The 72,089-nt window shown below is 40.3% G+C and overlaps 3 protein-coding genes across 3 annotated transcripts; all 3 read right to left on the bottom strand.

Moving 5' to 3' along the window:
- Positions 1-28,821: 28,821 nt before the first annotated feature.
- Positions 28,822-29,739, bottom strand: LOC104249978 (uncharacterized). Its single transcript, XM_009806522.2, has 2 exons — positions 29,193-29,739; positions 28,822-29,023 (listed from the first exon to the last, which is right to left on the bottom strand). Exons 1-2 carry the CDS (start codon positions 29,638-29,640, stop codon positions 28,962-28,964), a joined length of 510 nt encoding a protein of 169 aa, XP_009804824.1. The 5' UTR covers positions 29,641-29,739; the 3' UTR covers positions 28,822-28,961.
- Positions 29,740-31,687: 1,948 nt separating this feature from the next.
- Positions 31,688-41,186, bottom strand: LOC104249972 (protein TIC 56, chloroplastic). Its single transcript, XM_009806513.2, has 6 exons — positions 40,597-41,186; positions 39,529-39,739; positions 34,102-34,299; positions 33,495-33,777; positions 32,610-32,772; positions 31,688-32,262 (listed from the first exon to the last, which is right to left on the bottom strand). Exons 1-6 carry the CDS (start codon positions 41,068-41,070, stop codon positions 32,059-32,061), a joined length of 1,533 nt encoding a protein of 510 aa, XP_009804815.1. The 5' UTR covers positions 41,071-41,186; the 3' UTR covers positions 31,688-32,058.
- A 12,365-nt stretch (positions 41,187-53,551) lies between these two features.
- On the bottom strand, positions 53,552-54,909 carry LOC138873800 (uncharacterized). The gene is made up of 2 exons (XM_070152278.1): positions 54,810-54,909; positions 53,552-54,138 (listed from the first exon to the last, which is right to left on the bottom strand). The coding sequence occupies exons 1-2, from the start codon at positions 54,907-54,909 to the stop codon at positions 53,552-53,554; spliced, it is 687 nt and encodes a 228-aa protein (XP_070008379.1).
- Between the last annotated feature and the right edge of the window lie 17,180 nt (positions 54,910-72,089).

Genomic DNA, 72,089 nt, shown 5'->3' with positions numbered 1-72,089 from the left:
GTGGTTAGCAAGGTCTTCGAGTGGAAATCAAAGTTACCATGGTAAGTGAAGGAGCAATAGATCTCAAGGCCAATGCTAGTGGGTTAAGTCAAGAAAAAATAGCATGCACATTGAGTGGACGGTAATTGACGTGCTTTGGGATTCATGTGAAACACAAAGGTTGGTAAATGTCATTTCATGAGCAATGCAATAGATAAAGGGAACTGGGTCTGAACGGAGAAGGGGTATTTTCTGTGATAAGGATGACAGAGAAAGTGGTTAGTCCATAAGCAAGCAAGGTCCTCGAGCGGAAATCAGTTATCATGGGAAGTGAAGGAACAATGACCCTCAAAGTCAAGGCCACACACTAACCACCACATTTTAAACTGACAAAATTTTTCTTTGATTAAAACAGGGGCAGGAAATTTCAGTTGTTTCGGAGAAACCCTCCGCGGAGAAAGGCAGTCACCAAACAGGTTTGATTTTTGATTTTCAGGACCCTCCTGGAAAATGGGACCTAGTTCAGAAATAGTGTAATCTAGCATAAATGTATCCCAAAAGAATATAAGCTGGTTTAGAGGTTTGCATGTTCGAGATAAGATTCAATTAGGAGTTTTCAGGACCCTCCTGAATAATGGGACTTAGCTTTAAGATTTCGATTAGATAACAACATTTAGCGTAAATTCTGTTGTAGGATAGTATAATTCATCCATAAAAGTTGTCACTCTTAAGATAAAATTTGACCTTTGATTTTCAAGACCCTCCTAGATAATGGGGAGTAGTTTAAAGACTCTCTTAGATAACAAGATTTAGCAGAAGTCACACCTTTAGAAGATATAGCTTAGATTTAAAATTGTCGTTTAGTTAAGAATTGTCAGGACCCCCTGGATAATAGGACCTAGCTTTCAAATTCTTAGTAATACTTAGTAATATGATTTAGTTTTATACTCGAATTTGTGCCCAGCCACCAAACGAGTAAAAAATTTTCTTTGTTTTTGTTTATTTTGTTGAGGTCAGGAGCCCGCCTGGAGAGTAGGGAATACATTCAAGTTTAGCAGTCAGGAGCCCGCCTGGAGAGCAGGGAATACATTTCAAGTTCAGCAATCAGGAGCTCGCCTTGAGAGCAGGGAATACATTTCAAGTCAGCAATCAGGAGCCCACCTGGAGAGCAGGGAATACATTTCAAGTCAGCAGTCAGGAGCCCGCCTGGAGAGCAGGGAATACATTCAAGTTGAGCAGTCAGGAGCCCACCTGAAGAGCAAGGAATACGTTTCAAGTCAGCAATCAGGAGCCCGCTTGGAGAACAAGGGAGTATAACTCAAGTTTTAGCTTTTAAGTTCTTATTGATATTTGGTAACATGATTTAATTTTACACTCACATTTGTGCCCAGCCACCAAACGAGCAGAAAATTTTCTTTGTTTTTGTTTATTTTGTTAAGGTTAGGAGCCCGCCTAGAGAGCATGGAATACATTCAAGTTTAGCAGTTAGGAGCCCGCCTGGAGAGCAGGGAATACATTTCAAGTTCAGCAATCAGGAGCCCGCCTGGAGAGCAGGGAATACATTTCAAGTCAGCAATTAGGAGCCCGCCTGGAGAGCAGGGAATACATTTCAAGTCAACAGTCAGGAGCCCGCCTGGAGAAAAGGGAATACATTTCAAGTCAGCAGTCAGGAGCCCGCCTGGAGAGCAGGGAATACATTTCAAGCCGCCTGGAGAGCAGGGAATACATTTCAAGTCAGTAGTCAGGAGCCCGCCTGGAGAGCAGGGAATACATTCAAGTTCAGCAATCAGGAGCCCACCTGGAGGACAAGGGAGTACAATTCAAGTTTTAGCTTTCAAGTTCTTATTGATATTTGGTAATGTGATTCATTTTACACTTACATACGTGCCCAGATACCCAAACGGGGGCAGAAAATTTTCTTTGTTTTTGTCTATTTTGTTGAAGTCAGGAGCCCGCCTGGAGAGCAGGGAATACATTTCAAGTTAGCAGTCAGGAGCCCGCCTGGAGAGTAGGGAATACATTCAAGTTTAGCAATCAGGAGCCCTCCTGGAGATTATGGAATACATTCAAGTTTAGCAATCAGGAGCCCTCTTGGAAAGCATGGGAATATAATTCAAGTTCAGTAGTCAGGCGTTCACCTGGAGAAAGGGAAAACATCTCAAATTACAATTCAAGTCAGCAACCAAAGAATCTCACGGCAAGAATGCGAGTCAACAGTCCGAGGTGACCAACAGAAGTTAGTCACAATAAAGAAAAAGAGAGAAAGGAAAGAAGTGAATCCAAATGCAGAAGTTGATGGAAGATGTGAACTACTTAAGACATGGTGGAAATCACAAGCACTACATGTTCGGTCTTGATCCAAAAGCTGAAGAAGAACGAGCTAGCACCTGCAGCTAACAAGCGCCAAGGTTCAAATCTAAAGTCTGCATGAAGAACCATTCAAGACTCAAGATCAAGCTTCAGAAGACTTATAGATAGGAATCTTGTAACTCGTAGTTGAAAGGCCTAGTTAATCTTTTTCAGTTGATTTTTGATGTAATAACAGGAACCGCGGACCGGAACCTCGGCGGAACGGCACCTCGATCGGATCTCCACCTCGGCATACTCCGTCATCTCACCCATCTCTGAACTACATGTGGCCTGATTCCTTTACAGCCAAGGATATGTAGCTAGCTCAGATCCCAGGGCTCGGTCACATTCCCCTCTCTCTTAGTTTTAGTCTCTCCAAATAAGGGTCGGGTCAAAAAACCTGTCTAGTCATTTTTTGTCTGAAAACTCTTTGCGTTTTCAGTCAAAGAGGGCAGCTGTAGACATGTGATTTTTGACCCTCCCCAAGATTTTTCATATTTTAGCGCGTAAATATTTAATTTAGGCATAATATAGATATTTTAAGTAATTTTGACTCTTTTACTTTATTTTATTATAAGAAAACAAAAAATCACAAAAAGAGGTTCATTAATATTTTGTAGTCATTTTTAATCTAAAAAAAATCTTTAATATATATATATATATATATACAAAAATAGTATCGTATTTTTATTTGAATATGATATTTGAAAATACCAAAAATAGGTTTGTTTTAATGGTTAGTCTTATTTTAGTAATTATTTGAATAGTATGATTAATTAATAAATGGGACCGTATTTTTAATCTCGTTCACAGGGAAAGAATAAAGTTTGGGCTCTAGCAACCCATTTTTAGGCCTAATTTTGGACCTAGCCCATATTTCCCAAGCCCAGAATTCCTAGGCCCATACCCCTTAACCTAAAAACCCTACAACTATCTAGACCTAGACTCTACAATATAAGAAGGACCTAACGTAAAAATCTGGGAGAACAACAAAAAAGCTGAAAAAAGCTGCGCAAGGAAAGACCCCCCCCCCCCCCCGTCATCGTCTTCTTTGAACCACCCTATACCCAAACGACCCCCTTAACTTCTTCTTCTTCATGAAGAACGAAGAAAGAAGACATTAGAACCGAACAGGGTGAGAAGTCAGTTGTTTCTCTTGGATTTTTGGACTGAACCTAGATACACAAATGACCCCTGATATCATCTCCTTCGACCACTCCGGCCACCACCAAGGCTCGCCGGAAATTAGCCACCCACCCGAAAAGAGAACGCTGAAAGGAAGAAAAACTGCGCAGCTTTTTCACAATGCAGGACCCTTCCACTGGTCGTCTTCTCCATCGGAACCCCAACGATATCTTCAGCCATTTTTGAACCAAGGAAATCCAGGTGCCATTTTTCGAAAGAGGAAAGGCTGAAGATCTTCATCTTCCTCATGAAGACATAAGACCAACCCTAGCACCTTAAGACCAAAAAGATCCAGCCACACCATGTAAAAACGCCGGAACTCCTCCACTCTTTCACGCTGTCGCAATCGCCGGTGAACCAGTCGTTCCCTCCTCACAGAACTCGTCGAAACAATAGCAAACCCCATCAGATCGAGCACACATACAGTCACGCACACGAATAGAGCGAGGGAACGAGCGTAAGTCAGGTTTGAGATTTTAGAAAGTCGAAAAACAGTACAAAAATAAATGTTTTGTATGCCTCGTCCTTGATTTGATTCTTAGTTTCTGAAACATGGATGTTTAACTGAAGTCTGGAGTCTTTTGTGAGTTTGAGTCATGTGGAGGTTGTCGTATGATTGGTTCCGATCTATGGTTATCACTGTCCATTTTTTTCGTCGAGTTCGAGCTGTTGAAACTCGACGTTGTTGTAAACAAATCAGAGTTTGTTCTTATTAGCCGAAGAGCAACTCGTGACATATTTTCTTTGTGGTTCATCTGTGAGTATTCTCGATACATTTTCGTTGCATCAGTTTTGTTTTCTCGCTTTAACTTCTTGTCGTGTAAGTAGTAGTAATATATTTGTTATCTTTTTTAAGTTTATATCGTCAAGTGTTGTTTGCTTATCACTAGATTATTAGTTGTTTTGCCATTTATTATTAGATTATTAGATTAAGGAGCTGCTCAGATTCTTGTTGGTAAATCAATTTGTTGTATACATGGGATGACAAATTACGAATGTTGAATGTTGGATGCTTTGTCGAATTAAGTGATAGAAGCTGGTGGATAAGAAATTCGGGGGTGCATTTCATGTGACCCGATTATAACAACTCCGAATAATAAACCCTTTGAAAAAATTTGAGGCGTATCGTGCCAAACAAAACCTAAAAATGCACAGCCCTCATGTCATTGATTTTGCATATTTTAATCCTTAGAAATCGAGGCGTGCTATTTAGTTGAATTTTCATGGCCCTCGCGAACTTGAAAAGGTGTAGTTGCTTTGGGCGCGTATTTTAATAATTACCTTCCTAAATTTGGGTGCGCATTTATGTGACCCAAATTCAAATCTCAACAATGTTAGATAAAATATGTTGCGGACCATGGGTGCATTTATGTGACGTGGTTCAAGACGTATTTTTGATAACGTTGAATTTTTCTTAAAAATTAATTGAACAAAAGCGGTTATAAAAGTTAAAATTGCACCATAGGCTAAAACATGTATTAAAATAAAGTAAATAGGCCAATTATAACAGTTGAGCGGCCGTGCTAGAACCACGGAACTCAGGAATGCCTAACACCTTCTCCCGGGTTAACGGAATTCCTTACTCGGATTTCTGGTTCGCGGACTGTATTACAGAGTCAACTTTTCCTCGATTCAGGATTTTAAACCAGTGACTTGGGACAACATAAATCTCCCAAGTGGCGACTCTGAATTTTAAATAAAATAATCTCGTTTCGATTATCACTTAAATTGGAAAAACTCCCTTATATATACTCCCTTCCGGGGGGTGTAGGAAAAAAGGAGGTGTGACAATGCTGCCTATCGCGTGCTTCGATATTTGTTGAAGGATCCTGGATTTGGTATTTTTATGTCATCTTCATCCTCTTTTTAGCTCTTGGCATTTTGTGATTAGGATTGGGCGACTTGCCTGGACTCGCGCAAATCAGTAAGCAGCTTTTATATCTCACTTGGAGCTTCGCCGATTTCATGGAAATCTAAGAAACAGAGCTCAATTTCTCTAAGTTTTGCTGAGGCTAAATATCGCTCAATGCAACGAGTGGTTGCAAAACTTACTTGGCTGGTCCGTCTCTTTGAAGATCTATCTATTCCTGTAACCCTTCCGGTTCCTTTACACTCAAATAGCCAAGCAACAATACATATAGATAAAAATCCCGTATTTCATGAACGGACAAAACACGTTGAGTTGGATTGCCATTTTGTCCGACAATAGTTCTTGTCTGGTTTGATTTTCCTCTCTTTTGTTCGATCTTCGTCTCAACTGGCGGATCTCTTCACAAAATCACTCCCAGGACCTCGTCATCATAATCTCTTGGGCAACTTGGGGGTGATTTCTTCCCCCTCCAACTTGGGGGGGGGAGAGTGTTGGTCCCAAGATAATGGACAATAAAGTAGCTAGGGACAAACAAAAGTAACTAGCTTTTATGTTTTTTATATTGTTGTCTGCAAGTGCCAAATACACGTTTATGTGTATTGGGTAAAGAAAAAGTATACTTTTAAACTAAACAATAGACTTAAGATAATTACTCGAGTTGGCTTTCTCTGAATAAAAGGAGGCTTATTGTATACACACGAGATACAGAAGAAACATTGTTTTGGAATTCACATTCTCTTCAAAAATCAATCAAGAGATAAATCCCAAATATTGAGATTAGAATTCTAATTTCGGTAACCAAATGACCAAAGGGTCTTGCTAGGGGTGGGCATTCGGTATTTCGATTCGGTATTTAAAAAATTTGGTTCGGTATTTCGATATTCGGTTTATCAATTGTACATACCAAATACCGTACCAAATTATTTCGAAACGATTCGGTATTTATTATTTTGGTTCGGTACGGTTTCGGTTTAAGCATAATGTTAGTGCCTATTTGGGAATTAAGCCGAGTCTAATATATTCAAATTCTTGAAAGTTGGAAAGCTGTATATATATAATGGTGTCAAACATTTTTGAATGTTCTAAAATAGAAAGACTGACACAAAAATTGAGACGGATAGAGTAACAACAATAATAGTACATATTATGTGAAGTATAAAGCGTCACATATTGAAGGAAACCAACATTTCTAGGATCAAACCAAATCTAAATTAAGTTTGCTCTTAACAGACAGTAATCTGGATGTACACTACTGTCACACCTCCTTTTTCACCTACACCCGCAAGGGCATAAAGGAGTTTTTCCAATTAAAGGACAATCAGAACGAGATTTAATTATTAATTATTCAGAGTCGCCACTTGGGAGATTAATGGTGTCCCAAGTCACCGGTTGCATCACGAACCAAGGAAAACTATGACTCTGTTAACAGTCCGCGAACCAGAAATCCGAGTAAGGAATTCTGTTAATCCGGGAGAAGGTGTTAGGCATTCCCGGGTTCCGTGGTTCTAGCACGGTCGCTCAATTGTTGTTTTTGATTTTATCTGATTTCAAAACATTTTCTAGCTTATGTGCTTTTTAATTTTAAATCGCTTTATTATTATTTTAACGAGAATTGCAGCGTCGTGAAAATACGTCTCGAACCACGTCACATCAATGCACCCGTGGTTGTTGACATATTTCGACTTCGTTGAGATTCGGATTTGGATCACATAAATGCGCACCCGAGTTTAGGAAGATAATTTTATTAAAATCGCGCTTAAAGAGGCTAATGCGTTATTGTCTTTGGGGAAGGCCGTGAAATTCACTAAACGGCCCATCCCGAGTTCTAAGTATTTTAATATAAAATTTATTGAGGGCCCCTCAATCTACTTTACATTTGGCGAGGCTCATCTCATATTTTATTTACAAGGAAATCCTAAAATGACTACATTTTTTACTTTATTTGTCTCTAAAAATGAAGAAAAGGGCCTTAATCTGTAACATAAAATATTCAAAATAGTATTGTAAATGAATAGAAGCAGCTATTTTCAGTTATTTAGGTCCTCCAATTTGGACCAATGAAGGTTGTCTATGAAGGCACAGAGTCCCAAACCCAGTCATAATGCGAGTTGAGTAACACTCACCGAAAGCCCTCCAATTAGTCGAAGTGTTCAGCCATTTAAAATAAGAAAAGCCCATGTTTACTTGAATCAATGAAGCACTGGATAATTACTTTACACGTTACTAGTGGATTCATTACCAGAGGTGAACAAATTGGGCACAATAGCACAAAGGCAACGAAACACTCTCAGATTGATTCAAGTGGTTCTAATCAACGTTACTACTCAGTTTGAAATTTCCAATTATGAGTATCCTATAAATTCGACCTTAGCAACAGTAATGGCAACTCAATTACCAACTCAAATTTCCAAACCAAATCTCAACAATAAACTATTGAGGCTAGCTCAAACACATGAACTAAAATAACTATAACTCTCAAAACACAAAATCCCTAAGCTAGTTAATGGACTAATGCCAACTGATGATCACAATAGTCCAAATTAGTCTAAATACAATCCAGTCTCCAGTTAATAGAACAAACGAGGCCTACAAATCTCAACATCCTTTCTCCTGTTTCAATTATCTTTTGATTTCAAATCATGTCTATTCGAAATGAAATTAATCTGATAGGGCTAATGAATAATTACAAATTTGATAGTTCGATCAGCCCATTATACATGAATAGCTTAACAGTCCACTACAAATAAGCTAAAATAAGGAGTTTATCCAAAATGAGATCCTAAACTAATTGCAGCAAATTGAACTAACAACACACAGCAAACTTCAACAAGTATCAAGTGGTGATTTCGTTTCCATTTTCGTTTGGTGAGATTACATCAAAACAGGCTTGAAAGTGTACCTGGAATTGAATCAGACAGAAACAAGGAGAAATCAGCAGCAACCAACAATTACTAGAATTCAACCGGTCAAACACAACAACAATCGAGTGATTTTGAACCAAAATAGTTTCACAGAAATCAGGAAAGCATCTCAGCAATTCAGCATCCAGTAATGACCAAAATGAACTGATCGAAACCAAAAAAACTATATGAAATCAAACAAAAAACCTTTCTGAAATTTCCACTGGCTAGCAACTAACTAGGAAAATGCAAATTAACCCCCCAGGACTCGAAATTAAACTAAGAGGACTTGAACAGCACAGTTTTTTTTATCATTTTCTATTGTTTTTGGCTTTTTGACTTTTGAATATCTATTTCAGATCTGAAGAGTTGAGAGAATGCTTTTTGGGGGAATTTTTGGGTTCCAAAACTCTCCCAATTAAGGAAGATAGGCTGCCATTTATAGGCCCCAATGAGGGCAACCCTCAGATCCCAAATTTATCAAATTAGTCCCTCTTTTATTTTACTCTTTATCTGGTTACTCCCTCATTTCCTAACTTATTGCTCAAGCTAATACTCTAAAACTTCCTGAAAATCTGTTTAGGACCCCATATAGAATGTTCTAGAGAGTTATTATTCATCCACTTGTAAGATTTCCTACCCTTGAATTACCCCAATTACCCTTAACTTAACCTTGAAATCATTAACCTACCCCAACCCTGTTAACTTAACCAAACAGCCGTGGTCTAGCTAAACAAACTTAATCACACATCCTAAACTCAAGTAACCACTGACCTATTACCAATCAATAGACGGCCAGGATCTATCGTGCACTAAACGGGGTCGTTTTGGGGCACTGAAATGGACCGGATAGGGGATTGGGCCTGGGTCAGTTTCTGGGGTGTGTTTGGTTTTGTTTTTTTTTCTTTTGGGCTGGGTGAATTTAATTGAAATGGCCCAATTGTGAGCAGCCCTCTTTTATTTATTCCTTTTTTTTTCTTTTAATTCTTTTAGTCATTTTCATTTTGTATTTTTGTTTTATTTTTCCCTAATTTTATAAGGATGCACAATTAAAAATAAAAATCCTAATAGATGTCAAAGCTAAATTAATTAAATTCTAAAATTATTTAAAACCTATTTCACGGTGAATTCACAATTAAAACGATTAAAATGCAAAGTGGACTATTTTTGTGATTTTTATATTTTGTTCCAAAACAAATTAACCCCTACTTAATCCTAAAATATGAACTTATATCCTAAATGTATATTTTTGTATTTTCATATGAATTAACATGCACAAATAAAATGCAAACAACTATCAGAAAGTGACACCAAAATTCACAAAAATTGTAAAAATAAAGAAATTGTTTTGTTTGAATTTTTTGGGAATAATTAGATTAGGGAAAAAATCACGTGCTCACAGCTTCCCCTCTTTTCCCGGAAACGCGAAGAGTTTTCGTGCAAAGATAAGTGAGTGGAAACGAGCGATTTTTGCCCGTTCGCATATTCCATGTGAAGCATTTTTTTGAAAAAGTTGACCGCACCCTGCTTCAGAGGTTGCCTACATATCCTGGGCTAAACAAGAATCAGGTCAGTGTAGTTCGGGAGTGTCTGGTAGCTGGGACTACCAGGAGCTATGATTTCAACTGCGATTGCTGCTGCTACTGCTTGCTGACCTTCCTTATTACACCATGTCAAAATAAAAGAAGCTAAACTAAACTATGACCTATGATTTACAAAATCCTATCTAAATTCTTCAAACTTGTTGTTGTACTTCCTCGTTGCCTTGTTGTCTTGTGTTTTCTTGGTAAAATCCCTTGTTTCCATTGCAAACTACAAACTGAGGTGTTGTTCATTTCTTCAAATTGCTGAACTTGAATGTATTCCCTTGTTGTACGGGCGAGCTCCCGACTTCAAAGCTCGAAATGAATTCTCCTATTCTTCAGGCGGGCTCCAGACTTCCAAGCTTGAATGTATTCCCATGTTATCCAGGCGGGCTCCTGACTTCTACACTTGAAATGTATTCCCATGCTATCCAGGCGGGCTCCTGTCTTCCACACTTGGTATGTATTCCCTGCTTTTCAGGCGGGCTCCTGACTACTGACTTGCAATGTATTCCCTGCTCTCCAGGCGAGCTCCTGACTGCTAGACTTGAAACGTATTCCCTGCTATCCAGGCGGGCTCCTGACTTCCGAACTCAAAATATGTTCCCATGCTATCCAGGCGGGCTCCTGACTTCGAATGGACAAAACAAAGAAAATTTTCTGCCCCAGTTTGGTGGATGAGGACAGATGTGATTGTAAAACTAAACCATATTACCAAGTATTACTAAGGATTTGAAAGCTAGGTCCCATTATTCAGGGGGGTCCTGACAACTCTTGACTAAACGACGGTTTAAAATCCAAGTTATATCTTCTACAAGTGTGACTTCTGCTAAATCTTGCTATCTGGGAGGATCTTTAAACTACTCCTCATTATCCAGGAGGGCCCTGAAAATCAAAGGTCAAATTTTATCTTAAGGGTGACAACTTTCATGTCTGAATTATACTACCCTACAACAGAGTTTACGCTAAATGTTGTTATCTAATTGAAATCTTAAAGCTAAGTCCCATTATTCAGGAAGGTCCCGGAAACTCCTACTTGAATCCTTTCTCGACTTCTAAGCTAACTTATATTCTTTTGGGATACATTTATGCTAGATTATGCTATTTTTGAACTTTAAACTAGGTCCCATTTTCCAGGAGGGCCCTGAAAATCAAAAATTGAACCTGCTTGTTGATTGCCTTTCTCCACGGAGGGTTCCTCTGAAACAAACGAACTTTTCTGCCCCTGTTTTAATCAAGGAAAATTTGTCAGTTCAAAAATGGTGGTTAGTTGGTGGCATTCTTGTTGGAGATCTTTCTGCTGCATTGTTTTGTTCCGACTGGCTTCCCGAACTGGCCTTGAATCGCTTGCCTTTCTTCCTGACTTCCAAACCCCTGACTTTGACAAACTGAGTGTTCTGTACCCATGTTGTTGTTTCACACCTCTGACCCTTTTTCTGAACTTTTGCACTTCCCACGACATTTCCCAATCATTCCACCGGTGACACTTCCGGTGATTCCCTATATTCCACCTTTCATCACATTGTTTTTGACATGCGCTGACCACATCGCGCTTTACACTTTTCGGAATCTGGTAGTGAGTTTTGAAATCCCTTTCCACTTGCTTTGAACAAAATTGACATTGAAACATTTTAGACAGATAAAACCCCCCAAGAAAATAAAATGCAATGAGTTTACGAGTTAAGGATAAGAAGAATCCAAAACTGGATGACAGCTAAAAAAAAAAGGGGAACGAAACTTATCTGACCGGAACAACCGGTACCAATCGTCATGACATGCATTTCGAACTAATCGGCCCAATCTGTCCAACTAACCAACTCTTGATCGCCACCCTTTGTTGCCCCAGAATTTCCATCACTTGATTACTTTATCCAAACCTTAGCCTTGTTCGTCCTGTGGTGCCTCAAAACAATTTTCCACCAACAGACCTTTCTCCATTAATCATTTCTCAACTCACTTTCATCTCAAGGTGCCTGCGAGGGTTTTCACCAATAAGACTCTCTCATTTATTCTTTCTCTCAACTCCCGTCGCCTTATGGTGCCTGTGCAGGTTTTCACCAATAAGACTCTCTCATTTTTATCTTTTGTTTTTCTTGCTTGAACCAGAGTGTTGCCCCAGACATGAATTACCTTTACCTGCTTGACTTGTCATTTCTCAAAGACTGATCAGAAGGTCTTTCTTTGGACCGTAATGTGGGCTTTGGATGGGGCTAGAAAGAAAGGGTATGAAAGGCTCAAAATAATTTCAAAATGGGTTAAAATTACAACTTTCGAAAATAAATTTCTTACAACAACCACAACTTCTGCCCCAGTTTCTTGCTTGGGGACTTTTGGATTTTATTTTGGTATAACTGAACCTCAGAGAGGCTGCCTACGTACCCTTTCGGGATCAAGTCAAACGTAGTTCATGTCATAGAGACTACGTTGTTGTTGTTTTTTCCGCTCTTCTTTTCTTTTCTTTTCTTCATTCTCTTTTCTTTTCCCTTTCTTTTCTTTCTTCTTTTCACTTTCAATTTTCCTCTTCTTTTCTTTTCCTTCTTTGTTTCCTTCTTTTTCACTTTTCTTTCTTTTCCTCTTATTTTCATTTTCTTTCTTCTGCACTCACGTTTCTTAATGGTGACATTGATTCCGAAAGAGGGATATGAAAGAAAATAATTAAGGCTCAAAGGGGATGATAAGGGGTAAAAGTGTTTAGATAGCAGAACAAAATGTCTTCGTAATTTCAATCTTTAAAATATGCCAAATACAAACAAGTACAATCAAAATAAAGAAATCATACATAGTATCTCTTGACCGCATCGGAATTGATGGCCATTTCTACACATTTTCCTTCCACATCTGTCAGATATAATGCACCATTAGACAACACTCTGGTTACGACAAATGGCCCCTGCCAGTTCGGGGCAAACCTTCCCTTTGCTTCAACCCAATGAGGCAAAATACGTCTCAGCACTAACTGTCCTACTTCAAACTTCCTCGGACGCACTTTCTTGTTGTACGCTCTTACCATTCTTTGCTAGTATAACTGACCATGACACACTGATGCCAATCTCTTCTCGTCAATCAAACTCAACTGCTCAAGGTGGCTTTTCACCCATTCATCATCATCGATCTCAGCCTCCGCAATGATTCGAAGAGACGGGATTTCCACTTATGCGGGTATCACTGCTTCTATACCATACACCAAAGAGTAAGGAGTCTCCCCCACCGAAGTACGAACAGTGGTGCGGTATCCCAACAATGCGAAAGGCAGCTTTTCATGCCACTGTCTAGATCCTTCCACCATTTTCTGGAGTATTTTCTTTATATTCTTATTGGATGCCTCAACCGCACCATTTGCCTTAGGGCGGTATGGAGTAGAATGATGATGAGTAATCTTGAACTGCTCACATGTCTCCTTCATCAAATGACTATTGAGATTAGCGCCATTGTCCGTGATGATTACCTTCGAAATGCCAAACCGACAGATGATATTTGAGTGCACAAAATTAACCACTGCTTTCTTGGTTACGGATTTGAAAGTTTTCGCTTCAACCCACTTGGTGAAATAATCAATGGCCACCAGAATAAACCTGTGTCCGTTTGATACTGCTGGCTCAATTGGCCCAATGACATCCATGCCCCAAGCAACAAAGGGCCATGGTGCAGACATTGTATGTAATTCGGATGGTGGAGAATGAATCAAATCTCCATGCACTTGGCACTGATGACATTTACGCACAAATCTAATGCAATCCCGCTCCATAGTGAGCCAGTAATAACCTGCTCTGAGAATCTTCTTTGCTAGAACGTACCCGCTCATATGAGGTCCACAAACTCCGGAATGTACCTCAATCATGATAGATGTGGCCTGTCTCGCATCAGTGCATCTCAACAACCTGAGGTCTGGAGTTCTTTTGTACAACACTCCTCCACTAAGGAAAAACCCGCTAGCCAACCGTCGAATTGTTCGTTTCTGATCACCTGTGGCATGTATCAGATACACACCCATCCTGATATATTCCTTGATGTCATGAAACCATGGCTCACCGTCAAGTTCCTCTTCTACCACATTACAATAAGTGTGCTGATCGCGGACCTGAATCTGCAAAGGGTCCACATAAGTCTTATCTGGATGGTGTAACATCGATGCCAGAGTAGCCAATGCATCAGCCACTTCATTATGAATCCTTGGAATGTGCTTGAATTCTATTGACTGAAACCACTGACAAAGCTCATGCAAACATTGTCGGTACGGTATAAGCTTTAAGTCCCGTGTTTCCCATTTTCCTTGAATTTGGTGTACCAGTAGGTCCGAGTCACCCCTGACCAAGACTTCCTGGACACCCATATCTACAGCTAATCTCAACCCCAAGATACATGCCTCATATTCTTCCATGTTGTTCGTACAATAAAAATGAAGCTGAGCTATAACAGGGTAATGTTGCCCTGTTTCAGAAATAAGCACCGCTCCTATTCCCACGCCTTTCATGTTTGCAGCCCCGTCAAAGAAACGTTTCCATCCTGGCTTCTCGACTTGTTCCAACTCTTCGACATGCATCACCTCTTCATCAGGGAAATAAGTCTTCAAAGGTTCATAATTTTAATCAACCAGATTCTTGGCCAGATGGTCCGCCAAGGCCTGTGCTTTCATCGCAGTCTGAGTCACGTAGACAATGTCAAACTCTGTGAGCAGGATATGCCACTTTGCAAGCCTCCCTGTGGGCATAGGCTTCTGAAAGATATACTTTAACGGATCCAAACGAGATATGAGGTAAGTAGTATAAGATGACAAATAGTATTTCATCTTCTGTGCCACCCAAGTTAGGGCGCAACACGTCCTTTCAAGATGAGTATACTTAACCTCGTAGGTTGTGAACTTCTTGCTGAGGTAATAGATGGCCTTCTCCTTCCTTCCAGTGATATCATGTTGACCCAATACACAGCCGAACGAATTTTCCAATACGGTTAAATATAGAATCAAAGGTCACCCTGGTTCTGGCGGAACCAACACGGGTGGATTTGACAAATACCCCTTTATCTTATCAAATACCTCCTGACATTCATTTGTCCACTTGATCGAAGCGTCTTTCTTTAACAGCTTAAAGATAGGCTCACAAGTTGTCGTGAGCTGGGCGATGAACCTGCTGATATAATTCAATCTCCCCAGCAAACTCATCACCTCGGTCTTCTTCCTCGGAGGTGGCAATTCATGGATGGCCTTGATTTTTGATGGATCCAGTTCAATACCCCAGCGGCTGACTATGAACCCCAACAACTTTCCAGACGGCACCCCGAACGTGCATTTTGCAGGATTAAGCTTGAGATTGTACCTGCGAAGCCTTTGGAAGAACTTTCTCAGATCCCTGACATGGTCAGATTGCTGTCTAGACTTTACAATCACATCGTCCACATACACCTCGATTTCCTTGTGTATCATATCATGGAATATTGTTGTCATTGCCCTCATATAAGTTGCCCCAGCATTTTTCAAACCAAACAGCATGACCTGATAACAGTATGTTCCCCATGGCGTGACGAATGCCGTCTTTTCTGCATCTTCCTCGTCCATTAAAATCTGATGATAACCCGCGTAACAATCAACAAAGGAACCAATTTCATGTTTGGCACAATTATCAATCAATATGTGGATGTTTGGCAGCGGAAAATTGTCTTTTGGACTTGCCTTGTTAAGATCCCGATAATCGACACACACCCTGGTCTTGCCATCTTTCTTCGGCACAGGCACAACATTATCTAACCAAGTGGGATACCGTGTAACCCGAATGACCTTCGCATCGAACTGCTTGGTGATCTCTTCTTTGATCTTTACACTTATACCCGTTTTGAACTTTCTCAGTTTCTGCTTGACAGGAGGGAATGTCGGGTCAGTGGGCAATTTGTGAACCACTAAATCAGTACTTAGCCCCGGCATATCATCATACGACCATGCAAAAATATCCTTGTACTCAAACAATGCTTTGACTATCCCCTCCTTGAGCTGTGGCTCCAGATGAACACTTATTTTAGTTTCACGAACATTGTCTTGGTCCCCTAGATTAACTGCTTCGGTGTCATTTAGGTTAGGTTTGGGTTTTTCTTCAAAGTGACTTAATTCTTTACTAACTTCCTCATAGGCCTCGTCATCATCATATTCCACCTCATCGTCATACTCGATTTCTTGCACTATTATTTCTGAGTTAGATTGGCTTTTAAAACTGGGCCAAAGATTCCTCATGCATGTCATGTCATTGATATTAGCATAAAAAGAACTGTATAGAAAAGAAAAGAAAGAAATAGAAACAAAATTAGGAATTAAGAAAGAAAAGGACTTGCATTTCATTGAATGTAAAGATAACAGGGTTTTAACTCATCCAAACGGACGGAACATAGTAACTGAATTACAAACCCTAGAATAATCCAGGTGAACAAAAGGAAAACAAAACCCACTACCGCGACTCCCTCCGAGATGGAAGAGGAGTGGCTTCCCAGTTGTTGACATTAGCACGTGGCCCGATGTACTGTATATCTGCTTTGCATGATCCTTCCCAGGCCTCAAACATGTTTACCTCAGCAAATACCCTTTCAAGACCGTTCTCCAAGTTCCCATCCGCCCCAATCAGTGGACCAGACACTTTTGCCAATAATTGCTTCCCGATACTTGGCCTGACGAAGGACCTGGACAGACGTGAAATTGGTTTGGGAAGAACCCAGCCTCTTTTCTTCATCTTGCGGGCTCGTCTCACATCCGCCGCCGTAGGCTTGAACCCCAGCCCAAAGTTATCCAGATTCTTGGGCAAAATAAACTGGCTGAACAATACCTTGCAAATCAGCACCCAACCTTTTGCCTGGTACAAACCCGTTTTTCAACATTTCAGAGGCTACCATGACAGTTGCAGCCGTTATTCTGGGGATCGGGACGCTTTTCCCTTCAGGAACCTTTTCTACCGAGAATGTATCGAAAACCTGGTAAACCCACGGCCCCTTATCATCATCAGTCTCTATGAAGGGTACTATGGCATCACTTACAATACTCATGTTGTCTTCCCCATGTACTACGATCTCTTGTCTATACCACTCGAATTTGACCATCTGATGTAGTGTAGAAGGCACCGCTTTGGTAGCGTGGATCCATGGTCGCCCCAACAGAAGATTATTAGACACTGCCACGTCTAATACCTGAAACTCCATGGTGAACTCGACCGGACTAATTGTCAATTCAAGCATGATGTCACCCACTGTGTCTGTACCACCACCATCAAACCCCCGAACGCAGATGTTATTCTTATGAATTCTGTCATCATCAACCTTCAACTTGTTCAATGTAGACAAAGGACAGATATTGGCACTGGACCCATTATCAACTAGTACTCGAGTGACTACCGAGTCTTCATATTTCACGGTCAAATAAAGAGCTCTATTATGTTCTGTACCCTCCACGGGCAATTCATCATCAGAAAATGTCACTCTGTTTACCTCAAAGATTTTGTTCGCGATTTTCTCCAAATGATTCACTGAAATTTTATCAGGGACATGAGCTTCGTTCAATATCTTCATCAGAGCCCGGCGATGTTCATCCGAGTGGATAAGCAATGAAAGCAATGAGATTTGGGCTGGCGTTTTCCTTAGCTGCTCAACAATAGAATAATCTTGCACTTTCATCTTTTTCAAGAACTCTTCTGCCTCTTCCTCCGTAATAGCTTTCTTAACTGGCACCGGATTTTCCTTGGGAGCCCTGGCCTTTCTCAACTCTTCAGGGGCAAAACAACGTCCCGAGTGAGTTAAACATTGTGTTTCACAGATTTCCTTTTTGATTTCCTTCCCCTTGTAGGTCATAACTACCTGTTCATACTTCCACGAAACGGCTTTACTGTCAATTACTGGTAACTGGGTTACTGGCTTTATAACAACTGGTCCTATGTGATCCCCCTTCACGATTGTCGCAAGTGTGCTTGATACTCCCCGAACTACTACCTTGATCGGCTCTGGTTTCTTCGCAACAACGGATGATCCTTTCCCCATCACCACAACTGGCTTCTTGTCTATTCCTTTCAGCTGAACCGCGGGTTTCACACTAGCTGACTTTTCATTCACTTTGGCTTCACTAGAACGGATCATCATGACTGTCTGTGAGGGCTTCTTAAGCTCTGCTCCCTTATGTATCAGTTCAATCATGTTGGCCTCATGATGCGCTGGCAACGGGTTCTGGTTAATATTGGGTACCTCCGGGGCCTGAACCTCGATCTTGTTTGTGTCAATTAGCTCTTGTACAGCAGTTTTCAATCTCCAACATTTCTCAGTATCATGTCCAGGAGCCCCTGAACAATACTCACAGCACACTGAATGGTCCAGACTTTTAGGAAGGGGATTTGCCATTTTGGCCTCAACCGGGTTCAACAGGCCTAACTGTCTCAGTTTGTGGAAAAGAGTGGTATAGGATTCTCCCAGCGGAGTGAATGTTTTCTGTTTCTGCATTCTCTCATTTCTGAAAGCCTGGTTTGGGCGGAAGCCGGATCCTGGCCTATAAGCCCTCGGGTGTGGATATGTGTTTTGAGGAGCTGGGCATGTGTTTTGGGTAGTCGGCGCAAGCCATTACGCGTGAGCCGGAGGCTGGGTATAAGTTTGTGCATGGTGGATGGAAAAGAGTGGCTCTGGTGGTGGATAATAGTGTTGAGGAGGGCCATATGGGGTATACGGATAATTTGGGTGGTGGGGTCTGGGTTGGTTGTAATAGGGTGAAAGGCTTCTAGACCTGGACCATGCTCCGGATTCGACAGTTGCAACCTCTTCTTTCTTCTTCTTCTTCCCAAACACACCCCCATTGTCGTTTTGAATGGCTTGGGTGGTTGTTTTGATTGCTGAATAACTCATGATCTTATTAGATTTGAGTCCCTCCTCAACCATGCCTCCCATTTTCACGACTTCATTAAAGGACTTGCCCACTGCTGACACCAAATGACCAAAATAGGTGGGCTCCAAAGCCTGCAAGAAATAATCAACCATTTCACTCTCTTTCATCGGGGGTCAACCCTCGCCGCTTGCTCTCTCCAACGGAACCCATATTCTCGAAAGCTCTCACCGGGCTTTTTCTCGATCTTTGTCAATGACAGTCGATCTGGGATGATTTCAAGATTGTATTGAAACTGACAGGCGAAGGCTTGGGTCAAGTCGTCCCAGGTGTACCACCTGCTATGGTCTTGTCTACTATACCATTCCAACTCAGATCCGCTCAAACTTTGGCTGAAATTAGCAATTCATCTCTCCCTCCTGCTCCTCTCATCTTGCTATAGAATCCCCTTAAATGTGCTACTGGGTCGCCATGCCCGTCGTACAAATCAAACTTAGGCATCTTGAACCCGGCCGGTAACTGAACATCTGGGAACGGACATAAATCTTTATAGGCCACACTTACTTGGCCCCCTAACCCCCTCATGTCTCGGAATGATTGCTCCAGGCTTTTGACCTTTCTGATCATCTCCTCCTGCTCAGGGTTTTTGGGCGGCTTCTCGGTGCCTGCCGTGAGATCAAGATGAGGGGTATAAGATTAGGGTTCTGGAACTTTGAAGGTAGGCTCAGGGGGATAATACTGGTTGTCATGCGTCTGGAACAGAGGTTCACTGGGGGATCGGTGTAGGGTAGCAGGCGGAGGTGCCACAAAAACGGGAGTGGTTGGTGGAGGAGGGTATGAGACTTGTTTGGATGGAGGAGACTGTGATGTATGAGAAGTGGTGCCTTCACATTGTTGGTAGAGGGGAAATGCTGGAGATGAATTCACAGTGGGTGGCTCCTGAGGCTGAGCCAATGGTGGGATATAAGCGGGGTTAGCGGGATAAACTAGTGGTGGATACCCCTTCGCCTAGGCTTGGTACATTTCAGCCATCTGTTGCTTCAGCTTATACATTTCCTCCCTCATTGCATGAACGTCCATTTCTTCTACTTCTTTCGATGGGTCAGCGATACTCGTATCAGATTCCGGGCCAGTCATATTCACTTTATCTTTAGACCGGGTGTTGTATGGATGGGTTGCCAGAATGCCAAACAACTAACCACCTGCCTAGACTCACACATTTAGACAACAATTCCGTTAGCGATTAGTCTTTAACAGATTGGATAACCGCACATTGGGCATGAATGCATCTATATAGTTAACCATTTCTATTATGCATTTGCTCGACCGCATGCGTCATCCCGGCATTTCCTTAGTTCCAACTGTAAGATTTCTCTTTTATTTTTGTTTTCTTTTCTCTTTATTTTCCCTCTCTCTTTTCTCCTTTTTTTCTTTTTCCTTTCCTTCCTCCTTTATTCTATTCCTTTCTTGTTTTTCCGCTCTTCTCTTTTCTTATTCTTTTCCATCCTCTCTTGTTTTTCTTCTTTCTTCCTCTTTTCATTTGGTTATGGTCGAATCCTATGGAGATTGCCTACGTATCGTGACCCCGCACGAATCAGACCAGGCGTAGTTCGTGAAAATAAGTGCCAAAATAAAGGAACAAATTTTTGGGAATTTTCAAGTTTTTCATTACCACAACATTCTATTACAAACTAAACATTTTGAAATGGAAAATAACAGACTCCAACTAAACTCAAATACAGACTACGAACATACTAGCACACTGGGACGCAAAAAGAAAACAGACTGACAAACAACAAACTCTAAAATGGAAAATACAGACTCGATCTATGAATACATTAGTGCTTCAAAAGTGGGTGCTTGCGGGGCATCGTTCGGCCTCGTCGCGGGCTTAGGTGCCAAATCCCTTTCAAGTTTCTCCAGCTCATACATGGTTTGCTTGACGTAAATCATCACTGCTGAGAAGAAGGTAGTGCGAGTCATGTATTCACATGCCTGACATCTCCTAAGGATGGCATGGGCAATGGTCTCAATCCTGTCTCTTGTTCGACCCTTTTCTATAAGCAATCGCCTTACTTGATTATTGCGAGCCTCCAACACATGAGAATCCTGAAGATGTTGATCCTGCAGCTGCTGTATTTCTACTTCCATTCGGGCCAGTAAATCATAGCAGTGTCCACTTTCGGTCTTAAAAGCTTTAGCTTGCTTAGCTGCTTTATCCTCAAGGGTGACCACTTTTCTTTTCAGACTAGCAATGGTCTTTTCATAATCCTTCTCCAATTGTTGCATGTAATAGGTGCGTTCTTCTGTTCTTTTTATCCACTGTGCCCGGAGTCCCGCTATGGTGCCTTCGGATTTTTTCAGCTCATCCCGGCACTCACTAATTTCCTTTTTCAACCCCTTTATCAACCGCTCGTCCGACCGGCTCCTTTGTTGGTTATTGGCAGCTATCCTCATTTGCTGGATTTGGGCCCTAAGCGCCTCGTTTTCTTGGGCCAACCTATTCTTTTCTCCCTGATCAGCAGCAACTTGCACACTGTTCTCAAATTTCAGAGCTCCAATCTGTTGTTTCAGCTTGCCGATTTCAACCTGATAGCCTTCTTCTTTTGCTAACCAACCCCATTGTCCTTGTGATGATTCAGTGAAATCCTGGATGTGGGGTATTTTAGCTGGCCTCTGATGCTCAAGTTCTCTTCTGTACCATGCGAGGTATTCTGGCGACATTTCACCTTTGGCCCGATCCTGCACACAAGTATCTGCTTGTAGATATTGACATTCATTCCAAATCCCGCAGACTTTTGCTTCGGGAAACTGTCCGTCAGGGCTAATCTCAATTACTTGAGCACTAAGATCTTCCTCCCGTGGCACTGTTTGGCATCTCCCGAGTTGTCTCAGAATCCGACATGGAGCATAGGGCTGGATGCTCTTAAGTCCCATCAAAAGAAAATGCGACCTAGCTGTTGGCATATATATGATTTCTTCAACAGGCAACCATCCCAACGTCCATTGTATCTGATTGTCCGTGAGAGTACGAAAGTATGATATCCACGCTGTTACTCCTTCAGGCAGACTAACCCCGTCAATCCTTGTGTAAAACTCTCCTATACAGGTTTTGTCAGACGAACCATAACTCAAGAGCTGGGAACGGTGGCATAGATGCTCGGTCATCCACATTTGTAGCAACAAGTTACACCCCTCAAAAAAGTTGCCCCCGGCTTTGCAGGCAGTGAGAGCTCGAAAAATGTCAGACGCGATCATAGGCGCAAGAGTGCTTTCGTCCTGAGTAAGCAAGGTACTGACGATCCCGACTACTTTTATATCAATATTCTCATCTTTCATTGGGAACACCAAGAGGCCCAAAAAGGTTATCATGAAAGCCACCCGTCTGTGCTCATCCCATTTTTGACGGTTATTTTTATTGCATAGCTTGATGTCTGTCCTGTTAAACCCTCCCACGTGGCCGTACCTGTCGTATATGAAGCGCAGAGTGCAGAAGCCTTTTGCCAAATCTGGATTATGGACTGTCCTAGGTATCTTCAATGAATCTAAAAACCGATGCACCGTGATGGCTCTTGGAGCAACCAGATATTTTTCTCTTAATGGAACATCAGCATTGCCGATGTACCCGGCTATTTCCTCCAGAGTTGGGGTGAGCTCAAAATCTGAGAACTGGAAGACATTGTGCGCAGGGTCCCAGCAGGTGACCAACGCTCTTATAATATCACCCCGAGGCTTGATTTCCAATAAACCCGTAAGACCTTTCAGATATTTCTTGACTTCGTCTTATCCTTCTTTGCCTAAATCGTCCCACCATAGCCGCAACTCGAAAGGGATTTTATTCATTATTGCGAAAGCTTCGTTTTGCATCGTGCTCATCCTGCACATTTATTAAAGTGATTTAAGCAAAAACAAAACTTTTATTTGACTCAAAGCAAAATTAACTATTTCCTTTTCCAAATATAAAATGAAAGACTCGGTTTTCGAACACGGCCTTCCAGCACTCCCAAGGACGAAGATTTTAAGGCTGTGAGAGTCAACCAGTCAAAAATCAAAATTGACCAAAGGTGGCCGTTATGCAAAGTCAGCCTTCCGACGTCCATTTCGGGAACGTTCGGTTGTTTTTGACAAAAATGGCATCACCCGACTTATTCATTCCAAAATTTAAACTTAAATATTTTTGGCTATTTTTGCAAAGGGGAGGTTGGACCCGATGAGGGTTGCCTACGTATCTCACGCCCTGTGAGAATCAAACCTACGTAGTTTGGGCAAAGAAACTAACTATATTTTGAAAACAAGGCTCTTTCTTTTATTTTCCATGGCAAGACAAACTATTTTTCTTTTTCTATTTTTGAAAACAAGACAAAATAACAACTCTCTTTCTCCTTTTCATTTTCAACAAACAATAAACAACCTATTTTTCCAAACTAAAACAAAGACTCTTTTTCCTTTCTTTTTCAACGAACAACTTTCCAAAAATAAAAGACTCTTTTTATATTTTTCCTTTGCTTTTTAGTAAAACAAACTATTAAAAATAAGACATTTTCCTTTTTCCATTTTCTCAAAATTTCGGCAGAGTTTCGACAGTATTTGGTCATTGGTTTTTCTAAAATAATCAATTAATCCCCTAACTGTTATTTCTCTCCTTTTCTCTTTTCCTCTTTTTCTCAATTTTCCAACATTCCCGAGATTCAAAAGCCGGTCAACATGTTGGTTCGAAACAAATATATGTACAGAACAAGTAGCATGCATCAGGATGGTCTTTTCAATTCAGGTTGCTAGCCCTAGACGGACCCAACCCCTGTGTTGAGTCCCCTAAGTCAAATCCAACGTGATGCAATTAAGCTCTCCTACTAGGGATCCGGCATGAAGTCAAGTTATTCTAAGTTCAAAACCTGGGTATGTGTTCTAAACAGTGCACTCGAGTGGACAACTCGAGTCGATGAAGGGGCAGCGTACCGGGGACCCGCGAGATCGTCCGGCTTTGCAACTTATCCGAGCCTCTTTTTATTTCAGGGTATGACACTAACAGAATAGGGAGTCTCAACCAGTAAACACATCCCCGGAGGCGAGAAGAGAAGGGTTTCGGCACAGCTTATATACAGTTCAGATAATATCAAAGCGGTAAAGCATGTAGCACAGTTAGCATGCAACATGTAAGGCGATCAGATAAAGCCAACACAATAATTATTCTAAACTCGAATTCTTAAACCCTGAACCAGAGATTCTGGGTTCGAGTCCCCAGCAGAGTCGCCAAAGCTGTCACACCTCCTTTTTCACCTACACCCGCAAGGGCATAAAGGAGTTTTTCCAATTAAAGGACAATCGGAACGAGATTTAATTATTAATTATTCAGAGTCGCCACTTGGGAGATTAATTGTGTCCCAAGTCACCGGTTGCATCCCGAACCGAGGAAAACTATGACTCTGTTAACAGTCCGTGAATCAGAAATCCGAGTAAGGAATTCTGTTAATCCGGGAGAAGGTGTTAGGCATTCCCGGGTTCCGTGGTTCTAGCACGGTCGCTCAATTGTTGTTTTTGATTTTATCTGATTTCAAAACATGTTCTAGCTTATGTGTTTTTTAATTTTAAATCGCATTATTATTATTATTATTTTAACGAGAATTGCAGCGTCGTGAAAATACGCCTCGAACCACGTCACATCAATGCACCCATGGTTGTTGACATATTTCGACTTCGTTGAGATTCGGATTTGGGTCACATAAATGCGCACCCGAGTTTAGGAAGATAATTTTATTAAAATCGCGCTTAAAGAGGCTAATGCGTTATTGTCTTTGGGGAAGGCCGTCAAATTTACTAAACGGCCCATCCCGAGTTCTAAGTGTTTTAATATAAAATTTATTGAGGGCCCCGCAATCTGCATTACATTTGGCGAGGCTCATCTCATATTTTATTTACAAGTCAATCCTAAAATGACTACATTTTCTACTTTATTTGTCTCTAAAAATGAAGAAAAGGGCCCTAATCTGTAACATAAAATATTCAAAATAGTATTGTAAATGAATAGAAGCAGCTATTTTCAGTTATTTAGGTCCTCCAATCTGGACCAGTGAAGGTTGTCCATGAAGGCACAGAGGCCCAAACCCAGTTGTAATGCGAGTTGAGTAACACTCACCGAAAGCCCTCCAATTAGTCGAAGTGTTCAACCATTTAAAACAAGAAAAGCTCATGTTTACTTGAATCAATGAAGCACTGGGCAATTACTTTATACGTTACTAGTGGATTCATTACCAGAGGTGAACAAATTGGGCACAATAGCACAAAGGAAACGAAACACTCTCAGATTGATTCAAGTGGTTCTAATCAACGTTACTACTCAGTTTGAAATTTCCAATTATGAGTATATAATAAATTCGACCTTAGCAATAGTAATGGCAACTCAATTACCAACTCAAATTTCCAAACCAAATCTCAACAATAAACTATTGAGGCTAGCTCAAACACATGAACTAAAATAACTATAACTCTCAAAACACAAAATCCCTAAGCTAGTTAATGGACTAATGCCAACGGATGATCACAATAGTCCAAATTAGTCTAAATACAGTCCAGTCTCCAGTTAATAGAACAAACGAGGCCTACAAATTTCAACATCCTTTCTCCTGTTTCAATTATCTTTTGATTTCAAATCATGTCTATTCAAAGTGAAATTAATCTGATAGGGCTAATGAATAATTACAAATCTAATAGTTCGATCAGTCCATTATACATGAATAGCTTAACAGTCCACTACAAATAAGCTACAATAAGGAGTTTATCCAAAACGAAATCCTAAACTAATTGCAGCAAATTGAACTAACAACACACAGCTAACTTCAACAAGTATCAAGTGGTGATTTCGTTTCCATTTTCGTTTGGTGAGATTACATCAAAACAGGCTTGAAAGTGTACCTGGAATTGAATCAGACAGAAACAAGGAGAAATCAGCAGCAACCAACAATTACTAGAATTCAACCGGTCAAACACAGCAACAATCGAGTGATTTTGAACCAAAATAGTTTCACAGAAATCAGGAAAGCATCTCAGCAATTCAGCATCCAGTAATGACCAAAATGAACTGATCGAAACCAAAAAATATATATTTAATCAAACAGAAAACCTTTCTGAAATTTCCACTAGCTAGCAACTAACTAGGAAAATGCAAATTAACCCCCAGGACTCGAAATTAAACTAAGAGGACTTGAACAACACAGTTTTTTTTATCATTTTCTATTTTTTTTGGCTTTTTGACTTTTGAATTTTTATTTCAGATCTGAAGAGTTGAGAGAATGTTTTTTGGGGGAATTTTTGGGGTTCCAAAACTCTCCTAATTAAGGCAGATAGGCTGCCATTTATAGGCCCCAATGAGGGCAACCCTCAGATCCTAAATTTATCAAATTAGTCCCTCTTTTATTTTACTCTTTATCTGGTTACTCCCTCATTTCCTAACTTGTTGCTCACGCTAATACTCTAAAACTTCCTGAAAATCTGTTTTGGACCCCATATAGAATGTTCTAGAGAGTTATTATTCATCCACTTGTAAAATTCACTACCCTTGAATTACCCCAATTACTCTTAACTTAACCTTGAAATCATTAACCTACCCCAGCCCTGTTAACTTAACCAAACAACCGTGGTCTAGCTAAACAAACTCAATCACACATCCTAAACTCAAGTAATCACTGACCTATTACCAATCAACAGACAAGCTAATTAACAACCAAAACCAATATGAAACCAGATTGAAACAATTTAAACAATTAAAGAACAGATTTATGCTGCTGACCAATACCCCCTTAACCATGGTTAATTAAACAAACTCTAAATCAGATGTTCATAAGCAGATAAACACCTAAATCAAATTAGCTAGACATATTAAGCCAAATATGAAGTTAAACCTATTAAATGAACTATTCTTAGCAACTAAATCAAAGTAAAAAAATTAACTAACTAAAACGAGAATTAAACCTATCATCACAGACTCCAATTGTACATGAAATTTAAAGCAACATCAATCAACTTGAAGAAACGAAACATCAACATTTAAACTAAACTAAACACTGAAGAAGAACTAATTCTTATACTAATGGAAAAATTAACTTTTAACAGAACTCGAACAACAATCAAATAAGAAAACTTCAATTACTAACCCTAGACGGATAACACCAACCTAGATCATTTAATGAAGCAAAATCGTCAAGAAGAGAGGACAATTCGAAAATACAACGAAGAGAGAAACTTACTGATGAAAAGAAAACTCCGGCCAGTTGATATTTCCCAAACCTCGGCCAATTCTGATGACGTTTGGATTTAATGACACTCAAATCCTCACGAGGAAGGCCCAGGGATCCTTTGATGTCAATTGCATGTGCTTTGGTCGTTTTAGGGTTTTGGCCGGAGAAGTAAAAACTAATATTCGAGCCTGTCCGGCTACATTCGAGACAACAGTCCATGGGGGTTGGGTAGAGGAGGAAGGGAGGGTACTGGGGTGTTAATTTGGACCGGTTTGGACAAGGTTGCGACTTGGCCGAAAAATTTAAAATGGATATTCGAAGCTTTCTGGGTGGATTCGAGGGAAGCCATTTGCATATTTGGAAAGAGGGTGAAAAGGGGAGTTTGGGGTGTTATTTTGGTGGTCATTGGCGTAGTTGGCGTCGTCGCCGCCGGCGAGCTCCGACGAAAGGATATGGGGGCGGCTGGTTTTTAGGGTTTAGGTTAGAGATAGATGGGGGGTCTGAGAGGGGTGGTTATCTTCGGACACTTATATAGTAACGAGGGGTGAGTTCCTGGCCGTTAGATCTGATAACCTCGACGGCCAGGATCTATCGTGCACTAAACGGGGTCGTTTTGGGGCACTGAAATGGACCGGGTAGGGGATTGGGCCTGGGTCAGTTTCTGGGGTGTGTTTGGTTTTTTTTTTCTTTTGGGCTGGGTGAATTTAATTGAAATGGCCCAATTGTGAGCAGCCCTCTTTTATTTATTCCCTTTTTTTCTTTTTAATTCTTTTACTCATTTTTATTTTGTATTTTTGTTTTATTTTTCCCTAATTTTATAAGGATGCACAATTAAAAATAAAAATCCTAATAGATGTCAAAACTAAATTAATTAAATTCTAAAATTATTTAAAACCTATTTCACGGCGAATTCACAATTAAAACGATTAAAATGCAAAGTGGACTATTTTTGTGATTTTTATATTTTGTTCCAAAACAAATTAACCCCTACTTAATCCTAAAATATGAACTTATATCCTAAATGCATATTTTTGTATTTTTATATGAATTAACATGAACAAATAAAATGCAAACAACTATCAGAAAGTGACACCAAAATTCACAAAAATTGTAAAAATAAAGAAATTATTTTGTTTGAATTTTTTGGGAATAATTAGCTTAGGGCAAAAATCACGTGCTCACAACTACGATTAGCTTTAATAAACAAAAGAATTTGCTAATAATCTCACAGTGAAGAGAACTCCTAATTTCAGACGAAGATATTAAAAAGTTCTGGTAAATAGGAAAATTACAAAGAGTATGAAAATTGAAAAAGTAGAAGATAATTGGGGTTTTGATATAGGTAGAGGAAGTCATAACGGGCAACTACTATTTCATGGTATAAGGTTTTATTATGTTCATTTGCACCGCTATACCCTAAAAAGCCAGAATCAAAACTTACCTTTTAATGTTCTTTACTGTCTTGTCTTAAAAGAAAGCAGGAGTAGGAATAGCCATGAAGAAGTCTAAGAAATTAGAGTGTGGGCTTGGGAAATTGGGCTTGGGGTAGGGGTGGGGCGACAGGAAATTGGGAATTATAAAATTGGGCTTGGGGCTGGGCAGGGTCCAAAAAAAAGCTTTAAAAATTTCGGTATTTCGGTATAGCGAAATTTCAAAATTTTAATACCGAAAACCGTACCGAAATACCAAAAATGCAATATCGAATTAGATCGAAATATCAAAAAAACCGAAACCGAAATACCGAATTAATTCGGTTCGATTCGGAATTTATTTTTTCAAGATTTTATGCCCACCCCTAGGTCTTGCAACCTATATAGATTGTTGCGGGGAAAAACAGTAACTGGGTAAATTAATGTTGACGCTATATAGAACAAAATAAAAACGACAAAGGAGCAGTCCTTGACTCATTTCTGATCTAATTCTCAGCACTAAACAACCACAATTATCAATGAGATTGCAGATTAAAATTTAAAACTTACACAAAAAGTAAAAACGTATATACATTCTTCTCCATACGAATGAAACACTATATCTCCCCTAGTCATGAACAATTGAATGAATCAGTATTGAAGCCTCATCTGTTGCCGGAACTGCATCATCTGTTCTCAAACAAAACAAAACAAAATACTCATTTCAGTCTAAAATAACTTGTTATAGCAGGTTGCTTGCCTTATTCTCGAAGTTACATAATTACGCTTAATTATCTTTTAGATGACAATTCTTTAAAATTAAACAAGAGCAAAAACTGAGATGAAAACATGAACATACCTGCAAGGGGAGTTGGCAAGTGGGAAACAATATTATCTAAAACACTTGCAGTTTCATTTTCTTGAACCACCCCACCTTTTTGTCCTTCTCCACTGCTGTTTTCTTGGTTGATCTCAACAGCATTTATATTTTCAGTTGGATGAAAAATATTGGAGATGAAATTGTTGATTATCCCTCCACTTCCACTTCCATTATTATCACTTTGCTCAGAAATTATATCTTCTTTCTTATTATCCTCATCTAAGAAATTATTTTTTCCTTTGTTGCTAGCATCCCCTGCTCTAGGGCTCATTAAGTTGGAAATGAAATTATTAATAACCCCACCTTCTTTGCTTTCTTTTCTCTCTTCACTGATTTCTCCAACATTTTCTTGAATTTGTTCTTCAACTTCTTCATCTCCAGAGCTAGAGAAGTTCAAGTTTGGAATATCAGTCAAACTATCTTCCATTTGCAGCACTTTCAGGATATTTTAGCCACTTTTTTTCTTAAGATGGGACAGAAATAGTGGTGATAAAGATGGACAAATGTCGTTTTTATAGGATATTCGGTATGGAAATCGTCCACGTATTTTGAGGACTTCGTTCTGCTTTGGTCTTTGTATTTCAACACCCAATGAGTGAAATACATGTGAAAGTTCCTTGGATTGTCTCTCACCCCCATACTATTTCTGCAAAAGTCGGTTCTGATGTCAATTTAAAATTGGAAAGGTAACAATGCTTTGATTTATTTTTGGAAAGGCCAACAGGTAAGGTGATTACACAATTAGGCTAAATATTTTTTTTACAGTATTAAGTTATCTTTATCCATTATAACAGATAACTTTGTTATTTTTTAAGATTATAAATATCCTTCGAATGACTTAATAATACATAAAAAGTTATACGTATATATAACTTAAACTCATAAATTTTTGATGGATAAATGTGAAACAGAGAGCTGCCATTTAAATTCAATGGCCCTCGTTAATAAAGTTGGTTTTCATTCTCTTTTATTTGTTGTTAACAATTTCTTTAACATAATCATATTGCTCATTAGAGTAAGATTTTATCCTTAAAAAACGCAACAACAACAACCCAGTATAATTCCACTTAGTGGGGTCTGGGGAGGGTAGTGTGTACGCAGACCTTACCCCTACCCTAGGATAGAGAGACTGTTTCCAAATAGACCCCCGGCATCCTTCCCTCCAAGAACTTCTCACCTTGCTCTTGGAGAGACTCGAACTCACAACCTCTCGGTTGGAAGTGGGGATTGCTTACCATCAGAGCAACCCCTCTTGTCAAAAGCACAAAAGAGATAAATGCAGATACAAAGACTTTAAAGAAGTAGATTATAGTGTTAAAGCATATGACACGTTTATTCATCCACTAAAAGTCTTCATTATTGACATTTTAATCACCTTGGAATAATGGTGGGATTGATGAAATACTCTATCTTTAACAAGAGGTATTATATTGAGAGTCTTGAGAATTAAAAAAAAAATGGTAAAAAGTATGCCCTTTTAAATAACTTTACTAGCACGAATTTAAATTAATCGTAATATTAGATATGATATCTTAACTTATCAGAGAAAATATTTAATTATGTCGCCTACTAGATTCGCAAATAAATTCTATTTCGGATATATCCAGCTTACTATAGGTCAAAGACTGGCTTTCGTGTGGCAGCAAAGCTAAATCTACAGTATTACTTATTGGAGGAAACGGTGCAGCATTTTGTTGGGATAAGCAACAAATGATATCTTGCCATGCAATGTCGCAAAGCCAATAAAAAACCTGGCTTCATACTTTTGTTACAAAATTATCTTATAGCTCTAATTTTCACGATCCGTGATTCGATGGATAAAATCCCTTTACCATTAATTAAATCAGTGACTGGATGGATAAAATTCCGTCACCATTAATTAGAGGTTTCAGTTTGAACCCTACGAATGTTAGGGGGCACTTCCCCTTTAGCAAACTTACCCAGCAAAAATTCAAATTAGTTGGGACCACAATGCAAGTAGAAGGCACCAGCAATTTTTTGACAATTTCCTGTCCAACAATAGCTATCTAATATTAACACCAAACTATTTGCGCATATTACTTTCAGTTTGGTACTAACGTGCAGTATTTAGTATTAATTAGATCAGTGACTGGATGGATAAAATTCCGTCACCCTTTAGCAAACTTACCCAGCAAAAATTCAAATTAGTTGGGACCACAATGCAAGTAGAAGGCACCAGCAATTTTTTGACAATTTCCTGTCCAACAATAGCTATCTAATATTAACACCAAACTATTTGCGCATATTACTTTCAGTTTGGTACTAACGTGCAGTATTTTGTACAACATAAGAAAGACTCGATCATGTGGCAGAAATTTGAGAACCAAATTTCTGTACTTTCTTACCTCAATCGTAGATATTCATATACAACAGAGTTACATCTTTCCAGTACATTTTACTCCTACTTTTAAGCCAATTACCCTCTTTACTTTTACATGCCTGAGTATGCAATATTTCTAGTAGAAAATGAAACAAGAGAATATTTTTCCCTTATATTGATAGTCGAATACATCTTCGAATTACTCTTAGAAAAGCATTCTCGGATACATTTAAGACTTGAGTCATTAAAAACTTAAAAGAAGTGGACTCGGTTGAATGAAAATCTCTGTGTTGCAATTTGCAACCTGTATGTATCAAGTGCTCGGACTGGAAAAGTTACTAACTCATCGCCAAACTACAAAAACACTCTCATAACGTTGCATGTCCTAAATTGCATCCTCCAGTATCAGATCCTAACCATCAATGTACAGGGACATCTGAAGTTTGATTTACAGAAAAGAGAAGAAAAGTTCTTTTGAGTTCAAAGTGTAGTCAAGTAGCTATGTTACTCATCATCACTTCGTACTCGACCAAACAATGCAATTTCCTCCTCAGCTCTCTTCTGAGCAGCCCTCTTCTGCTCCCTTTTGGTTTCTCTAGCAGCAGAATCAATTTCGACGTTCTCCATTACTTTACGGAAACCGGGAACTGTCCTCTCCATCTTGTTGTACACTTGGACACTGAGGTCGTGGAATATCTCAAACAATCTCTGCATGTCAAATGCAGAAACTGTCAATATGTGAACCTTTTTAGCAAACCAATTTGAAGATCAATTTAACAACTGAATATAGGGGGCTTGCGCCATAAAATAACCTGTGTGAAATGGGCAGAAAGCTTTCCTAAAGGTACATCAAACATGTCTAGTTCTAATCTCAAACTAGGAGATCACAATCACACGAACCCAGTATGACATAATGCACCGAATAGTAGTAAATTAGTAATATAGAGGAACTAACTTGTAATAATACACACCACAAAATCACGAAAAGACAGTTAAATTTAGCAACCAACGTGAGAAGAAAGAAGCTCTGTTATTAATAGGTACCAAGCACGTACCATGACATCCTTGTTCCAATCAGCAATATAAGGAGGGCCCGTTGTGTATGTACCAAGAGGCTCGCGGTACCATTCACCACCATATGTTATTTGATCCATGGCTTGTTCAACACTTAGAACCTCCCATGGCCTCAATCCAGGGATAACCTTCTCCAATTCTTTCCTGTTTCACGTAGATGACCAGCTAAGCTATCAGATATGAATCAACCCCGCCCAAATCTTTCGTAAAAAGATTCTAGAAGTTGATGCAACTGAGACTCATTAAGTTATAATAGTGAAATATAGAACAGAAATCCATAATGTTTCTGATATGCATATGTCAATGACAAAGTAGTGAATGCAAGATCAAATGATCTAAATTCTAACATACCTACTGACCAACTTAGTAATTACATATGCATCAACCCAGAGCAACGACTCTGCGAAAGGAATCTAAATGTTGTGTGTGAATGCCTAAGTATGGTTCAACCCAGTGCAACACTTTCCATGAAATGACAGACGTGATGGTCATTATGGACCACGAACCGAAATCTACATTATAACTGACAGTGCCTTACAATAAGTGAAATCATCCCAAACTACAAGGGCGGTCTGATAATTACACTTTTTACAGGTATAAAACCATCACGAACAATCCCACCTTCTACCCTGCTTCAACAAATTCAAAATTTGATGTACTCTCACAAAAAAAAATCACAATTTCATGTGAGGTTCAGCGCTTGTTTCTTTCTTTTTTTTATTTTTGGTTAACTTACAGAATTGCGTACTACTCTACACCACAAGTAACATTTTGACCAAGCACACCACAAGTAAACGTTCTCAAATTCTTTGGTTATAACTTCTAATAAGATCACAAATGTTGCAAAATGAAATGACTCTACATACCTAAGATCCTTTGGAATGTATTTGTTTGGCATGTGGTCAGCCTCCAAAATTGATGTCAGCTCTGAGCCACTAGCCCAAAGAAACAATGCATGACTCGGAGTCCTTACACCAGGCCATACACCATCATTTGCTTCTAAAACAGCCAAATCACGCCTTTTACTCTCATAAGCTTCTTCTTGCATCTGCTTATATGTCTTCGGCTCATGTCCTTTGAGAGGAACCCAAGGAGGTATACCTTTCTGTAGTTTGTGAAGGAAAGCAGTAGCAGCAGCACCTAATCTAACTGCACTTCAGCCAAATAAATGCCAGGATTTATCATATGGCAACATGGACCTCAACCGCCACAGACTGAGAGAAAACAGACCAAAATCTACAACTACAGAACAAGAACAAAAGTAACCTAGCATGTGATATAAACAACTGAAGACGAAGACCTCATAATTTTACGATGCTTGCTGGGAGTAATATATGATTTACTGAATGACCATATGCTTCAGAATGCCAGGGATATTAGAAGACCTCTATTTTCTGATGAAATTTAAGTTTGAAAAACCAACTAATGTGCAGACTAATCTTGACAAGTTGTGCATTTCTTGCAAAGACAAACCTTCCCAAGTGGCAATTGCTTTTTCCAGACCATAAACCATTCCAATGGGAGCCCATTCATCCATATCCTCACCCCAAATGAAAGTATGCTTATCAATGATTCCAGCACCCCAAGCAGTCTTAAGCTGTATTAATTCCATTGGTCCCCTTGAACGACCTAATCGATCCTTGTAAAACCACCCACCGCTCCTCATAATAACTGAGTTCAAGCATTATGACAACAGTCAGCCGTTGAAAAATAAGAATGAAACAAAACAATAAAATGTCCGATAGAATCTATTTGAAACACCACAATAGCACCAGATTACTTTAAAAAAACACCACAAAGTATCAGATCGCTAAAGAGCCAGCTATTTAGCTTCAAATCAAATATTACCATAAATCATGCTATGATCATAGAACATGGTTTAGAGAATAACAAATACAGATATCAATTTGGTAAAATTGGTGGAGAAACTAGAATTAAAGTGGCATTCAACTCTAACAGCTGCATTAGTGAATTGACAAGGCAAGGCTACAAACTATGATGTGTTGGAAGGAAAATGACGACGACAGCATACTGATTAATCACCAAATTCACGTAACACTCTGGCTGTAAATATTTTGTATGATGTGTCGCAAGGAAACCAATCATGCCAGCATAGTGATGATGCACCAAGTACATGTTGTGAGAATGCACGGGAGAAAATATTATTGATTAGTTTTACAATGATACAATGAGCCCTATATATATAATACATGTCCTACTCCTAATACATATGGGATTAGGGTTATTTACAACTATTTAACTATCAAACTAACACTCTCTCTCAAGCTGGTGCATATAAATCATATGTACCGAGCTTGTTACACATATAACTAATACGAGGACCAGTGAGGGACTTGGTGAAAATATCAGCAAGCTGATCTTTCGACTTCACAAATTTTGTAGCAATATAGTATCTTTTCTCTAACAAAGTGACAGTCAATCTCGATGTGTTTAGTTCTCTCATGGATTTGACGCAATATGAAGAGCAGATTGATTATCACACACAAGTCCCATCTGACTAATCTCACCAAATTTCAACTCCTTGAGCAACTGTTTGATCCAAATTAGCTCACATGTCGCCATAGCCATTGCTCGATATTCTGCTTCTGCACTAGACCGAGCAACCACATTCTGTTTCTTGCTCTTCCAAAACACCAAATTTCCTCCTACTAAGACACAATATCCAGACGTAGAATGTCTATCAGAAGGTGATCCTGTCCAATCAATATCTGAGTATCCAACGATCTGCTCATAGCCTCGATCCTCAAACAATAAGCATTTGCCTGGAGCTGATTTTATATACCGAAGAATGCGGACAACTGCATCCCAATGACTATCACAGGGAGAATCCATAAACTGACTCACAACACTCACAGGAAAGGAAATGTCAGGTCTAGTCACTGTGAGGTAATTTAATTTACCAACCAACCACCTATATCTTGCAGGATCGCTAAGAGGCTCCCCCTGTCCTGGCAGAAGTTTAGAATTCGGATCCATCGGAGTGTCAATAGGTCTACAACCTGTCATTCCTGTCTCCTCAAGAATAACTAAGGCATACTTCCGTTGTGAGATCACAATACCTGAACTAGACTGAGCGACCTCAATACCCAGAAAATACTTTAATCTGCCCAGATTCTTAGTCTGAAAGTGTTGAAAGAGATGTTGCTTCAACTAACAAATATCATCCTGATCATTGCCGGTAATAACATAAACGACCAGATAAACACAGAGATTTGAAGCAGAATGTCGATAAAATACAGAGTGATCAGCTTTACTACGAGTCATGCCAAACTCTTGAATAACTGTGTTGAACTTACCAAACCAGGCTCGAGGAAACTGCTTTAGACCATAGAGGGACCGGCGCAACCGACATACAAGGCCACTAGACTCCCCCTGAGCAACAAAACCAGGTGGTTGCTCTATATAAACCTCATCCTCAAGGTCACCGTGAAGAAAAGCATTCTTAACGTCCAACTGATAGAAAGGCCAATAACGAACAACCATGGATAGAAAAAGGCGGATTGATGCAATTTTAGCCACGGGAGAGAAAGTATCACTGTAATCGAGTCCAAATATCTGAGTATACCCTTTAGCAACAAGACGATCCTTAAGTCGATCAACCTGGCCATCTGGACCAACTTTGACTGCATACACCCAACGACAACCAACAGTCGATTTACCCGAAGGAAGAGGGACAAGCTCCCAAGTACCACTCGTATGTAAAGCAGACATCTCGTTAATCATAGCTTGTCGCCATCCAGGATGAGACATTGCTTCACCTGTAGACTTAGGGATGGAAACAGACGACAAAGATGACACAAATGCACAATGGGATGATGACAGACGATGGTAACTTAAACCGACATAATGAGGATTAGGATTAAGTGTGGACCGTATACCTTTTCGTAGTGCAATCGGTTGATTAAGATGAGACAAGTCCGCAGTATTAGCAGGGTCAGGTGCAGGACGTGAATCAGCTGGGCCTGATGCTGGGCGCGTACGACGATGATAAGTCAACAGTGGTGGAGCTGTAGAAGGTTGAACTGGACTAGGTGGTGGCACTGGAGCTATAGTTGGTGGAACTGGACTAGGTGGTGGCACTGGACTCGGTGGTGGCACTGGAGCTATAGGTGGTAGAGCTGCAACTGGAGCTGTAGATGGTGGAGCTATGGAGGAAGATGAATGGGAGATAGGGACTGAATCTCTAAAAAAAGGAACTGATAGCACCTCAGAAATATCTAAATGATTAACTGGACCTGTGAAGTATGATTGGGTTTCAAAGAAGGTAACTTCAGCAGACATAAGAAATCGCTGAAGGTCAGGAGAATAACATCGATATTCCTTTTGCGTTCTCAAGTAACCCAGAAATATGCACTTAAGAGCACAAGGAGCTAACTTATCTTTTCCTGGAGTAAGGTCATGAACAAAGTACGTACTCCCAAAGACATGGGGTGGAAGAGAGAACAAAGGTAAGTGGGGAAACAGGACAGAGAATGGAACATGATTTTGGATAGCTGAAGATGGCATACGATTAATAAGATAACAAGATGTAAGAACTGCATCCCCCAAAAACGCAGCGGAACATGAGATTGTATGAGTAGGGTACGAGCAGTTTTAATAAGATGTCTATTCTTTCTTTCAGCTACCCCATTTTGTTGGGATGTGTACGGAAAAGATATTTGATGAATAATCCCATGGGAGTTCACAAACTGCTGAAATGGGGAAGACAAATACTCTAGGGCATTATCACTACAAAATATGCGGATAGAAACCCCAAATTGATTTTGAATTTCAGCGTGGAAGGTCTAGAAAATAAAAAACAACTCAGATCGATTTTTCATCAAAAATATCCAAGTGCACCTGGAATAATCATCAATCAAACTGACAAAGTAGCGGAATCACAAGGTAGAACTGACCCGACTAGGACCCCAAACATCTGAATGGACTAAAGTAAAAAGTGACTCTGCTCGATTATCAAGACACCGCGGGAAATGGGAGCGGGTATGCTTATCGAGCTAACATGACTCACACTATAGAGTGAACAAGTGAGATAAGCCAGGTACTATTTTCTGAAGTTTTGACAAATTGGGATGTCCAAACCGTTTATGTAATAAATCTGGTGAATCAGTAACGGGACAAGTTATTGGAGGAAGACAAGATGCGAGTCCAAGTGATTTTGCAAGGATAAGGTAATAAAGTCCATCTGATTCACGTCTGGTACCAATGATCCGCCCTGTACTGCGTTCCTGTATAAAAACAAGGTCATCAAGAAATAAAACAGCAGATTTAAGTGATTTGGCTGAGCGACTAACGGCTATGAGATTAAAAGAACTACCAGGAACATAAAGAACTGAGTCTAAAGGTAAGGAAGAAAGTGGACTTGCTTGACATATTGCAGTTGCCATGGCTTGAGACCCATTGGTCATTGTGACTGTTGGAAGAGATTGAGAATATAAAATACTAGTGGAAAGAGATTTGTTACCAGAAATATGATCAAATGCACCTGAATCAATGACCCAAGACTCAGAGGTTGAAGATTGGGAGACACAAGTCACGCTACTATCTGTTGGAATAACGGAGGTTAATCCTGAAGATGTTTGTTTACGTGCTTTGTACTGAAGGAACTCAATATAATCCGGTAGAGAAACCATCTGGATTGGATTCAATGCATTGGACTCAACGGATTGTGAGTCTAAGACTTTTGATATGAATGCCATTATAATGTTGTGCCGGAAAAATATGATGGTCGGATTTTGATTTAAACTTGAATAAAAAAAGACTCAGAATAATCTCCTAAGTAATCCGTCCAAAAGAAGTTTCGTCAAAAAAATCACTGTAGCCGCCGGAAAGTCAGGGTAGTTGCCGAAAAATCTCAAAGTGATTGGAACAAAAAGAAAAAGGCATGGATAGACTCGGAATTACTATGCGATCCGACAGTCCAACTAGGTTTTTCAAAATCTGGCTGGAACAGGGCTCACACGTCGGCGCGTGGGTCAGATCTCGCCGGAAAATTTCTTCCTTTTCCGGCGCGTGAGGGCGCATGGACGTGTGTTTTCCGGTGGGGTTGACTGGGGTTTGGTCCCCGGAGCCTGAGGAGTCTTGTGGTGTGTTGGTTTTTTTTGCACACACCAACAAAAAATGATGTGATTACGGACAGCCTTCTAAGTCGCCGGAAAATTTCACGGCGACGAGGTCTTTCTTCCCGAAAGTCGCTGGAATGATGCACAACGATAGGTTTCTCACTAAAGCTCTGATACCATGTGAGAATACACGGGAAAAAATACTATTGATTAATTTTACAATGATACAATGAGCCTTATATATATAATACATATCCTACTCCTAATACATATGGGATTAGGGTTATTTACTACTATTTAACTATCAAACTAATACATGTCATCAGCTCTTAGGTTTTAGTTTCACTTCGCCAACCAGTACGAATTTGAATAAAATTCTTTGCATCAGTTTCTTACTTTCTTACACTCAGAAGTGAAGTCCTTGTTTTTGTCATCAGTTGCAAATGAAAGTCAAAGAAAATTATTTCTTCAGATGCATATTGTCCGAAGAAATCAAACACAGACAACAATATACATTACTCGAAAAATGCAAGCATCAACAGAAGCAGAATGTACATCAAGATGACTATATAAATCCACAAGAAAAGCAGTGCCAGCAGCTTGATTCAAGATTGAAATTTAAAAATAAAATTAAAAAATTTTTAAAAATAATCCAACAACCTAGGCTCTTACTGATTGTCCTATAATCCATAATTTATGGAGCCAGAATCCTAAGCAGTTCAAGGTGTACAGGAGAAGTGAGCACAATATTTTAATTAACTGAAAGAATAACAGAATCTCGCGCATATTAACTATATATAATGAATTTAAGCAAACTTACAATCATAATATCGCTTTTCAAGCTTTTTGTAACCAATAGCCTGTGCAGCATCAATGGGCTTCCCAGGTGGGTATGGTCGTTGACGAAATCCCCAAAGCCCAAAATAGAACTGCCTTGCAAAATCCCAAAACTTATCATTTGATTCCTTCTTTGTCTTTATGGCTTTTCTGGGAATTGGCCTCCCATCCAATCCAATCACATTTGGCACTGCCTTCACATAAATCAAAGAAAACTCCACTCAGTTGGGGAATTCTTGAAACAGACTGAAAATACACAGTTAAAAAATTCCGGGTATTATCCAACAATCACACTCATGATCATCTTCAAAAACCACTGCAGTTACAACTTAAACTTTTACACACTTATGAATTATGACTTACTAAGAAAGACATTTTTTAAAACTTATCATAGAAAGGAACTTCATTCCTACATAAGTTATCTTTAGAGACAAGAAAAGACTGTCACTTATAAAGCTAAATTGCAAATAGGCAACTCACAAACTATACCATGTCCCATTTTATGTTACAGTATCTGAACGAGGTTCAAGATGCTAATAGGGCATTTACATCATATTAGTAGTGCTGACAGAAATCAGAGTTAGCTGCTTAAAAACTGATTTCATAAACAAAAAAAATACATCAAACTTCAAATTTGAATGTTAAATGAATTTAAGTTTTTGAAAAATTCCTAGTAACGAAATTGTGTCCATCAAATTAAGTTTCATGCCCTATTTTACTGATTTCTTCCTTACTACCTTATCACCAAAAAACAAAAAACAAAAAAAAAAAAATTCTTCCTTACTACTGATAAACAAGTTCTCCAACTAAATATCCAAAGCTGGTTGGCATCTGAATCCTGAGCAAATTCTGGTCCACTATATGAATAATGAATCTTCAATATCTATTTCTGGACGTGTTTCATTCCAATACTTTAATAATTGGATTCTCGAACACTACGAATTCTGGACATTTTCTACAAATCTCTAAATAGACTAAAAAGGATTCATGACATATATCAAAAACCTTGATATTTTGCTACCAAACAATAAAAAGAACTTTTTTTTAATACCTGCCACAATTTCTTATCTTCACTTCTAAAAGGAGCAGAATTCTCTTTCAGCTCAAGCTCATTAAGCTTATCCGCAATCTCTTCAGCTTGGGCCAAGAACTGGACCACTGGGCTTTCCTTAAACTCAGCCCACCACTTGTCATTCTCCTCAATCTCTTCTTCAGTCGGGTTCTCCTTCTTCTCGAAAATTGGGTCCTCGTTCAGAATCTTCTCCACTTCGGGCGCGTGCCTTAAATCAGGTCGGGTTTCGCATTCCCAGTAGAACTGGTCCAGCATTCTCCGGTAATGACCCGGTTGTTCTGGAGCTGTTTTTTTGTGTTTTCTTGAAAATGGGTTTGAAATGGCTGCAAAAGGTGGGGAATGTTGCTGGGGTTTAAGGGAATTAAAGTGGGTTAAAAGATTAATCGGTTGAAATGGTGTTGATGGTTTGTTGAACCAGTTGTTATTGAACGGGTTGAAATTTATTGACCCCATGAATAAAAATGGAAATTTTTTAAGTTTAGGGTTTATGGGGTTTTAGGATTAGAAATTGCTTAGAGGAAAAAAGATGTTTGAAAATGGCGGACAAAACCGTGACCTCGAGCGACTGGGAAGATGAGGAAGACAAGGAGTGGACGGCAATGTCTTGGGCTGCGTGGTAAGTCCATGAGTTGTAAAGCCCAATAATAGATGAAAATCTTTATACAAATAGCCAGCCAATTTCACTATTTACTTTTTTTCGGTATATATAAATCATATATTAATTATATTTAATTATACACGTATTATTCATAAATTACATATATATTATATTCGTCGACTATTTTTAGTTTAAGCAATTAGATAAGCAGCTATTTAAATAATTTTTCTAATTGTTCGTTAAAAAAGATGGCCCAATAAGATTATTGTTGACAAGAATTATGATGGATGGAACTTTTTAAAACCATCGTTTATATTTTGATCTTGCTAAAAAAGAAAATTTAAACATAGGCCCATGTCAAAATTTTGATGCACCATAAATTCTGACGATTACCTGATTTTTCAATCGCAATAAAAATTCTGGCAGCATGCTTTAAAATTCTGGCACCATACTCCAAAATTCTAGCAGTTTGCTTCAAAATTTTGACTACGTAGTTCAAATTATGGCAAATTTTGACAGCTTGTTTTAAAAGCCCGGTAGTGTGCTTTAAAATTCTCGCTCGAGGCTATTTTCTGTGAACTTTTTTTTGACAGGTTTAAATTGTAAATGATGAGCCTAAATAATCGTACTTGTGCAAATCGCGCAATTTCTGAAGTTGATAAATGAGATGAAGCAACAGCGCTCTGGATTGCTTCCCTCCCTTGATTTAAATTTATGTGACAATATTTCTTTAGTCCATTTAAAAATAATATAACTATTTAAATAATTTAATTTAAACTTTACATTCTATCTTTAATAAGAAGTTTTTATAGTCATGTAAATATTATAACACATGTTTAAAATCACAAGTTTCAAAAATTTTATACTCACACAAATATTATAAGTTTCAAAAGTTTTTATTTTCTTCCTTAACCTTTATGTCTATACAACTTTGTCACATGAGTTGGACCAAAGAATAAGTTATTACGGGACACAAGGGTAGTAGTAGAGCATAAATTACATGAATATTCAAAAAAATCGAAAGTATCACACTTAGAAATTGGATATGTATTTCTCTTATGTTAAGGAGATTCATAATTATTTATATATGCATGCATAAAATTACATAATATAATTATTTTTATCTGATTTCTGCAGTATAACTTTTTCATCAATAAAGTACGTGGAGATCATGGCTCAAGTTCCAGCAAAGACATAAAAAATACATTTCTATATCAGAGCCAGGTTGAAGAAGGCCGAAGATAGATTTAGGTGGGTTCAAATCAAGTTGCAACCAATTTGATGATAATGAAGACTTTTATCCCAAAAACATTTATCCAGAGTACCCTATGTGTGAAGACAAACTTTCAAGTTTCAACCATATATTCAACATTTATGTTGCTGTAACTTTAAAAATAAATTCTTTTTTAACCCATGTTTACGGGCTCTGGTGTCAGTTTTACTCATGTTTCTTTTTAACGCATGAGCTTCTTAATTAATATTAGTTTTAACTCATGTTAATTCTTAATGTGTGGGGTCCTTTTAGTCTATTCTTAGGCTTCTTTCAACTAATACTAAGATTTTTCAACTTATACCTATTTTTAATCATGGCAAGCGGCAGTTATGAAGATTGTGCATGTAAACAAGGCGGAACAAGTATTGCCAGAAAATTCAGTCTAATAGGAGAATTGTTAGGGTTTTACCCTGAATTTCTAATCTATTAGAACTCTTTTTCTTGAAGTAAGGAAAAAAATCTCCTAAAAGGAATAAATCTCATTCATATGTCTTATCCTTTTCTTGCAAGAGAAGTTTTATACTTCTATAAATTGAAGATTCCTCCTCACAACAATAATAAGACAACCTCCACAATATAGTCTTTTAGAGAGTTTTGTTTATGGGAAACTATTCTATCAAATAATTTATTTTCTCTTTTTATTTTAGTGATGAATCATATGTAGGTTGATTGACCAAACCATAATAAATTATTATGTCTAATTTAGTATATTCTTTTACGCCTGATTTATTGTCATCAAAGTTCTCTTTGTTAGTTTTCGCATGACGCCTTGTTATTTTGATCCCAATAATTAGGCTGTTAATTTAACGAACATGTTTTGTTTTAAACAAGAGATGACTAAGCATTTAGTCGAACTCTATAAATGCTAAACAAGAGTTTTGTCGAACTTTATAAACTCTAAGGAGAAGTGAATCTCATAAGTTAACTTGTAGGTGTACAATTGTATGGGATAAAATTAGTTTATAACGGATGGTCAAATAGTAACGTGACATGTGGAATCGAAGATAGACAAAGGAAAAGTCAGGGAATAATTAATACCAGATATAACGAATGTCATCAATATCGAGTAAATTCCGAAGGAGCGTAGTCGACGGGAGAAGGTCAAAGGTTTTTCATCGGATAGAATTCAATGAGGGAATATCTACTAATATTAAATGAACGACCGTTGCAGAGAATATTTGCATTCATGGCTTACCATTACGCATTCATCAATGACCTTTTATTTTCATTTAACAGGAGCATGATCATAGGATCATGTTTCCTTAGGTAAAGTTATAAATAGCAGGCTCAGCAACCATTGTAAGGACAGAAAACTTTCTGCATACAAAAGCTTTATTTTACTACTTTTGCTCTCATTTTAACAATTTTATTTGCACTTTATCGTTATTTTCACTTTTGCTCTGGAAGACACTGCGTTCGGAGCCTGGATTGTTATCTTCTTCAATTTCAATTACTAATATTAATATTAATCTTATCTCTTTATTATTTTTTGAATCAAATCAATTCGATTGTTTATAAATCACGTAATAAATTTAACTGTAAGAACCAGATAGACAGTTGCGCAATTGCTTTGATTCATTTGTTTAATTCTAACTTGTTTTTATTCTTTCCTCGGTAAGAACCATATATGACAGCTAATAATGTCAACAACACACACAATATTGAGGCACACGAAGAATTATCTTGATGACTCAATCAGTGAGACCTTGGTTTGAGAAGGTCAGTACCCTTGGCATGTGCTGGAAGCTACTCCTGATTATCCGGAGGAGGAATATGTCGTGGAAATAGTTAAACTCCTGAGAGAACAGCAGAAAGCAATCATGAATCACCTCTCAAGGCACGATCAGGTGATGACGTAGTTATAATAAGCATTGTCAGGCGCCTCCAATAATGCAAACGGAAGGGTCCCGATTCCTCCTAGGTTTCTGCAAATCAAACATCTTAGAGAGTCCATAACAACACCCCGAAGGGTGAAGTCGGGTTTGATGAAGAAAGAGGGACCGGCAGCAGATCTAGTAATAACAACGGGAATGATCTCGTTAAAACCAAGCTCATGAGATTTAAGAGAGAAATGATCGAACAAATGGATCAGAATGCGAAGGAGTTTCACGATCGGATGGATCAGATTCCAGGCGCATCACTAGTACTAAAACGCTCATATTCGAAAAAATACACGTAATTGCCATTTAAGTCGAACGCATCACAACCTACACTATGGCTGTGAAAGGGAACGATTTGGCTCAACATGAGATCGAACCGATCTTGTTAAAGATGTTCGGTGAAACCCTCACGAAGGAGGCCTTGACATAGTATTCTTTCTTACCCGAGCATTCAATTAACTCTTTTAAGATACTTGCAGACTCGTTCATTAAAGCACATGCTAGGGCAAGGAAGGTTTAGGCCAGAAAGGCGGATATATTCAGGATTACGCAAGGCGAATCCAACTGTTGCGGGAATTTGTGATCTGATTCCAAAAAGAAAGAATGATGTTGTCGGCAGCTCCAAATGAGTGGGCAGCGGAGGCATTCACAAAGGGTCTCAATCTGCTGAGTTCTGATGCCTCTAGGAAACTGAAGAGAGCCTGCTCGCATTTCAGGAAACCACTTGGGCAGATGTCCATAACCGTTATGAGTCGAAAATCAGGATGGAAGACAATAAACTTATGTCTTCGGTGTTAACCAAGGGATGGGGCCGAGACAAAAACAAGAACAAATTAAAAAATGATTTTGATGCGGATCGGCGGTCGTCAAGAGGTTGTTTTTCTGTCGTACTAAGGCTGGCAAGTGGCCGGTTCAGGACCGGGATCGGCCCAGGACTGCGGCCTATATGGGTAGTGGGCCTAAACAGTCCTAACCATTTTAAGACCGGGACTGGGATAGGTGGGCCTGGCAAGTGAGCCAGTCCATTGCTTGAGGCCCGCGAGACCGGGACCGGACCGGTCTTAGCGGTCCCAAACAGTCCCAACGGCCATTTTTTAAATAAAAAAAACTACCATTTAGGGCATTTAAATTATATTCGTTTTCTCTGCCAAAATAGTCGTTGGCTATTTACAAAACAACCATTTAACCTCCCCCTCCCTCCCAACTTTGTTTTAACCCCAAACTTTTTATAATTACACTTTTTCCTTATTTCAACTATAAATATCCCCTTATTCTTTCATTTTTCTCACAAAATCACCAATCTCTCTCTATTTTTTTTCTATAATTGCTTACTTTATTGTTATAATTTGTGAAAATTTGTAAAGTTGGTGAATTGAAGCCTTCAAATTTTCACCGATAATTAATTTTCAACAAGTTGTTCGTCAATTCAGTAAACTCGTTCCAACTCTTAAGTTTTAATATTATAGTTTTGTTTGTTTTATTTACTTTGCATTGCTTGATTAATTAAAATGGCATATTCCTTAAAACAAATTTAGTAAAAATAAGGAAAAATCCAAGAGTGGTGATTCTAGTGGCCAATCTATTCCTCCTCCACTTCCCTTGGCTCCCCGACCCAAACCCCATAACCGTCCTATACCTGCTATTCTTGATAGTGATAATAGTTTATTACAATTTACTTAGAGTCAATTTTTGCATAATGTTGGAGCTGGTGAACAATTAAACCATGAATATATGAATGCTCTTTATGGTAATCCAACTATTGATGAAAATGATGATGAAGAAATAGATTTTGATGAAACGTAACCGAATGACGATACACCCACTAGTCCTTCTCCTGAAGTTAACCCAACTAATGGTAATCCAAATGATGCCCCGTCTGACTCTCCTATTATTATCCCTACTTTTTCTTGACAACGTCCCAACCGGACAAAAATATCTATTGTTTGGCCTTTTTTTACTCAACTAATTCCACAAAACAAGGTTAAGTGTAAAACTTGTGGCAAGGAATTAGCTTTTAAATATGTTGACGGTCGGGGGAGGGGAGGGGGGACGGGATCTTTGAAAAGACACATATTGATACACCCTCAAGATAAAGCCAAATATTTTAGTATGAAAGCCTTGGCCGAGGGGATAAGTGTACCTACTCCTAGTCAGGTTGACCCTAGTACCGGATCTAATCAATTTCAACCGAAAATTAATACGGTTACCGGTGGTATTTCATATTATGATCCAAAAAAAGATCGGGAAGAATTGGCAAAAATGGTTACTGTTATGTGCTTACCCTTATAATTTTTCTTCTAACCCTCACTTTGTGCATTATATTAGAAAAATTTGGAATCCTACTTATAAAGGTTTTCCTCGCACAACCGTAAAGAGCGATATTTATAAATATAAACATGAATATGAACAATATTCGCGCTATTTATTTACTCATATAAATTATCGTATTGCTATTACAAATGATATTGGTAGCAGTGGTAATGAATGTGATTACCTTACTGTTACCAGTCATTGGATTGATGAGGAGTGGATAATGCAAAAGTGCATTATTGCTTATAGAATAATTAATTCACGTTATACAGGGCAGTTTATTGCTGGCACAGTTATGGATATTTGTAGTTATTTTTGCATTATTGATAAAATCATGTTAGTTTCAATGGATAATGCTACTAGTAACACAAATGTTGTAGTCTTGCTTACCACTACACTAAGTCCTGCATTTAGTAACATTTTTCATGTTAGATGTATTCGTCATATTTACCATTTAATTGTGGGTGATGGTATGAGAATTTTAAATATTGAAATTGAAAAGGTTAAAATGGCTCTTAACTGACTTTTTTACTCAAACCGTAGAAGTAGACTTAGAGAATATTTTAAAATATGCAATGAATTTGGCCTAAGAGAAAGAAAATTCCTAAAGCTTGTCCAACTAGATGGAATTACATGTATGAAAGTTTAGTTATTGCATATGAATATAGAAATGTCACGACCCTAAACCCAGACTCGGTCGTAATGGTGCCTCTTGTGAAGACGAGGCCAGCTGACACAACACCCAATTCATTTTAAACAATTATAATAACACAATTTAAGTCATTAATATGCTAATAAGCCCAAAATAAAAGTGAACTAGTACAATTTATGGAAAACCAACACAGCCCGACATCGGGGTGTCACCAGTCATGAGCATCTAAACATGTGTCTAAGAGTCTGAAAGAGTTTATACAGTCTATTACAGAACTAGAAACAGAAAGTAAGATAGGAGGGAGAAACACTGGGCTACGAATGCCGAACATCTACCTAGTGGACTCTGAATGGCCTGTTGGGAGCAATCAACCCTCACTGGCCTGACCTGAAGCTCCTGAATCTGCACACAGGGTACAGGGAGTAAAGTGAGTACTCCAACTCAGAGAGTAATAATGGTAAATGAAGACTAAGCAATAAGAAATCACGTAAAACACAATAACATGCTATAAAGAGGCAGTGTAAAACCAATAAAAATGCAATAAAACTGTAAAATCTTATAAAAACATCTTAGTTCAGTATAAGCTTTTTTAAAACATCTTTTTAACAGTTAAACAAGTAAATGAAAAGCAACTAGAAAAGATAAATACATAAAATCCGCCCCTCGGTCACAATGTCAACGGAATCAGCCACTCGGGCAATAACCTGGAACAACACCAGCCCCTCGGGCTATATCACATATCTCACTAGGTACTCGTGCTCACTGGGGGTGTACAGACTCCTGGAGGGGCCCCTTACGGCCCAAGCGCAATATCAAGCCATCTCATAGCATAATCAATAGGCTCTCGGCCTCATATCAAGCCACCTTATGGCGTACAACTTAGGCCTTCAACCTCATAATCATAATCAATACAATACTGCTGCGATGTGCAGCCCGATCCCATAATAATCCTCACAACACAGGCCCTCAGCCCTACTCAGTCAGAAATCTCTAAAAGCCACTCGGGCACAGTAAAATATGATGATCAGCTCAAAATATCATTTAAGATGTCAAAACAGAGTAAACATGGCTGAGTTATAAAAACAATAGAATATAGCATGACTGAGTACAAGTATAAAGTCAAAACAGTGAGGAATAGTAGTAAAAATCCCCTAAGGGTCCTAAACAGTCAGCACGAGGCCCAAATATGGCATTCAGCCCAAAACATGATGATGGCAAACAGTTTTCAATCAAATACGCGGTAAAACAATCATTCGGAATGGACTAAGTCACAATCCCAATGGTGCACAACCCTACGCTCATCATCTAGCGTGTGTGTCACCTCAACATAGCACAACGATGTGAAATCAGGGGTAAAAGACCCCCAGGACAATATTTTCAATCATTACTCACCTCAATTCGGTCCAAACTCTAGCCCGCGATGCCCTTGCCTCTCGAATCGGCTTCCGAGTGCTCCAAATCTAACCAAAATCAGTACAAAACCATCAAAATATGCTAAGGGAACAAAGCCCACTCGATAGAAATCAAATTACAACACAAATCCCAAAATTTGCCAAACCCGACCCTCGGGCCCACGTCTCGGATTCTGATAAGTATTACACCAATAGACTCCTTATCACTCCCCGAGTTCATTCATATCAAAATCACCAAAATCCAACCACAAATGACCCCTCAAATCCCAAATTCTAGGTCTCCAATTACAAGCCCTAGTTCTTCAATACTTATGCTTAAATTTAACAATTTCCATGATTAATTAGGTAGAAATCACATTAGGATTGAGTATTAAGTCCATAAATCTTACCTCCAAGTGTTACTCCTTGATTCCCACTTCAATCCTCTTCAAAAAGCTTCAAAATCGCCCAAAAATGGAGGAACTTAGGCTAAAAATTGCGGAAATGAGCTTTTAAAACATTCTGCCCAGACATTTAAATCCTTCTTCACGAACGCGATCAAGGCCTCGCGTTCGCGAAGCACAACCTGACGTTGACCACATTTTCCTTCTTCGAAAATGCGGATCCCCTCTCGCGAGCGCGAAGGCTCAGCTCCACAACCCACCGCGAACGCGGCTCCCCTATTGCTAACACGTAGCTCAAAGACCCCAGCCCTTCGCAAACGCGAAGTCCAACAATCCTACCTCACATCTCAACCCTTCACGAACGCGAGGGACCACTCGCTAATGCAAAGACCAAAAGCCTGAAACAGCTGAATCCAAAAATACGCAACTTCTCAACTATGCATTTGGTCCGATTAACCACCCGAAACTCACCCGAGGCCCTCGGGACCTCAACCAAGCATGCCAATATATCTCATAACATCATTCAAACTTGTTCCAACCTTCGGAGCGCTCAAAACACCAAATTCGCATTGGATTCAAGCCTAAGAATTCCAAAAACTTCCAAATTCCGTTTTCAATCAGAAAGTCTATCAAACCACGTCCGAATGACCTGAAATTTTGCACACACATCCCAAATGACACAAAGGATCTACTATAACTTCCGGAATTCCATTCCGACCCCTATATCAAAATCTCATCTATCAACCAGAAAACGCCAAAATTTCAATTTTGCCAATTCAAGCCTAAACTACTCCGTACCTCCAAAACACATTCCGATCATGCTTCTAAGTCCCAAATCACCTCCCGAAGCTATCCGAACCATCAGAACTCACATTCGAGCCCTTTAACACATAAGTCAACATCCGATTGACTATTCCAACTTAAGCTTCCTCGAAAGAGACTAAGTGTCTCAAACCTTACCAAAACCTCTCCGAACCTGAGCCAACCAACCCGATAATAAAAAATACAACTGAACAAGGCAATAATAAGCAGAAATAAGAGAAACAGAGCGATAACTCATGAAACGACCGGTCAGGTCATTACAAGAAACCCATAAACTCAACGCTTAATGCTCATGTACGTGATGATGATGAGCACCTTACAAATGCGAATTAGGCTAATGTTAAAATGCTTGTAGATTTTTTAGAAAAATTTCATATTGCTACAAATGATTTTGGGCAATACTATCTTACTATTTCTAACTGTTTAGTTTATATTGCATAACTTGCAAATTTGTTTGCTCATTTTTCAGAGGGTGGGAAAATTTATGAACTTGCTATTGATTCTATGAGAAAAAAGTGTAAAAAATATTTTTTCCCTATTCCCCCTATTTATGGTGTTGCTGCTTTGTTAAATCCTAATGGTTTAGCACTTGAAGAAGAGGAGTTGTCTCAACTTCCGGAAGCAATAGTCTCAATTAAAATAAATTCTCAAACTATTTATAATGTTTATCAAGTTGCATTTGATCAGGCTAGGCCAAATGTTCCAACTCCTTCTTCTGATTCTCAATCATTTAAAAGAACTGCGAGAGTAAGAGCACTTAGTACTTGGACCAGGTTAAGGGATTCTCAAGGTTCTAGTACTAGTGATTTTTCACAACTAAATGTGCTTGAAGTTTATTTGTCACAGGGAATTAAGGAAGTAAATCCCGACGGCTCCTTTAATATTTTGAAATGGTGGAAGAACAAAGAAAAATACTTTCCAATTCTTTCAAGGATGGCCCGAGACATTTTAACTATTCAAGCTTCAAAAGTGGCATTGGAGAGCGCTTTCACTCAAGCAAGACTTGAACTCGGTGATTATAGAGCGTCTATGAGGGAGAACTTGGAAAAATCAGTACTTTTCAGAGATTGGATCCATTCGGAAAGAAGAAGTTTTGGACTTGCTGAATCACAACTAGAGGTAGACGAAGCTTATGAAGAAATGCTAGTTGAACTTGCGGAGGATTCTGCTTCGCCCGGAAGCGGTGATGACCAAGTTTCTTTTCCTCCACCACCAACAGAAATTCCTCCAGACCTTAATGGATTTATGAAGATTGTAAGAGATACCATGTAAATTAATATGTAACTTGTATTTTGGCACATGTTGATTAGTTACTTTTTCTTCTCAATGGTGGTATTAGCACCTTATTGTACTCATTCCATAGGGGGGAGGAAGACTAAGAAAGATATTGCCATATTTTGTTAATACTATAATAAAATTATAACGCATTGCCTTAGATATTTTATTACCATATTCTTTTCTAACTTCTATATAACTTAAAAAAAATTATCCATTGGGACCACTTAGGCCCGGGACCATTAGTTCATGGTCCCGATCCCGGCCTGGTTCCTACAAAAAGCCCGTGAAGCCCAGGACCACTTAGGACCGACCCATGAAGCCCGAGCCCACTTAGGACCGACCCACTAAGCCCATTTAGGACCAAGCCCGACCCACTTGCCAGCCTTATTCCATACTAAAGAACTGATAGGCGTAGCAGCAAAGGGTTCCAGTCATCGAATAGGTTTGCTTCTAATAGAAGAGTCGATCATGGTCGGAATAGCAGGTCGTTACAGGAGAAGGAGGTGACATGGGCTCAAGACTCCACGTACCCTAGGTGGTTAGATTACAACTTTAACATCAACTTGGTAGAGTTAGTATCAGCAATGAGGAATATAAAATAAGCACGGTTCCCGCAACCAATCCAATCAGATCCTAGCTAGAGGGATCCCACTTTATATTGTGAATACCATGGGACCCACGATCATAGAACTAGGGACTGTCGCTATCTTCGTGAAGAGGTGGTGATATTATTAAACAATGGGTATCTCAGGGAATTTTTATGTGAGCCAATTACAACTACGGCCGAAGCTGGGACAATGTAGAGCCTTCGAAGGTAACAGAAGGGTCGTCTTAGATGACTATCAACATGATCTTCAGTGGAAACGAAGTCAACGGTGTAACCTTTTAAGCAACGAAGAAAATGAAGATATCGGTGACTCACAACAAGAGACTCCGAGAAGTCGCATAGGATTACATCACCTTTAAGGAGGAAGATGCTGACGGACTCGTTTTACCCCACAATGATGCTTTGGTAATCTGTCTCAATGTTTTAGATTTCAAAATTAAACATGTTTTGGTTGATCCAGGAAGTTCAGACAACATCATCCAATGGAGAGTTCTGGAGCAAGTGAAGCTGACCATGAACATTATTCCGGCGACAAAACTCCTAGGTGGCTTCAACTTGAGAATCGTGACAACGCGAGGAGAGGATTTGCTGCCCACACACGCTGAAGGAGTAACGAATACCACTCTATTCGAAGTGGTGGATAGTGATATGGGTTACAATATAATCCTCGAAAGATCATGATACACGAGACAAAGGGTGTGCTCTAAGCATATCACCAATTGTTGAAATTTCCAACGTCGGAAGGAATCAAGAAAATAAGAGGAGACCAACTGGCAGCGAAGGAGATGAATTTAGTGACCATTTCCAGTAGCAAGGGAAAAGAGTCTAATAAATAGCAATTACAGAAACCAATGCCTTCTCCCTTTCCGAATAAAGAAGATAAGGGCGGAGAGTCATCGGAATCCTATCAGGTTCCGAGATATTTTCTGGTACCAGAAAGACGGACGCGACTAAGTCAACTGCAAAGGAACTTGAGCAAGTGGCTTTGTTCGATAAGTTTCTGGAAAGGAAGTTCAATTTAGGAACAAGTTTAAATGCTGAACTTAAGTTAGGATTTGTTAATTTTCTCAAAGCTAACGTAGAACGCTTTGCTTGATTGCATTTGGATATGACATGTATCCCATTGGAGGTGGCGGTTCACAAGATGAGTCTAGATCCAAACTTCCAAATGGTAAGGCAAAAGAAACGCCCAATAGCCAAGGCCAAGAACATGTTTTTTAAAGAGGAGGTAACCCGACTAATTAATATAGGTTTGATCCAGAAGGTAAAGTAATATCTGGAATGGTTAGCTAACGTATTCATAGTACCCAAAAAGAATAACAAATTTAAGATGTATGGATACTATAAGGATTTAAACAAGGCATGCCCTAAAGACTCGCTCTCATTTCCAAACATTGATTAAATTATTGATGCTACGGTTGGACATGAGATAATAAGATTTCAAGATGCTTACTCTAGGAACAATCAAATTAGGATGAACTCGGAGGACCAGGAAAAAACTTCCTTCATAACATACTTTGGCACATATTGCATAACGTGATGCCTTTTGGGCTTTCAATACGCGGCAGCGGGTACTTGTTCTTAATGGTAACTTTGTTCAACTGGCGGTAATCAATGCACATCCGCATAGTCCCATCTTTCTTCTTCACGAACAACACCGGTGCATCCCAAAGGCAACACACTCGGTCTGACAAATCCCTTTGCTAGCCACTCCTTAAGCTAATTCAACTCTTTCGGAGCCATGCAGTACGGTGGAATAGAGATAGGCTGGGTATCTATAGACAAATCAATACAAAAATTGATATCACGATCTGGTGGCATGCCTGGTAGATCAGAAGGAAATACATCGGAGAACTCCCGGACCACGGGCATTGAATCAATGGTCGGAGTCTCTGTAGTAGTATTCCGAACATAATCTAGATAAGCCAAACAACCCTTCTCGACCATGTGTCGAGCCTTCAGAAAAGAGATAACCCGACTAGATGCACAGATAGACAAACCCTTCCACTCTAATCTAGGCAACTCTGGCATCGCCAAGGTAACAGTCTTGGCATGACAATCAAGGACGGCATGATATGGAGACAGCCAGTCCATGCCCCGGATGACCTCAAAGTTGGTCATATCGAGAAATAGAAGATCTGCTTTAGTCTCATAACCACAGAAAGTCATGATATAGGACTGATAGATCTGATCCACAATAACAGAATAACCCACTAGCGTGGACACATACATAGGAGTAACCAAGGACTCACGAGGAATGCCCAGAAAATGAGCAAACAGAGATGAAACATATGAATATGTAGACCCTAGAGCAAATAGTATTAAAACATCCCTACCGCAGATAGAAATAATACATGTGATCACGGTATCTAAGGCCACTATATCTAGTCTGGCTGGAAAAGTATAGAACCTAGCTGGAGCGCCACCTAACTAGCCTCCACCTCTAGGACGGACCCTATCTACCTTCCTTCCGCCTCTGGGCGGCCGGACGACTGGTGTGGTAGCTGATGCTGTATTATAGGTTGTTGACCCTATTGTAATGCCTTACCCCGAAGCCTGGGGAAGAACCTACTCACATAAACAAGATCCCCGCACTTGAAATAACCTCTCGGTACGGGACTGCTGACCTGAAGTCTGACCCTGATGGCCTAAGGCCCACTGGAGGAACCCTGAATAGCTAGTAGACGATAAGATCTCTCTAGAATGGCGCTAAAATAGGGCCACACTAGAGCACCCTGAGGAGGCGACGGTGCTGGATATATGGGCCTGCTAGACCGACCCTTCAGAAACTGGCCTTTGCCCCTGGCCGGAGCACCACTAAACCCTCCAGAATATCGAAACCGTTTATCCCTCATCACCTACTCTCGACTCCACTGACAAACACCCTCGATCCTCCGAGCTATCTCCACAACTAGCTCGTACGAAGTCCCCATCTCAACCTTTCAGGCCATAGTGGCCTAGATACCAGAGTGCAAACCTGCAACAAACCTCCACACTCTCTTTGCATTAGTAGGAAGTATCATAATTGCATGGCGAGACAACTCAGAGAATCTCGCCTCATAGTCGGTCATCGACATCTGGCCCTACTGGAGCTGCTCAAAATGAAATCGTGACTCTTCCCTTTGAGAGGGTGGAATATATCTATCCAGGAAGAGGCTTGTGAACTAGTCCTAAGACAAGGGAGGAGAACCTTCTGGCATGCCGAGAAGATAGGACTGCCACCATTTACGGGCCTTGCCCTCCAGCTGAAAGGTGGTAAAGTCCACCTCGTGGGACTCCAATATCCTCATGTTGTGCAGTCTGTCCTTGCAATGATCAATAAAGTTCATGGGGTCCTCATGTCGCTCACCTCCAAAGACAAGAGGATATATCCTAGTCCATCTGTCCAATAGCATCTGCAGCTCGCAGGCTGATCGCAGCCTACTCCGCACTACTATTGAGTAGCGAGAGAGGGTCAGAGCAGCGTTTACCCAATTTTGGGTCGGGATCGATTTCCACAGAGAGCTAGAATTTGGAATCGAGTATCTATCTAGTTTAGGATTGCGTATGTATTCCAAATTACACTTCTAATCATTTTTGGGGTTTTCATTTTACTTCTACTATTATCAAACTACAAATGGTAAATGTAACTAAATTAAGCTAAGAGTTAATGCTACGGGTTGTTCAAATGATTTAAAAGGCACTAGGGTAGTGACTTCCGCATAGGTGGTTAATTGATGGGTACTTGAATCTAAAGCACATTTGACATGATTAGGGAGTATGATATAACCGTTGCACTATTTTACCCACTCTACACCTCTCGGTGGTTCGAGTGATTTTGCCCGAATTGACTTTCTCAAGACCAATTAGGTATGCAAATTTGCACAAGCAACTAGGGTTCAAGTCGGGTATTACTCTCTCGAGGTTTAACCCTTTAATTGGGGCTATCAATCCCTTGAGTACGCCCCAATTCCTTGTTGGACCAATTTCGGAGACTTAGGCTCTCTTTCTCAAGAAGAACCCAAGTCAACTAAAGACAAACTAGTATTTGCAACCACTGATTTAGAAATTAACCATGAAATAGGCCCAAATATCAAACATCCATAGTCAATTTAGCCCTAAAATACAAGACCCATCAATTACCCACACTAGGGTTGAGCCACAACCCTAGATTATGGGTCTAGCTACTTATAATTAAAGAAGAAAAGCAAGAAATAGATGAAGAACAACTCATATTAATTAATTGCTAAGCTAAATAACAAGATTCAATGATGAAAAGTAGATAAAATTGCCCAAAATAGCTAAGAATCTCGAACCCACGAGTGCAGCTGCTTAATTATAATATCTGATACCCTAAAAAATGGGAAAAGAAGCTATTTATACTAAGCTGAAAATTCTGGACAAAATTGACCCTGTGGGGTTAGTGCGGACCGCACAAAATGGTGTGCGGCCGCACTAGGGCTCTGAATCTGAAGATCTGACTCTCTGAACTCAGGCACTGCGGACCACAGAGAATGGACTGCGGCTGCAGAGGCTTCTAATCTTATCATTGGTAGGTTATGGAAGTGTTCAAGCTATCATTATGAGCAAGGAGAGCCTATAATCATGTCTCAAGTCAAAATTCACTTAGGATTTCGCCTCAACAAACATTCAGGGCAAGTTCTAGACCAATGGCTCGGGACATGGACTTGCAATACGATTACTCACCACACAAGCTATGTGATTGTTAAAGACACAAAGTCGGGGGCCCACAATGACCTTAGATAAGATTTGAGCATACAATGGTCTCGAAAAATCACTTGATGATTATCAGTCAACACAAGAGTCTCAAGGTCACTACTTTCACCATCCTAAATGCAACATTTTGTTTTTGACCATAAGATCAAAGGCAAATATGCTAGGCCCAAGTGAAGCTTTGCTTGAGGCACTCTTAACTACTAACTACTAAAACCGAAAAGAAAAACGGACTCAAACCCTTAAGAAGGTTGTCACCATCCATCATTGGGAAGAGCCACCCGGTTCACACAACACTCCACCTTTGGAAAGAACCGTGGCATTAAGAAAACCAAAGGCTTATTGCAAATTTGAGAAACAAGAAGCTACGAATCACAAATAAGAAGCTAAGAACGAAAAATTTGCGGAAAGTAGAATGAATATATACAAGAGGGGATTTGAATATACAATAGATGGGATGAATATGTACAATGTAACATAACTTCATATACATACCCAAAGTAAAATAAAAGTGCGATAAATGTACGAAATGTTAAAATTATATACAACCCAAAGGTGAAAAATCAAGAAAGCATAAAACAGTATCAAATATATATACAATCATCCGAATGAATAAAAAGTAGGGCCTACCCCCTCAAATGAAAGCTGGCATTGTCCCCAATGCCAACTAAACCAAATAAAGCATCAAAAGAGAAAGGAAAAAGGATATAGGGACTCCCTATGGCCTGTCTGTCTGCTTAGGCTCCTGAGTGGTCCCAGGGTCCTTACTGTGCTCGGGAACCTCAAACTGGTTCCCGGTGTCCTGCTGCTGTGCTGCTAGGACTTGGGCCTGGACCTGGACAGGCTCCTGAAGTGCATCCTGAGGCTGACTGGAGGAAGCCTCCGGTGGGTCGGCCAACTGGATGACTGCATCATCCGCTCTAGGAATCATCCTCTTCCTCTTGGGAGGCCTCTGTGACTGCTCTGACTGGGGATGAGCTGCTAGCATAGGATCATCGAGCAATAAGTCCAAAGGTAGCTGGTCTGCCTTCAACCGGTCAACATCAATCCTCAGCGCCTTCACGGACTCCTTGGAAGCCCGCGTCTTCCTCAATTTCTTGTGCTCCTTAGCAAGCTCCTTGAGAGACTGGCTGTGTGAAGCAACGTCATTTGTGAGCACCTTCTAAGTGTCGAGGATTTTCTTCTGGTTGTATAAAATCTCTTTCAAAGCATCCTCTATCGACTGGGAAACCTGTGGGGCTGGAGGTACCGACTGAGCCTCTACCGTGGTAGTCAGGATGTATAACTTGGATGAGGCAGTCTGCATCCAGTTGTTGATACTCAGAAGTTCCTAGCTCAGTTGGTGGGCAGTAATAGGATAGGCCCGGGAAGATGGAATCTCTGGGTCCACTAAGCTGGGTGGACCAGGAGGGGCAACAGTGGAAGTAGAAGCAGGCTCAACTGGAGTCACTACCACAACTGGCTCTTCAGACTGGCCAGTTGGAGCAGTAACTGTACTCTTGAAGTTCTTGCTCTTGGGGTTATCATCCCCCTGCATGTTGTACCAGGAAAAAGGGGTCTTCGCTTTGACTTTGATGTCGAAGGGCCTCTTTTCCACCTTCAAATCCCGGAAGTACATAGTGAGGTAACTGGGGAACGGATAGTTTCTGCCATGCTTGGCACCCACAATAGTAATAATCTGCGACATTACATTCCCCACATTGATGGGGTACCCCGCCATAATAGAAGCCACTAACACAGCTCGGTGGAGAGGGAGGGAGTTGTCATGTGTCGTGGGGTCCAACCTGCTACATACAAAGGTCTCCCACCCCCGTGCCTCAAAGTTCAAACTCTGTCTCAAGATCTTGACTCCAGCAGTCAACCAATCGGGGGTGGTACCTGGGATTGCCAGGTACTGTGCTAGCCAGGGACGAACCTCCTCGCCCATTTCCATCTTTGCCATGTATAGGGTCTCATCTTCCTCATTAAACCCAAGATAGTCATTGATTGTCTTCCCGTCGAACAACACCTTCAGATTTCGAACCTTGGTCACTTTGGAGCGCTTTTTGATGTGGGTTACGTTGCTGTAAAATTCCTTGACCAAGTGTTCGTTGGCATCCACACACTCATCTAAAAAACGTTCCCAGCCCACTCTTATCCTAAACTGCCTCCTCACTTGGGGTTGTGAGGTAGCAAGTCTCTGTCAATAAAATTTCGTTCCGGGATTAACTTTCTCACCGGCCACCATTCCCGGAACTTGTGGTACACTACCTCACTAACAAATTAGTCCTGCCACACCTCCGGCTTCCTAGTTCGGGCAATACCCCCCACTTGTGGTTCACCTCCTTCTCCCACTTCTTCGTCCCCCCTACTTCCTCTTCATCACCTACTGCACCCTCTCCAGATAATGAAGTTGTGGGAGAGGTGGAGTATTTCCCACTACCATCACCTGAGCCCTCAGACGACCCAGAAGAGATGTTCACTGATGCTTGGGCAATGGGGGATATTGGAGGTGTATCTCTCACTCTATGCCTCTCCGGCTAGTCAGGGATGTATTTTGGCACAGAGTTCGAAGATATCTCCCAGAAGGGCTCGTACTCACTCCCCAACATGTCAATGGCTCTATTAGCAACTTTTATCACCTTCCGCATATTTTTGATGTTTTGCCTAGCTTGGGGAGTGAGTCTAACCATTTTTTTCCCCTACTCGGTAGGCAAGAAACAGAATTGTACACAGAAGAAAAGAGTTGCAGACATGTTGCAGAAGGTACCCAGTGCGGACCACACAATATGTAGTGCGGCCGTACACGGGTCAGTGCGGACCGCACAAAATGGCCATGCGGTCCGCACAGGGGTGGTAATAAAACTACCCACCCTTTGTATCTAGGTAGGGCGGACCGCATAAAATGTAGTGCTGCCGCACTGGGGCTAGTTCAGTCTGCACAAAATGTAATGCGGCCGCACTGACCAAAGTTCAGCTTTCAGAAGTTTCATCAATGCGGTCCACACAGAATCGACTGCAGTCCGCACTAAGTGTCCAGAAGTGGCACTAACTTAGGGCTTAACGGATTTTTGATTTTAAGCATAATTAACACCTAAACAATGCCCCTAAGTGATATCCCACTATTTTTAACTACAGGAGCCTACTCTAATCAAGAAATTTTACAACCCTAACCTAATCAATTGACGAAAAACTACGGGAAACATAGAGAGGGAAGCAAGAAGAACTAAAATTAAAAGAAATTAACAAAATTGAACAATTAAAAGGCAAGTAATGGTACCAGATGTGAGATGAAATGAAGTCAATCAGTTCCAACAATTAATTACGAGCAAAGGGAGATGATGAACAATATTTGTATTAATCTGAGATTCAAGGGTTCGAAAATGGTAAAATGAGGGCCTTAGGCCCTATTTATAGAAAAGGACCTGGGGCCCAGTTTCACCAACCAGTGCGGACCGCACAAAATGGACCGCGGTCCGCACTATACTGCTTTTGCCAAGTTCGACCAAGTAACCCACTGCGGTCCGCACAAAATGGACTATGGCCGTAGTGGCAGGCCGCACAAAATGTAGTGCGGCTGCAATGGCAAACTTCAGAGAGGTCGATATATTACCCTTCACTAGTGCGGTCCGCACTAAATGTAGTGCGGCCGCACTAACAACTTCAGAGACCTGGCACTTTTTTCCACTATGTACTGCACTACACCAACACAATCCTGTAACATCTCACAACCAGTTAGCCCAAAAACAAATCCTATCCTACAATGAAAATCAAAGAAAAACAGGAAGAAAAACACATGGGTTGCCTCCTAAGAAGTGCCTGATTTAATGTCGCGGCACGACGCATGTTACCATCACATCATTTGAGATAAAGAAGTGCCACCAGTGCCCATTAACTCTTAAGACTTCACCATTTTTGTTCTTTAAATCAAGAGCACCAAACGGGGTCACACACACCACTTTAAAAGGTCCACTCCATTTGGACTTGAGCTTTCCCAGAAACAAACGTAATCGGGAGTTGAACAAGAGAACCAAATCACCTACTTTGAAATCTTTTCCCCGAGCATATTTGTCATGAAGGTACTTCATTTTGTCCTTATACAAGGACGAACTGGAGTAGGCATGGAATCTGAATTCATCAAGTTCATTGAGCTGCTCCACACGAAGATTGGCTGCAACATCCCACTTGAGATTTAGCTTTCTCAAAGCCCACATGGCCTTGTGCTCTAACTCAACTGGTATATGGAAAGCTTTCCCAAACACCAACTAATATGGAAACATACCAATCAGAGTCTTGTAAGCAAACCTATAAGCCCATAGAGCGTCATCCAACTTCTTTGACCAATCGGTCCTATTTGCATTGACCGTCTTTGACAATATGCTTTTGATTTCCTTGTTGGAGACTTCAACTTGACCACTTGCTTGAGGGTGTTAGGGAGTAGAAACTTTGTGATTGACACCATACTTTGAAAGCAAAGTATCAAAAGCTCTATTGCAAAAATGAGACCCCATCATTTATGATTGCACGAGGAGTACCAAACCTTGTAAAAATGCTTTTCTTCAGAAATGCAATAACACCCGGGCCTCATTGTTAGGCAAAGCCACGACTTTAACCCACTTTGAAACATAGTCAACAGCCACAAGAATGTAAGTGTTCCCACAAGAGCTAACAAATGGGCCCATGAAATCAATGCCCCATACATCAAAAATATCAACCTCAAGGATGGTATTGAGAGGCATCTCATCTTTCTTCAAAATTCTACCCACTCTTTGGCATTCGTCGCATCTTTTCACAAAATCACCCGCATCTTTGAACAAGGTTGGCCAATAAAACCCACAACTAAGAACTTTAGAAGCCATCCTCGCCCCGCCATGATGGCCACCATAGGGAGAGGAATGACAAGCCTCCAAGATATTCAATTGATCCTCCTCCAGGACACACCTTCGGATCACACCATCTGTGCAAATCTTGAACAAGTACGGCTCATCTCAATAGAAATCCAAACTATCCCGCTTGAGCTTCTTCCTTTGGTTAGAAGAGAGATCACACGGGATTATACCAGTCACAGGGAAATTAGCAATATTAGCAAACCATGGCATATCATTCATCGACATCGAAAGGAGTTGTTCGTCGGAAAATGAATCATTGATCTCTAGGCCATCACGAGGCCTCCCCTCCTCCTCCAAGCGGGACAAGTGGTCCACTACTTGGTTCTCACTACCCTTTCGGTCCACAATCTCCAAATCAAAATCTTGAAGTAACAAGACCCATCGCATCAGTCTAGCTTTGGAGTCCTTCTTCGTCATCAAGTACCGAAGTGCGGCATGGTCGGTATGAATAATAACCTTAGCACCCATAAGATACAACTGGAATTTTTCCATAACAAACACAATAGCCAAAAGTTCTTTATCGGTCACTGTGTAGTTCACTTGAGCATCATTCATTTTCTTGCTCGCATAATACACCGGATGAAACATTTTGTTCACTCTTTGACCCAAAACCACACCAACCGCAATATCTCTTGCATCACACATGAGCTCAAAGGGCAAGCTCCAATTAGGCGCGGTAATGATAGGAGTGGTGGTCAACTTATGCTTGAGAAGTTCAAAGGCTTGTATACACTTTTCATCAAACACAAACTTAGCATATTTTTCCAACAACTTGCACAAAGGATTCACTACCTTTGAAAAGTTTTTGATAAATCTCCGGTAGAACCCCGCATGCCCAAGAAAACTTCGGACTTCCTTGACGGATGTAGGGGAGGGAGCCTTGAAATCACTTCTATCTTTGCTTTATCCACCTCAATGTCATGCTTCGAAATTTTATGCCCAAGAACTATTCCTTCTTTCACCATAAAGTGGCATTTCTCCCAATTGAGGACAAGATTGGTTTCTTCACAACGGGCTAACACCCTATCAAGATTCTTCAAGCACTTATCAAATGAATCCCCACAACACTAAAATCATCCATAAACACCTCCAAAAAGTCTTCTACCATATTGGTGAAAATGATCATCATACACCGCTGAAATGTAGCCGGTGCATTACGCAACCTAAAAGGCATCCTAGAGAAAGCAAATGTGCCATACAGACAAGTGAATGTGGTCTTCTCCTGATCTTCTGGAGCAATCAAGATTTGGTTGTATCCAGAATACCCATCCAAGAAGCAATAGAAGGCACGCCTAGCAAGTCGATCTAACATCTGATCCAAAAATGGCAAAGGAAAGTGATCCTTGGGGGTCACTTTATTCAACTTGCGGTAGTCCATGCATATCCTCCAACCGGTAACTATTCTTGTTGGAATCAACTCATTTTTAAAATTTGTCACCACGGTCATGCCACCCTTCTTCAGTAGACATTGCACTGGTGAAGTTCAAGAGCTATCAGAGATGGGGTACACAACTCCGGCATCCAACCACTTGATCACCTCCTTTTTCACAACTTCTTGCATTGCCTTGTTCAACCTCCTTTGATGCTCCAAGTAGGGCTTTGCATCATCTTCTAGAATAATCTTGTGCATACAGAATGCAGGGCTTATTCCCCGAATATCAGCTAAAGTCCATCCAATTGCCTTTTTCCACTTTTGAAGCACTGCCAATGTGGCATCAATCTGCATGTTAGTAAGGCAAGAAGAAAGAATAACTGGCAAAGTAGAATTTGAGCCTAAGAACTCATACTTGAGGTGTGGAGGAAGTGGTTTCAACTCCAATACCGGAGGTTCCTCAATTGACGGTTTGGTTGGTGGAGTCTTTCTATTCTCGAGATCCAAAGACAATTTCCTAGGCTCATAAGAATAAGAGCTCATTCCATATAAATCATTCACACACTCCACTCGGCTTGCATCCTCATTGACATCAAGATTCAACAATACGGACTCCAATGGATCCTCCACATTGATTATTGCGCTGGTGTCATCAATTATCACTGTTGTGACGAGGTCAACAAAAGAGCACACCTCGGTACTGTTGGGCTGCTTCATAGACTTGCACATATGAAAAACCACCTTTTTATCACCCACCCGGAAGGTGAGTTCCCCTGCTTCCACATCTACCAATGCCTTCCCCGTAGCTAGGAAAGGTCTTCCCAATATGATTGGAACTTCGTAGTCCACTTCGCAGTCCAAGATCACAAAGTCAGCTGGCAAGATAAATTTTTCCACACGGACAAGCACATCATCAATAATACCCAAAGATCTCTTCATCGATCTATCCGCCATTTGTAACCTCATGAAAGTCAGCCTAGGTTGTCCAATACCCAAAGTTTTGAAAACTGAGTAGGGCATCAAATTGATACTAGCTCCCAAATCACATAGAGCCTTGGCAAAATCCACACTCCCAATGGTGCAAGGAATGGTGAAGGCACCGGGATCTTCAAGCTTCGGGGCCATTGAATGCACTATAGCACTAACTTGATGAGTCATCTTTATAGTTTCACAATCCATAGAACGCTTCTTTGTGACCAAGTCTTTCATGAATTTTGCATAGCCCGGCATTTGTTCAAGAGCCTCTACCAAAGGGACATTAATGAACAAGCTCTTCATCATGTCAATGAACTTCTTAAACTGATTATCATTCTTTTGCTTCTTGAGCCTTTGAGGATAAGGTGGAGGTGTCCTTGGCAAAGGTGCCTTGGCTTTAGGCACAACCGGCTCTGGCATGTCTATTACGTGTTCCCTAGACGGGTTCACGTCATTTTGAGTTTCCACCTCGATCTTGAATATCAATCCTCACTTCATTGTTCACATTTTCATCAACCACATCTTCAACTTCCAAAGGGGCTTCTTCTTCTTGCAACTCAACATCATCACCCAAAACTTGCTTTTTCTTAGAGGCATTCACATCACCGCCTCTCCCACTTCTTGTTATAACCGCCATCATATGATTGTTTCCACCCTTCGGGTTCACTACCGTATCACTTGGTAGAGCACCCTTCGGGCGAGTATTTAAAGACTGAGAGATTTGGCCTAATTGCACCTCTAAATTTCTGATAAAGGTATTATGGGAAGCCAACTGTGCATAAGAATACGCATTCTTCTTCATCATCTGCTCGAACATCATTTCAATTCGACCCATATCATTGCCAGAAGAACTAGGACCTTGAGATGGAAATGGGGGTGGATTGTTCGGTTGTTGGTACATTAGGGGCCTTTGAAAGCCTTGCCCCTGGTTTCCTTGATTTCCATTGTTCCATCCACCTTGGTTATTGTTATTACCATTCCAATTCCCTTGGTTGCTTTGATTGTTGTTCTAATTACCCCAGTTGTTGTTTTGGTTGTTGTTCCCCCAATTACCACTGTTTTGTTGTTGATTTCCCCAATTACCTTGAGGTCTCCACTATTGTTGGTTGGAAGAGTTGCCCTGTTAGCCTTAATAATTGTTCACATATTGAACCTCTTCACTTTGTTCATCATAACCATCATTTTGAAACCCATCACATTCATCATCAAATTGCTCAGAATTCCCTTGGTTTTGTTGCCTTCTTTGCCTTTTTTTGTTGACAAGCATATTAACACCCTCCATGGCATTCACTTGGCGAGGATTTTGAACTTGTTGCAACTGTGCCTTTGCCAATTGGTTCATAGTAGTTGTAAGCTCAGCTATAGCTTGCCCATGATCATGTAGTTCCTTGTGCAAATGAATAATCGTGGGGTCACCTTGAGGCACATTGGCTCTACTTTGCCATGCGGAAGAAGTGTCAGTCATCTCGTCAAGTGCATCGCATGCCTCATCATATGATAGCTTCATAAAATTGCCCCCAGCAAGTTGGTTTACTATGCATTGGTTTGTTGCATTGATGCCCCGATAGAAGGTTTGTTGGATCATAGCATTGGTCATATCATTGTTGGGGCATTCTTTCACCATCGTTATATACCGCTCCCAAATCTCATGCAAAGGTTCCGTGGGCTCTTGCTTGAAAGCCAATATCATATCACGCAACGCCGCCATATGCCCCGGCGAGAAAAATTTAGCAATAAATTTATCCGCCAAGTTATTCAGAGTTGTGATGGAATGGCTGGGAAGTCGCTCGAGCCAATCTAATGCCTCCCCCGAAGTGAGAATGGGAAAAGTCTCAACCTAAGAGCATCCTCGGACACATTCGTCTGCTTGCTCCCCTAGCATGTGTCCATGAACCCCTTGAGATGTTTGTAGGCATTTTGATTTGAAGTGCCCGTGAAATACCCACGCTGCTCAAGTAAGGTCAACATCACATTGGTTATCTGAAAATTGCCCGCCCGAAAGTACTCTGGGAGCCCTGGTTCGGAAGTACTCTGGGTGACACTCTTGGAGGTGGCAGAGGAGGGTCTGGAATATCACCATTCGGATTAGCATTGGCATTGCGGCCTCTACGTTGTCCTTGAGGTACAAGAGGCACCTCATCTTCCCCGACATCATCTTCCTCATCCCCCACAATCACGTTTCGAAGAGGGTTATTAGCGTTGTTCGCTGCCATTTGGTACATGAGTTATGACACAAACAAGTAAGTAACAAAGAAGGAAAGAAGAACAATACACAAAACTAACTAAATAGATAGCTAAAGCCGTTAGCTCCCCGGAAACGGCGCCAAAAAGGTGATCGCAGCCTACTCCGCACTACTATTAAGTAGCGAGAGAGGGTCGGAGCAGCTTTTACCTGATTTTGGGTTATAATCGATTTCCACAAAGAGCTAGAATTTAAAATCGAGTATCTATCTAGTTTAAGATTGCGTATGTATTCCAAATTACACTTCTAATCATTTTTGGGGTTTTCTTTTTACTTCTACTATTATCAAACTACAAATGGTAAATGCAACTAAATTAAGCTAAGAGTTAATGTTACGGGTTGTTCAAATGATTTAAAAGGCACTAGGGTAGTGACTTCCGCCTAGGTGGTCAATTGACGGGTACTTGAGTCTAAGGCACATTTGACATGATTGGGGAGTATGATATAACCGTTGCACTATTTTACCCACTCTACACCTCTCGGTGGTTCGAGTGATTTTGCCCGAATTGACTTTCTCAAGACCAATTGGGCATGCAAATTTGCACAAGCAACTAGGGTTCAAGTCGGGTATTACTCTCTCGAGGTTTAACCCTTTAATTGGGGCTATCAATCTCTTGAGTACGCCTCAATTCCTTGTTGGACCAATTTCGGAGACTTAGGCTCTCTTTCTCAAGAAGAACCCAAGTCAACTAAACACAAACTAGTGTTTGCAACCACTGATTCAGAAATTAACCATGAAATAGGCCCAAATATCAAACACCCATAGTCAATTTAGCCCTAAAATACAAGACCCATCAATTACCCACACTAGGGTGAGCCACAACCCTAGCTTATGGGTTTAGTTACTCGTAATTAAAGAAGAAAAACAAGAAATAGATGAAGAACAACTCATGTTAATTAATTGCTAAACTAAATAACAAGATTCAATGATGAAAAGTAGATAAAATTGCCCAAAATAGCTAAGAATCTCGAACCCACGAGTGCAGCTGCTTAATTATAATATCTGATACCCTAAAAAAGGGGAAAAGAAGCTATTTATACTAAGCTGAAAATTCTGGACAAAATTGCCCCTACGGGGTTAGTGCGGACCGCACAAAATGGTGTGCGGCCGCACTAGGGCTATGAATCTGAAGATCTGACTCTCTGAACACAGGCACTGTAGACCGCAGAAAATGGACTACAGTCGCAGAGGCTTCGGTGTGGTCCGCACAAAATGGAATGCGGACCGCATTGACTTGAATCCTTGAAACTGGCACTTCTCTGATCTTGGGTTCTGCGGACCGCACAAAATTGAGTGCAACCACATTGCCTTCAGTGCGGACCGCACAAATCCTAGTGTGGTTGCATTGCCTTTGTGCCTTGAAAATCATGCACTCTGAACCTCACAGTGCGGACCGCATAGAATGTAGTGCGGCCGCACTGGCCTTGCTTTGCCTGAGCTTTGTATTGTCTTGGTATTTGTGCAAGTTTAACTCCTTTTGAGCTGATCTTTATCATCTTGTCACTTTGTTGATCAAACCTGTAATCAAGCACAACTTGTGAGCCTTTTGGGACTATTTTGTATGAATTTCTAATCAAAGCATAAGCAAGAAGGAGTATAAAATGCATTAAAATCCCTAGTTATCACAGGCCACACTGGTCTGGGCTCAAGTATAGTTGTTGCAACTCGTTGAGCTCCGCCCACGGGTAGTGCATCCGGGGTATGATATACAGCAGCTGCATGCCCTGGAGCCTGAGCGGGAGGGGTCTGTGTTCCCCGTCCCCTCTTGAGATGTGGCTAGGTCTCCTAGAAATAAACTAGCTTGAGTCATAGAATCCATGAACCGCAGCATACAACCCATGACCTCCTGGAATCCTGGTGCGGACATGAAATCAATTGGGGCTAGCTCCGCTTGCAGGCACCTCACCCTGCTCCTCAATAGCAGGATCCTCCATTGGATCTACTGGTTGCACAGCTAGAGCAACTCTAGGACATCCTCGTCCACTACAACGAGCTGGAACCCTCCATCGGCCTCTGCCTCTAGCAACAGGGGGAGCAGCTCCTCCATGGTCGGGTACATTTGCCGAGCGCGTTCTCACCGTCTGTGAGAGAATAAGAGAAAGATACTTAGCATAACATCAACTAAACAATAGGAGATGAAAAAGGAGTAGTTTCCTAATACCCTATAGCCTCTCAAAGATAAGTACGGACATCTCTGCACCAATCCGCAAGACTCTATTAGGCCTTCTCATAACTTGTGAGACCTACGTGAACCTAGTGCTCTAATACCGTGTTGTCATGACCCAATTTCTCTTATAGGCCGTGATGGCGCCCAACGTCACCGCTAGGCAAGCCAATGTATGAACTAGCCATGTATTTATTCTTTTTAATAATTTCAAAATAGTTTATTTGTATTTATTAAGCAAATGCGAAGTGTAAAATTGAGTAAAGTAAGCAAAAGCTCATAAAGGAGCAAGTATAGTGATATAAATACCCCAAAACCATCAAATGTCTACTAGCATGCTTTCAAGACCCGGTGTCATAAGTATATGAACAACTAGTATAATATACAAAACACTAAGCTACTGTCGGGAATAGAGTAGACAGAAAGTAAATACAAAAGAGAGACTCCGGGTGTTGCAGAACGAACTCAAAAAAGCAGCTCACTACTAAGCCTCTGGGTAACGGGGGTGCACGCCGGAATGACTGCCAGATGCACTTGCCTCAGATCCTGCACGATTAGTGTAGAAGTATAGCATGAGTACATTAACAATATGTATTCAGTATGTATCCAGTCTAACCTCGAAGAAGTAGTGACGAGGCGTCGACATCGACACTTACTGTAGACCAACAATAAAATACAGGAATGTTAAATAGGCATGGAATATGTGAATAATAATAATAACACAATAGCAAGCGGTGATTAAATGATACTTTAGATGATAGTAAATTCCAAAAGTCTTCAACTAACACATATTAACTCCACATAAATTTTGGGCTAATAAATAAATTTTAACCTCTCAATTCATAAAAATAATATCAAGTGTATTCGGGCTCCAAGCATTAACACGCATGATTTATGTCGAGTTTGTATGGTCCGATCCAGAATAATGTGTACATTGCCGAAGGTCGAGCGACACCAACCATAGATGAATCTATTATACTGCCGAGGCGTTCAGCCCGCTCCACAAGAAGAGAGAATACTATATGAACATCCGATTTAAAAGTGATCACGCCCAACTATGCCTTATAAAAGACAAAGCAGTCGTTGCAAATATAATCCGATTTTTAAGTTCGGAGTCGAATCCTCAGGGAACTAACCTATCTATTACAACTCTTGGTGATGCTATTAGCCCAAATGATTTACAGATGCAAGATTTTTATCAATAAATATTGGGTTTTTGTTTAACTACTTCAAAATGATATTAAAACTAACAATATACTGAATCAAAGATAATTCAATGGTAAAAAGGTCTAGGGTATTGATTTTCCCAATTGCTAGCTTAAGTCTTAACTCTCTTGCTATAATCTCGCCGTAATACTCTATGAGGATTATGAGCTATGGGTTATCGCAATTATCTCTCGATCAACTACGATAATTTACTAGAGCATTCTCTCGAACTACTCCAGCTGATAATTTATGCAACTCTGAATTATCCCACCAAAGTTTTGTTATCTCTCACCCCACTTTTAAGTTCAAGTAATGAATCTCTTCAATTACCCAAAAGTGGTGTTGTTCAACAGTAGTCTAACCTAGTATTCTTTCTCAAGCAACACAAAGCAATTAGACACGATTAATCAAGGGCTCATTCAATTATTCACATACAAAACATAGTTGAACAATCATATAATAAACCCGTCTCGATTATAACAAAGTTGAGTCAAAACTTCATCCAACAATTGATTCCATCAACCCTAAATCAAATGTTTAGCTACTCATAACATAGCAAGATAAAACTACAAAAGTATTCATGATGTACATTTGCAATAATAATGAGAAGATAGAAAAACTCTAATGTTTGGTTGCTCTTCTCACACTTGTTCTTGAATCCAAATTAGTCTAAAAACAAGCTTAAAACTTTCTTGGGCGAGCTTCTTGAGTTTATAAGGGTTTGGAATAAGTTTTCCCCGATTTACACTTTGGTCCCAAAAGTTCTGGGCAGCTACACAGTCTACCGCGATCGCGGTAGGAACGCGGCGCGACCGCGGTGAGAGACAAACATTCTACCTCGCTTCCTTAGCCTACCGCGGTCCAGCCGCGGCCGCTGTGGCTTCAAGCCCAGTCCTCTTTGCCTCTTTCTTGCTTATTTTCGCTCGGGTTCTTCTTGATTGGCCTTTCATCCACCTTCTTGACTCCAAAACACACCATGGGATCTTCCTAACTTGGATTAGTCCCTGCGAAGCAAAAGAAAACCAATTAGAGCATTTTGTTATTATTTAGCCTTTAAAACAACAATAAAGAAGATGTCCAGCTGACACCTCCTCAACTCAGCAAAGATATTTGGGCATTCTACTTGCAAAGCTTCCCGGTCAATATGCACCTCCTATAACAATTTCTTTAATGCCTTGCCATTATACCTGTCCTCGGCAGGTTTGGAGACAAACCTAGCATGATCAAACTGCTCCGCACTAGCTTGACCCCGAGCTCTCGAAGAACTGCCCGGTCCACTAGCGGAGGACCCTGTGTTGCGTCTCTTCCTAGATAGATGCATTGTACCTGCCAAACACAGAATCTCCTATTAGTGAGGGTGTGAGTTGTGTGAACCATGGGTAGTTACTCAGACTTCACCACTACCATGGTCATATTAGCCCTTAGAACTCCATTGGGGCAATTCCACAAACACCTTATGAGCAGGGCACTATCCAAAAACATTAGCCCTCATGGATACATCAATTCATCCCCCAAATCAACAATTTGTACTTCACCATTTCACCCCACAACAATTAGTCTAACACCCACAAGTACACACCTCTCTACAACATTGTGCACATAACCCATTAAAAAGCAAACAGGAAAATCAAAAGAAAAATCTACTAAAAAAACTACACAATTAAAACATTGAACTAACATAAAAACTACAACAAAAATACTAGAGAAGAGAGAGAGAAGCATTCCATACCTGGGACAAGTAGAGAGTGAGAAGAATAGAGGTTGGGGGAGATGGGTGGGGTTGTGAGAGAAATGAAGAAGAAGAAGAAGAAGAGAGGAGGAAGACTTAGGGTTCTTAGAGAGAGAGAGAGAAGATGGGGAAAGTGAGGGGGGCGAGTGTTTTAATGAAATTAAAAGGGGGGAAAAACAAAAATTAGAAAAGAAAAGAAAATAAAGAAAATAAAAAAATGAAATTTTACTTACATGGGCGATGAAACTCAGCGAATTGCCGCAGTCGACCGCGGTTCCACCGCGGCCGCAGTGAGTGAAATACCTCGAGGCAGAATGTTTTCGTTTTACCGCGGTCACGGTGGGTCGAGCAACTGGGAGGTAGAATACTCATCATTGACCGTGGTCGCGGTCACGAGGATTTTTTTCATTAAGATTACACAAGAAAACAAAAAGAAAACATTCATGGGTTGCCTCTCATACAACGCTTGATTTAACGTTGTGGTACGATGCAGGCTCGGATCATCACTCCTCATTCGTGTACTGGGGCTCTTCCGACATTATTATCTTTCTATCCCCTTTCTCTTCTGCCATTCCAAGGTAATATTTCAACCTTTGCCCATTCACTGTGAACCTATTCGTCCCATCTTCTGATTCAATCATTACAGCTCCACTTAAGAACATTTGCACCACTCTGAAGGGTCCTGACCATCGGGACTTCAACTTACCCGAGAACAATCTCAATCTCGAGTTGTATAACAACACTAGATCTCTGAATTTGAAGTTCTGATCCAAGATGTGCTTATCATGCAGTAGTTTCATCATCTCTTTGTATAATCTAGCACTCTCAAATGCCTGGAACCTGAATTTCTCGAGCTCATATAACCCAATGACTCTGCCGGTGCCTGCTGTCTCTATATCCAAGTTAAACTGCCGCAATGCCCAAAGTGCTTTACGCTCGAGCTCTACCGAAAGGTGGCATGCCTTCCCAAACACCAACTTGTATGGT

Source organism: Nicotiana sylvestris, chromosome 7 (genome assembly GCF_000393655.2).
Source record: "Nicotiana sylvestris chromosome 7, ASM39365v2, whole genome shotgun sequence".
In the NCBI taxonomy this organism is placed as follows: domain Eukaryota; kingdom Viridiplantae; phylum Streptophyta; class Magnoliopsida; order Solanales; family Solanaceae; genus Nicotiana; species Nicotiana sylvestris.
Note: the sequence above shows the minus strand (reverse complement) of the source record. Positions and strands in the feature narration are given on the sequence as shown.

Bases quoted from the DNA above. Each gene is read 5' to 3' on its own strand.
- LOC104249978 (XM_009806522.2), bottom strand. From the start codon at position 29,640: ATGGAAGATAGTTTGACTGATATTCCAAACTTGAACTTCTCTAGCTCT. The intron at 29,024-29,192 runs GTATGTTCATGT...GTTTGAGAACAG, and splicing joins CTTGCCAACTCCCCTTGCAG to ATGATGCAGTTCCGGCAACA.
- LOC104249972 (XM_009806513.2), bottom strand. From the start codon at position 41,070: ATGGGGTCAATAAATTTCAACCCGTTCAATAACAACTGGTTCAACAAA. The intron at 39,740-40,596 runs GTATTAAAAAAA...ATTTATGTGAAG, and splicing joins AAGATAAGAAATTGTGGCAG to GCAGTGCCAAATGTGATTGG. The intron at 32,263-32,609 runs GTACGTGCTTGG...TTTGACATGCAG, and splicing joins ATTGGAACAAGGATGTCATG to AGATTGTTTGAGATATTCCA.
- LOC138873800 (XM_070152278.1), bottom strand. From the start codon at position 54,909: ATGTCGATGACCGACTATGAGGCGAGATTCTCTGAGTTGTCTCGCCAT. The intron at 54,139-54,809 runs GTTTGCACTCTG...TATTTGCTCTAG, and splicing joins AGTGTGGAGGTTTGTTGCAG to GGTCTACATATTCATATGTT.